Raw genomic sequence first — 70,618 nt, 5'->3', positions numbered from 1 at the left:
ACTCTGTATCTAACCCCGTGCTGTACCTGTCCTGGGAGTGTTTGATGGGGACAGTGCAGAGGGAGCTTTACTCTGTATCTAACCCCGTGCTGTACCTGTCCTGGGAGTGTTTGATGGGGACAGTGTAGAGGGAGCTTTACTCTGTATCTAACCCCGTGCTGTACCTGTCCTGGGAGTGTTTGATGGGGACAGTGTAGAGGAAGCTTTACTCTGTATCTAACCCCGTGCTGTACCTGTCCTGGGAGTGTTTGATGGGGACAGTGTAGAGGGAGCTTTACTCTGTATCTAACCCCGTGCTGTACCTGTCCAGGGAGTGTTTGATGGGGGACAGTGTAGAGGGAGCTTTACTCTGTATCTAACCCCGTGCTGTACCTGTCCTGGGAGTGTTTGATGGGGACAGTGTAGAGGGAGCTTTACTCTGTATATAACCCCGTGCTGTACCTGTCCTGGGAGTGTTTGATGGGGACAGTGTAGAGGGAGCTTTACTCTGTATCTAACCCCGTGCTGTACCTGTCCTGGGAGTGTTTGATGGGGACAGTGTAGAGGGAGCTTTACTCTGTATCTAACCCCGTGCTGTACCTGTCCTGGGAGTGTTTGATGGGGACAGTGTAGAGGGAGCTTTACTCTGTATCGAACCCCGTGCTGTACCTGTCCTGGGAGTGTTTGATGGGGACAGTGTAGAGGGAGCTTTACTCTGTATCTAACCCCGAGCTGTACCTGTCCTGGGAGTGTTTGATGGGGACAGTGTAGAGGGAGTTTTACTCTGTATCTAACCCCGTGCTGTACCTGTCCTGGGAGTGTTTGATGGGGGACAGTGTAGAGGGAGCTTTACTCTGTATCTAACCCCGTGCTGTACCTGTCCTGGGAGTGATTGATGGGGACAGTGTAGAGGGAGCTTTACTCTGTATCTAACCCCGTGCTGTACCTGTCCTGGGACTGTTTGATGGGGGACAGTGTAGAGGGAGCTTTACTCTGTATCTAACCTCGTGCTGTACCTGTCCTGGGAGTGTTTGATGGGGACAGTGTGGAGGGAGCTTTACTCTGTATCTAACCCCGTGCTGTACCTGTCCTGGGAGTGTTTGATGGGGACAGTGTAGAGGAAGCTTTACTCTGTATCTAACCCCGTGCTGTACCTGTCCTGGGAGTGTTTGATGGGGACAGTGTAGAGGGAGCTTTACTCTGTATCTAACCTCGTGCTGTACCTGTCCTGGGAGTGTTTGATGGGGACAGTGTAGAGGGAGCTTTACTCTGTATCTAACCCCGTGCTGTACCTGTCCTGGGAGTGTTTGATGGGGACAGTGTAGAGGAAGCTTTACTCTGTATCTAACCCCGTGCTGTACCTGTCCTGGGAGTGTTTGATGGGGGACAGTGTAGAGGGAGCTTTACTCTGTATCTAACCCCGTGCTGTACCTGTCCTGGGAGTGATTGATGGGGACAGTGTAGAGGGAGCTTTACTCTGTATCTAACCCCGTGCTGTACCTGTCCTGGGAGTGTTTGATGGGGGACAGTGTAGAGGGAGCTTTACTCTGTATCTAACCTCGTGCTGTACCTGTCCTGGGAGTGTTTGATGGGGACAGTGTAGAGGGAGCTTTACTCTGTATCTAACCCCGTGCTGTACCTGTCCTGGGAGTGTTTGATGGGGACAGTGTAGAGGAAGCTTTACTCTGTATCTAACCCCGTGCTGTACCTGTCCTGGGAGTGTTTGATGGGGACAGTGTAGAGGGAGCTTTACTCTGTATCTAACATCGTGCTGTACCTGTCCTGGGAGTCTTTGATGGGGACAGTGTAGAGGGAGCTTTACTCTGTATCTAACCCCGTGCTGTACCTGTCCTGGGAGTGTTTGATGGGGACAGTGTAGAGGGAGCTTTACTCTGTATCTAACCCCGTGCTGTACCTGTCCTGGGAGTGTTTGATGGGGACAGTGTAGAGGGAGCTTTACTCTGTATCTAACCCCGTGCTGTACCTGTCCTGGGAGTGTTTGATGGGGACAGTGTAGAGGAAGCTTTACTCTGTATCTAACCTCGTGCTGTACCTGTCCTGGGAGTGTTTGATGGGGGACAGTGTAGAGGGAGCTTTACTCTGTATCTAACCTCGTGCTGTACCTGTCCTGGGAGTGTTTGATGGGGACAGTGTAGAGGGAGCTTTACTCTGTATCTAACCCCGTGCTGTACCTGTCCTGGGAGTGTTTGATGGGGACAGTGTAGAGGATGCTTTACTCTGTATCTAACCTCGTGCTGTACCTGTCCTGGGAGTGTTTGATGGGGGACAGTGTAGAGGGAGCTTTACTCTGTATCTAACCCCGTGCTGTACCTGTCCGGGGAGTGTTTGATGGGGACAGTGTAGAGGGAGCTTTACTCTGTATCTAACCCCGTGCTGTACCTGTCCTGGGAGTGTTTGATGGGGACAGTGTAGAGGGAGCTTTACTCTGTATCTAACCCCGTGCTGTACCTGTCCTGGGAGTGTTTGATGGGGACAGCGTAGAGGGAGCTTTACTCTGTATCTGACCCCGTGCTGTACCTGTCCTGGGAGTGTTTGATGGGGGACAGTGTAGAGGGAGCTTTACTCTGTATCTAACCCCGTGCTGTACCTGTCCTGGGAGTGTTTGATGGGGGACAGTGTAGAGGGAGCTTTACTCTGTATCTAACCCTGTGCTGTACCTGTCCTGGGAGTGTTTGATGGGGGACAGTGTAGAGGGAGCTTTACTCTGTATCTAACCCCGTGCTGTACCTGTCCTGGGAGTGTTTGATGGGGGACAGTGTAGAGGGAGCTTTACTCTGTATCTAACCCCGTGCTGTACCTGTCCTGGGAGTGTTTGATGGGGGACAGTGTAGAGGGAGCTTTACTCTGTATCTAACCCCGTGCTGTACCTGTCCTGGGAGTGTTTGATGGGGACAGTGTAGAGGGAGCTTTACTCTGTATCTAACCTCGTGCTGTACCTGTCCTGGGAGTGTTTGATGGGGACAGCGTAGAGGGAGCTTTACTCTGTATCTGACCCCGTGCTGTACCTGTCCTGGGAGTGTTTGATGGGGGACAGTGTAGAGGGAGCTTTACTCTGTATCTAACCCTGTGCTGTACCTGTCCGGGGAGTGTTTGATGGGGACAGAGTAGAGGGAGCTTTACTCTGTATCTAACCCCGTGCTGTACCTGTCCTGGGAGTGTTTGATGGGGACAGTGTAGAGGGAGCTTTACTCTGTATCTAACCCCGTGCTGTACCTGTCCTGGGAGTGTTTGATGGGGACAGTGTAGAGGGAGCTTTACTCTGTATCTAACCCCGTGCTGTGCCTGTCCTGGGAGTGTTTGATGGGGACAGTGTAGAGGGAGCTTTACTTTGTATCTAACCCCGTGCTGTACCTGTCCTGGGAGTGTTTGATGGGGACAGTGTAGAGGGAGCTTTACTCTGTATCTAACCCCGTGCTGTACCTGTCCTGGGAGTGTTTGATGGGGACAGTGTAGAGGGAGCTTTACTCTGTATCTAACCCCGTGCTGTACCTGTCCTGGGAGTGTTTGATGGGGACAGTGTAGAGGGAGCTTTACTCTGTATCTAACCCCGTGCTGTACCTGTCCTGGGAGTGTTTGATGGGGACAGTGTAGAGGGAGCTTTACTCTGTATCTAACCCCGTGCTGTACCTGTGCTGGGAGTGTTTGATGGGGACAGTGTAGAGCGAGCTTTACTCTGTATCTAACCCCGTGCTGTACCTGTCCTGGGAGTGTTTGATGGGGACAATGTAGAGGGAGCTTTACTCTGTATCTAACCCCGTGCTGTACCTGTCCGGGGAGTGTTTGATGGGGACAGTGTAGAGGAAGCTTTACTCTGTATCTAACCCCGTGCTGTACCTGTCCTGGGAGTGTTTGATGGGGACAGTGTAGAGGAAGCTTTACTCTGTATCTAACCCCGTGCTGTACCTGTCCTGGGAGTGTTTGATGGGGACAGTGTAGAGGAAGCTTTACTCTGTATCTAACCCCGTGCTGTACCTGTCCTGGGAGTGTTTGATGGGGACAGTGTAGAGGAAGCTTTACTCTGTATCTAACCCCGTGCTGTACCTGTCCTGGGAGTGTTTGATGGGGACAGTGTAGAGGGAGCTTTACTCTGTATCTAACCCCGTGCTGTACCTGTCCTGGGAGTGTTTGATGGGGACAGTGTAGAGGGAGCTTTACTCTGTATCTAACCCCGTGCTGTACCTGTCCAGGGAGTGTTTGATGGGGGACAGTGTAGAGGGAGCTTTACTCTGTATCTAACCCCGTGCTGTACCTGTCCGGGGAGTGTTTGATGGGGACAGTGTAGAGGGAGCTTTACTCTGTATCTAACCCCGTGCTGTACCTGTCCTGGGAGTGTTTGATGGGGACAGTGCAGAGGGAGCTTTACTCTGTATCTAACCCCGTGCTGTACCTGTCCTGGGAGTGTTTGATGGGGACAGTGTAGAGGGAGCTTTACTCTGTATCTAACCCCGTGCTGTACCTGTCCTGGGAGTGTTTGATGGGGACAGTGTAGAGGAAGCTTTACTCTGTATCTAACCCCGTGCTGTACCTGTCCTGGGAGTGTTTGATGGGGACAGTGTAGAGGGAGCTTTACTCTGTATCTAACCCCGTGCTGTACCTGTCCAGGGAGTGTTTGATGGGGGACAGTGTAGAGGGAGCTTTACTCTGTATCTAACCCCGTGCTGTACCTGTCCTGGGAGTGTTTGATGGGGACAGTGTAGAGGGAGCTTTACTCTGTATATAACCCCGTGCTGTACCTGTCCTGGGAGTGTTTGATGGGGACAGTGTAGAGGGAGCTTTACTCTGTATCTAACCCCGTGCTGTACCTGTCCTGGGAGTGTTTGATGGGGACAGTGTAGAGGGAGCTTTACTCTGTATCTAACCCCGTGCTGTACCTGTCCTGGGAGTGTTTGATGGGGACAGTGTAGAGGGAGCTTTACTCTGTATCGAACCCCGTGCTGTACCTGTCCTGGGAGTGTTTGATGGGGACAGTGTAGAGGGAGCTTTACTCTGTATCTAACCCCGAGCTGTACCTGTCCTGGGAGTGTTTGATGGGGACAGTGTAGAGGGAGTTTTACTCTGTATCTAACCCCGTGCTGTACCTGTCCTGGGAGTGTTTGATGGGGGACAGTGTAGAGGGAGCTTTACTCTGTATCTAACCCCGTGCTGTACCTGTCCTGGGAGTGATTGATGGGGACAGTGTAGAGGGAGCTTTACTCTGTATCTAACCCCGTGCTGTACCTGTCCTGGGACTGTTTGATGGGGGACAGTGTAGAGGGAGCTTTACTCTGTATCTAACCTCGTGCTGTACCTGTCCTGGGAGTGTTTGATGGGGACAGTGTGGAGGGAGCTTTACTCTGTATCTAACCCCGTGCTGTACCTGTCCTGGGAGTGTTTGATGGGGACAGTGTAGAGGAAGCTTTACTCTGTATCTAACCCCGTGCTGTACCTGTCCTGGGAGTGTTTGATGGGGACAGTGTAGAGGGAGCTTTACTCTGTATCTAACCTCGTGCTGTACCTGTCCTGGGAGTGTTTGATGGGGACAGTGTAGAGGGAGCTTTACTCTGTATCTAACCCCGTGCTGTACCTGTCCTGGGAGTGTTTGATGGGGACAGTGTAGAGGAAGCTTTACTCTGTATCTAACCCCGTGCTGTACCTGTCCTGGGAGTGTTTGATGGGGGACAGTGTAGAGGGAGCTTTACTCTGTATCTAACCCCGTGCTGTACCTGTCCTGGGAGTGATTGATGGGGACAGTGTAGAGGGAGCTTTACTCTGTATCTAACCCCGTGCTGTACCTGTCCTGGGAGTGTTTGATGGGGGACAGTGTAGAGGGAGCTTTACTCTGTATCTAACCTCGTGCTGTACCTGTCCTGGGAGTGTTTGATGGGGACAGTGTAGAGGGAGCTTTACTCTGTATCTAACCCCGTGCTGTACCTGTCCTGGGAGTGTTTGATGGGGACAGTGTAGAGGAAGCTTTACTCTGTATCTAACCCCGTGCTGTACCTGTCCTGGGAGTGTTTGATGGGGACAGTGTAGAGGGAGCTTTACTCTGTATCTAACATCGTGCTGTACCTGTCCTGGGAGTCTTTGATGGGGACAGTGTAGAGGGAGCTTTACTCTGTATCTAACCCCGTGCTGTACCTGTCCTGGGAGTGTTTGATGGGGACAGTGTAGAGGGAGCTTTACTCTGTATCTAACCCCGTGCTGTACCTGTCCTGGGAGTGTTTGATGGGGACAGTGTAGAGGGAGCTTTACTCTGTATCTAACCCCGTGCTGTACCTGTCCTGGGAGTGTTTGATGGGGACAGTGTAGAGGAAGCTTTACTCTGTATCTAACCTCGTGCTGTACCTGTCCTGGGAGTGTTTGATGGGGGACAGTGTAGAGGGAGCTTTACTCTGTATCTAACCTCGTGCTGTACCTGTCCTGGGAGTGTTTGATGGGGACAGTGTAGAGGGAGCTTTACTCTGTATCTAACCCCGTGCTGTACCTGTCCTGGGAGTGTTTGATGGGGACAGTGTAGAGGATGCTTTACTCTGTATCTAACCTCGTGCTGTACCTGTCCTGGGAGTGTTTGATGGGGGACAGTGTAGAGGGAGCTTTACTCTGTATCTAACCCCGTGCTGTACCTGTCCGGGGAGTGTTTGATGGGGACAGTGTAGAGGGAGCTTTACTCTGTATCTAACCCCGTGCTGTACCTGTCCTGGGAGTGTTTGATGGGGACAGTGTAGAGGGAGCTTTACTCTGTATCTAACCCCGTGCTGTACCTGTCCTGGGAGTGTTTGATGGGGACAGCGTAGAGGGAGCTTTACTCTGTATCTGACCCCGTGCTGTACCTGTCCTGGGAGTGTTTGATGGGGGACAGCGTAGAGGGAGCTTTACTCTGTATCTAACCCCGTGCTGTACCTGTCCTGGGAGTGTTTGATGGGGGACAGTGTAGAGGGAGCTTTACTCTGTATCTAACCCTGTGCTGTACCTGTCCTGGGAGTGTTTGATGGGGGACAGTGTAGAGGGAGCTTTACTCTGTATCTAACCCCGTGCTGTACCTGTCCTGGGAGTGTTTGATGGGGGACAGTGTAGAGGGAGCTTTACTCTGTATCTAACCCCGTGCTGTACCTGTCCTGGGAGTGTTTGATGGGGGACAGTGTAGAGGGAGCTTTACTCTGTATCTAACCCCGTGCTGTACCTGTCCTGGGAGTGTTTGATGGGGACAGTGTAGAGGGAGCTTTACTCTGTATCTAACCTCGTGCTGTACCTGTCCTGGGAGTGTTTGATGGGGACAGCGTAGAGGGAGCTTTACTCTGTATCTGACCCCGTGCTGTACCTGTCCTGGGAGTGTTTGATGGGGGACAGTGTAGAGGGAGCTTTACTCTGTATCTAACCCTGTGCTGTACCTGTCCGGGGAGTGTTTGATGGGGACAGAGTAGAGGGAGCTTTACTCTGTATCTAACCCCGTGCTGTACCTGTCCTGGGAGTGTTTGATGGGGACAGTGTAGAGGGAGCTTTACTCTGTATCTAACCCCGTGCTGTACCTGTCCTGGGAGTGTTTGATGGGGACAGTGTAGAGGGAGCTTTACTCTGTATCTAACCCCGTGCTGTGCCTGTCCTGGGAGTGTTTGATGGGGACAGTGTAGAGGGAGCTTTACTTTGTATCTAACCCCGTGCTGTACCTGTCCTGGGAGTGTTTGATGGGGACAGTGTAGAGGGAGCTTTACTCTGTATCTAACCCCGTGCTGTACCTGTCCTGGGAGTGTTTGATGGGGACAGTGTAGAGGGAGCTTTACTCTGTATCTAACCCCGTGCTGTACCTGTCCTGGGAGTGTTTGATGGGGACAGTGTAGAGGGAGCTTTACTCTGTATCTAACCCCGTGCTGTACCTGTCCTGGGAGTGTTTGATGGGGACAGTGTAGAGGGAGCTTTACTCTGTATCTAACCCCGTGCTGTACCTGTGCTGGGAGTGTTTGATGGGGACAGTGTAGAGCGAGCTTTACTCTGTATCTAACCCCGTGCTGTACCTGTCCTGGGAGTGTTTGATGGGGACAGTGTAGAGGGAGCTTTACTCTGTATCGAACCCCGTGCTGTACCTGTCCTGGGAGTGTTTGATGGGGACAGTGTAGAGGGAGCTTTACTCTGTATCTAACCCCGAGCTGTACCTGTCCTGGGAGTGTTTGATGGGGACAGTGTAGAGGGAGTTTTACTCTGTATCTAACCCCGTGCTGTACCTGTCCTGGGAGTGTTTGATGGGGGACAGTGTAGAGGGAGCTTTACTCTGTATCTAACCCCGTGCTGTACCTGTCCTGGGAGTGATTGATGGGGACAGTGTAGAGGGAGCTTTACTCTGTATCTAACCCCGTGCTGTACCTGTCCTGGGACTGTTTGATGGGGGACAGTGTAGAGGGAGCTTTACTCTGTATCTAACCTCGTGCTGTACCTGTCCTGGGAGTGTTTGATGGGGACAGTGTGGAGGGAGCTTTACTCTGTATCTAACCCCGTGCTGTACCTGTCCTGGGAGTGTTTGATGGGGACAGTGTAGAGGAAGCTTTACTCTGTATCTAACCCCGTGCTGTACCTGTCCTGGGAGTGTTTGATGGGGACAGTGTAGAGGGAGCTTTACTCTGTATCTAACCTCGTGCTGTACCTGTCCTGGGAGTGTTTGATGGGGACAGTGTAGAGGGAGCTTTACTCTGTATCTAACCCCGTGCTGTACCTGTCCTGGGAGTGTTTGATGGGGACAGTGTAGAGGAAGCTTTACTCTGTATCTAACCCCGTGCTGTACCTGTCCTGGGAGTGTTTGATGGGGGACAGTGTAGAGGGAGCTTTACTCTGTATCTAACCCCGTGCTGTACCTGTCCTGGGAGTGATTGATGGGGACAGTGTAGAGGGAGCTTTACTCTGTATCTAACCCCGTGCTGTACCTGTCCTGGGAGTGTTTGATGGGGGACAGTGTAGAGGGAGCTTTACTCTGTATCTAACCTCGTGCTGTACCTGTCCTGGGAGTGTTTGATGGGGACAGTGTAGAGGGAGCTTTACTCTGTATCTAACCCCGTGCTGTACCTGTCCTGGGAGTGTTTGATGGGGACAGTGTAGAGGAAGCTTTACTCTGTATCTAACCCCGTGCTGTACCTGTCCTGGGAGTGTTTGATGGGGACAGTGTAGAGGGAGCTTTACTCTGTATCTAACATCGTGCTGTACCTGTCCTGGGAGTCTTTGATGGGGACAGTGTAGAGGGAGCTTTACTCTGTATCTAACCCCGTGCTGTACCTGTCCTGGGAGTGTTTGATGGGGACAGTGTAGAGGGAGCTTTACTCTGTATCTAACCCCGTGCTGTACCTGTCCTGGGAGTGTTTGATGGGGACAGTGTAGAGGGAGCTTTACTCTGTATCTAACCCCGTGCTGTACCTGTCCTGGGAGTGTTTGATGGGGACAGTGTAGAGGAAGCTTTACTCTGTATCTAACCTCGTGCTGTACCTGTCCTGGGAGTGTTTGATGGGGGACAGTGTAGAGGGAGCTTTACTCTGTATCTAACCTCGTGCTGTACCTGTCCTGGGAGTGTTTGATGGGGACAGTGTAGAGGGAGCTTTACTCTGTATCTAACCCCGTGCTGTACCTGTCCTGGGAGTGTTTGATGGGGACAGTGTAGAGGATGCTTTACTCTGTATCTAACCTCGTGCTGTACCTGTCCTGGGAGTGTTTGATGGGGGACAGTGTAGAGGGAGCTTTACTCTGTATCTAACCCCGTGCTGTACCTGTCCGGGGAGTGTTTGATGGGGACAGTGTAGAGGGAGCTTTACTCTGTATCTAACCCCGTGCTGTACCTGTCCTGGGAGTGTTTGATGGGGACAGTGTAGAGGGAGCTTTACTCTGTATCTAACCCCGTGCTGTACCTGTCCTGGGAGTGTTTGATGGGGACAGCGTAGAGGGAGCTTTACTCTGTATCTGACCCCGTGCTGTACCTGTCCTGGGAGTGTTTGATGGGGGACAGCGTAGAGGGAGCTTTACTCTGTATCTAACCCCGTGCTGTACCTGTCCTGGGAGTGTTTGATGGGGGACAGTGTAGAGGGAGCTTTACTCTGTATCTAACCCTGTGCTGTACCTGTCCTGGGAGTGTTTGATGGGGGACAGTGTAGAGGGAGCTTTACTCTGTATCTAACCCCGTGCTGTACCTGTCCTGGGAGTGTTTGATGGGGGACAGTGTAGAGGGAGCTTTACTCTGTATCTAACCCCGTGCTGTACCTGTCCTGGGAGTGTTTGATGGGGGACAGTGTAGAGGGAGCTTTACTCTGTATCTAACCCCGTGCTGTACCTGTCCTGGGAGTGTTTGATGGGGACAGTGTAGAGGGAGCTTTACTCTGTATCTAACCTCGTGCTGTACCTGTCCTGGGAGTGTTTGATGGGGACAGCGTAGAGGGAGCTTTACTCTGTATCTGACCCCGTGCTGTACCTGTCCTGGGAGTGTTTGATGGGGGACAGTGTAGAGGGAGCTTTACTCTGTATCTAACCCTGTGCTGTACCTGTCCGGGGAGTGTTTGATGGGGACAGAGTAGAGGGAGCTTTACTCTGTATCTAACCCCGTGCTGTACCTGTCCTGGGAGTGTTTGATGGGGACAGTGTAGAGGGAGCTTTACTCTGTATCTAACCCCGTGCTGTACCTGTCCTGGGAGTGTTTGATGGGGACAGTGTAGAGGGAGCTTTACTCTGTATCTAACCCCGTGCTGTGCCTGTCCTGGGAGTGTTTGATGGGGACAGTGTAGAGGGAGCTTTACTTTGTATCTAACCCCGTGCTGTACCTGTCCTGGGAGTGTTTGATGGGGACAGTGTAGAGGGAGCTTTACTCTGTATCTAACCCCGTGCTGTACCTGTCCTGGGAGTGTTTGATGGGGACAGTGTAGAGGGAGCTTTACTCTGTATCTAACCCCGTGCTGTACCTGTCCTGGGAGTGTTTGATGGGGACAGTGTAGAGGGAGCTTTACTCTGTATCTAACCCCGTGCTGTACCTGTCCTGGGAGTGTTTGATGGGGACAGTGTAGAGGGAGCTTTACTCTGTATCTAACCCCGTGCTGTACCTGTGCTGGGAGTGTTTGATGGGGACAGTGTAGAGCGAGCTTTACTCTGTATCTAACCCCGTGCTGTACCTGTCCTGGGAGTGTTTGATGGGGACAATGTAGAGGGAGCTTTACTCTGTATCTAACCCCGTGCTGTACCTGTCCGGGGAGTGTTTGATGGGGACAGTGTAGAGGAAGCTTTACTCTGTATCTAACCCCGTGCTGTACCTGTCCTGGGAGTGTTTGATGGGGACAGTGTAGAGGAAGCTTTACTCTGTATCTAACCCCGTGCTGTACCTGTCCTGGGAGTGTTTGATGGGGACAGTGTAGAGGAAGCTTTACTCTGTATCTAACCCCGTGCTGTACCTGTCCTGGGAGTGTTTGATGGGGACAGTGTAGAGGAAGCTTTACTCTGTATCTAACCCCGTGCTGTACCTGTCCTGGGAGTGTTTGATGGGGACAGTGTAGAGGGAGCTTTACTCTGTATCTAACCCCGTGCTGTGCCTGTCCTGGGAGTGTTTGATGGGGACAGTGTAGAGGGAGCTTTACTCTGTATCTAACCCCGTGCTGTACCTGTCCTGGGAGTGTTTGATGGGGACAGTGTAGAGGGAGCTTTACTCTGTATCTAACCCCGTGCTGTACCTGTCCTGGGAGTGTTTGATGGGGACAGTGTAGAGGGAGCTTTACTCTGTATCTAACCCCGTGCTGTACCTGTCCTGGGAGTGTTTGATGGGGACAGTGTAGAGGGAGCTTTACTCTGTATCTAACCCCGTGCTGTACCTGTCCTGGGAGTGTTTGATGGGGACAGTGTAGAGGGAGCTTTACTCTGTATCTAATCCCGTGCTGTACCTGTGCTGGGAGTGTTTGATGGGGACAGTGTCGAGGGAGCTTTACTCTGTATCTAACCCCGTGCTGTACCTGTCCTGGGAGTGTTTGATGGGGGACAGTGTAGAGGGAGCTTTACTCTGTATCTAACCCCGTGCTGTACCTGTCCTGGGAGTGTTTGATGGGGAAAGTGTGGAGAGAGCTTTACTTTGTATCTAACTCCGTGCTGTACCTGTCCTGGGACTGTTTGATGGGGACAGTGTAGAGGGAGCTTTACTCTGTATCTAACCCCGTGCTGTACCTGTCCTGGGAGTGTTTGATGGGGACAGTGTAGAGGGAGCTTTACTCTGTATCTAACCCCGTGCTGTACCTGTCCTGGGAGTGTTTGATGGGGACAGTGTAGAGGGAGCTTTACTCTGTATCTAACCCCGTGCTGTACCTGTCCTGGGAGTGTTTGATGGGGACAGTGTAGAGGGAGCTTTACTCTGTATCTTACCCCGTGCTGTACCTGTCCTGGGAGTGTTTGATGGGGGACAGTGTAGAGGGAGCTTTACTCTCTATCTAACCCCGTGATGTGCCTGTCCTCGGAGTGTTTGATGGGGGACAGTGTAGAGGGAGCTTTACTCTGTATCTAACCCCTTGCTGTACCTGTCCTGGGAGTGTTTGATGGGGACAGTGTAAAGGGAGCTTTTCTCTATCTAACCCCGTGCTGTACCTGTCCTGGGAGTGTTTGATGGGGACAGTGTAGAGGGAGCTTTACTCTGTATCTAACCCCGTGCTGTACCTGTCCTGGGAGTGTTTGATGGGGACAGTGTAGAGGGAGCTTTACTCTGTATCTCACCCCGTGCTGTTCCTGTCCTGGGAGTGTTTGATGGGGACAGTGTAGAGGGATCTTTACTCTGTATCTAACCCCGTGCTGTACCTGTCCTCGGAGTGTTTGATGGGGACAGTGTAGAGGGAGCTTTACTCTGTCCCTAGTACTCTCTATGCTCAGTGAAATGCTCTGTCTGAGATCTCAATATTCTCAGTCTGGTTAACACTGGACATTGGCATGTGTACTTACAGAATGAAACAGGAATGTTTAACTGAACGTTTTTCTGATCGGGGAAGCTTCGGTTGGCCATTGAAATAATTTCTTCTCCTTTCCAGGATCCAGTGAGGAGAAAGGGTGTTCTCCTCAAAGTGAATGAGCAGCTGAAATCGAAGGAAAATTGAGAGTGAATTGTCTTTGAGCCACTGCAGTGTAAGAGTGAGTTAGTGAGATGCCCAGAAGCTCTCCCTGACACTGACCAAAAGTCAGACTCAGGACTGGACAAATTTTCCAAAGTTGAAGCTGAACCCTTTGACCTGTCCTTTAGCCTGTGTCCTTTGACCTGTCCCCTTTGTCCTGTTCCTCCAAAACATTTGTTGTCCTCAAGCTGAGGAAGACTTTGTTCGTTCAATTGCGCTCCCAACAACAATCTTCACACCTTCAATCCAAGCACAGTTTATTTGATTGGTCAATAAGGAAGAGAAGCAATGCCCATCTTTTTGCCCCTCGATTGGTTGGAGAGAAGAGCATCGTCTGCTCTGTGGTTCCTGATGTTGCTGCTGTTTCCCATTTGCTCGGTTCGTAGCCTCCCCCCCGGTGAGGCTGAAGGGACCAGCTTCGGCCTGGGATCCTCGGAGTTCGGGCGAACCAACTGCAAGCCGATCCCCCACACCATGGCGCTGTGCCACGGGGTCGGGTACAGCGAAATGAGGCTTCCCAACCTCCTGGGACACGAGTCCATGAAGGAGGTCCTGCAGCAAGCTAGCTCCTGGGTTCCCCTGCTGAGCAAGCAATGTCACTCCGACACCAGGAAGTTCCTCTGCTCCCTCTTTGCTCCCGTCTGCCTCAGCGAATTGCAGGAGTTGGTCCAGCCTTGCCAGTCCCTGTGCCAGGCAGTCCGAGATAGCTGCACCCCTGTGATGTCTGCCTTTGGCTTCCCTTGGCCAGATATGTTGGATTGTAACCGATTCCCAGTAGAAAACGACCTCTGCATCCCGTCTGCCATCTCAGAGGAGGAGAGAGCCCGGCAGGAAGGTAAGTAACCCTTTGCTTGTTCATTGCTTCTGACAGAAGATCACTGACCTGCGACAGTAACTCTCTCTCTCTCTCTCTCTCTATGGATACTGCCTAACCTGAGTATTTCCAACTTTTGTATCTTCAAGAAGGTTAACAAGGGATCCTGGACTTTATAAATAGGGGCTGAGACTGAGAAAGTCACGGCAAACCCTCGTAAAACACTGTCCAGTCTCTGGCTGGAGAGTTGTGTCCACTTTCAGAGAGATGTGAAGGTTTCAGAGGGAGTGCACGGGAGATTTCCTTCAATCTCGCTGAAAAGAGAAACAGTTTGTCGAAGTTTTTCACCTGACATTCAACAGGACCACACAAGAATGCCAAATTTCAAACAATTGTAGCAATTTATACAACAGGGGAAAAATATACAAAAGTCTGAGGTCACGTACCAACCGACTCAAGAACAGCTTCTTCCCTGCTGCCGTCAGACTTTTGAATGGACCTACCTTGCATTAAGTTGATCTTTCTCTACACCCTAGCTATGACTGTAACACTACATTCTGCACTCTCTCCTTTCCTTCTCTATGAACGGTATGTTTTGTCTGTATAGCGCGCAAGAAACAATACTTTTCACTGTATGTTGATACATGTGACAGTAATAAATCAAATCAAATCAAAGGTGCAAACTGGTTAGCAAGTCAACTCTGGTTGCCTGATTGGAGATAGTAAAGCCGATTCCCAAGTTCCCGGGTAATTCAGAAAAGGCACAAGGTTTGAATATAATGCTTTAGTTTACAGAGAACGAGTCTCTGTGCATGAATGTGTGCCATTTCTAGCAAGTTAAATCAGCAATGTTTCAGCACGACTGATTATCTTAAATTGGTTGTTCGTGGAACGATTAGCACACTCGGGATTGTTCAACAAGTGCTGCCCAATCGTGGAATTACATCTAACAGCACACATTTTATTTTAGGTTTTGAAACTGCAGGCTGGCTGATAATATTCTGTACTCCGCATTTTATGGACAACGAAAGGGGCAATGCTGTTTGATTCGATTGGTCAAGATGAGAATGATATTCAAGGTGGAGGAGGTTGCAGGTTTGGGAGGAGATGCTGAAGAAGCTTTGGTAGCTGCATTGTTTAAAGTTTATTTTTTAGAGTCACACATCGGCTGACATTAACACTGCAATGAAGTTACTGTGAAAATCACCCTAGTCGCCACACTCCGGCACCTGTTTGGGTCAATGCACCCGAACCAGTACGTCTTTCAGTCTGTGGGAGGAAACCGGAGCACCCGGAGGAAACCCACGCAGACACGGGGAGAATGTGCAAACTCCGCACAGACAGTGACCCAAGCCGGGAATCGAACCCAGGTCCCTGGCGCTGTGAGGCAGCAGTGCTAATGTTGTGTTGTTGACTCTGAACTGTCCACTGAAGAGATCCAGTCAGGTCAAACCTGCTCTCAATAGCAGATAGATCGATCATATGATAGGAAGCACACCTGTTCACTCTAGGATGAAGAGTTCTCAGTTCCTGGACAAAGGGGCCATTCCCCTTGATGTGAGGGTGAGTGCAGCACTGACATTTCAATTGTATTTATCTGCCATGCGTTTATATTTCAGAGTCAACAGTCTGCCATGCCTGCACATCTGAGGGAGAGGCCAAGAGTAACATTCTCGAACATTTGTGCAAAAATGATTTTGGTAAGTTTCAGCGGAATGGCTGGGGCATTTTGCTCCCAGCGAGTGAGTGTGTGTTTGATGAGATTATTTTAAATTTCATTTAGATTGCATCGAGCACACAGTAAAACATCCAGCGATGCTTCATAGAAGTGTTATCGAATCCCTACAGTGCAGAAGGAGGCCATTCGGCCCATCGGGTCTGCACCAACAACAATTCGGCACAGACAAGAAGGGCCAAAAGGCCTGTTTCTGGGCTGTAATTTTCTATGGTTCTATGGTTCTAATCCCACCCAGGGCCCATTCCCGTAACCCCACATATTTACCCCGCTAATCCCACTAACCTATGCATCCCGGGACACTAAGGGGCAATTTAGCGTGGCCAATCAGCCTAACCCGCCCACCTTTGGACTGTGGAGGAAACCGGAACACCCGGAGGAAACCCATGCAGACACGGGGAGAATGTGCAGACTCTGCACAGACAGTGGCCCAAGCATAATTTGACACTGAGTCACATCAGGGATGTTAGGACAGGTGATCACAACCCTGATCAAAAAGGAGCTTTTACAAAGTGCCCTAAAGAAGGAGAGGGAGAGGTGGAGAGGTTTAGGCAGGAAATTCCACAGCTTAGAACCTCAGCCACTCAAGCATTCATGGAACAATTAAAATTAGGGATGCTCAAGAGGCCGGAATTGGAGCAGCGCAGTGATCTCAGAGGGTTGTGGGGCTGGAGGAAATGTCAGAGATTCGGAGGGGCAAGGACACAGCAGGATTCGAAAACAAGAATGAGAATTTTATTCTCAAGACCACAGGTGGGCAGAATGGCTGCCAGCGCGGACACTCTGAGAATGTCAGCTGCAGCTCAGCACGAGCTCTCTCCCATCGGAATCAGGACAGGGGATCAGGTCCCTATCCAGAAATTTGAGCCTGTAATTCAGGCTGATGCTCCCTCCTGAGGGAGTGCCGCACTGTCAGAGGGTCAGTACTGAGGGAGTGCTGCACTGTCAGAGGGTCAGTACTGAGGGAGTGCTGCACTGTCAGAGGGTCAGTACTGAGGGAGTGCTGCACTGTCAGAGGGTCAGTACTGAGGGAGTGCTGCACTGTCAGAGGGTCAGTACTGAGGGAGTGCTGCACTGTCAGAGGGTCAGTACTGAGGGAGTGCTGCACTGTCAGACGGTCAGTACTGAGGGAGTGCTGCACTGTCAGAGGGTCAGTACTGAGGGAGTGCTGCACTGTCAGAGGGTCAGTACTGAGGGAGTGCTGCACTGTCAGAGGGTCAGTACTGAGCGAGTGCTGCACTGTCAGAGGGTTAGAACATAGAACATAGAACATTACAGCGCAGTACAGGCCCTTCGGCCCTCGATGTTGCGCCGACCAGTGGAACCAATCTAAAGCCCCTTTAATCTACACTATTCCAATATCATCCATATGTTTATCCAATAACCATTTGAACGCTCTTAATGTTGACGAGTCCACTACTGCTGCAGGCAGGGCATTCCACGCCCTTACTACTCTCTGAGTAAAGAACCTACCTCTAACATCTGTCCTATATCTCTCACCCCTCAATTTAAAGCTATGTCCCCTCGTGCTAGCCATCACCATCCGAGGAAAAAGGCTCTCACTATCCACCCTATCTAATCCTCTGATCATCTTGTATGCCTCTATTAAGTCACCTCTTAACCTTCTTCTCTCTAACAAAAACAAGCTCAAGCCCCTCAGCCTTTCCTCATACGATTTTCCCCCCATACCAGGCAACATCCTGGTAAATCTCCTCTGCACCCTTTCCAACACTTCCACATCCTTCCTATAATACGGCGACCAGAACTGTACACAACACTCCAAATGCGGCCGCACCGGAGTTTTGTACAGTTGCAGCATGACCTCCTGGCTCCGAAACTCAATCCCTCTACCAATAAAAGCTAACACACCGTACGCCTTCTTAACAACCCTATCAACCTGGGTGCCAACTTTTAGGGATCTGTGCACATGGACACCCAGATCCCTCTGTTCATCCACACTACCAAGTATCTTACCATTAGCCCAGTACTCTGTATTCCTGTTACTCCTTCCAAAGTGAATCACCTCACACTTTTCCGCATTAAACTCCATTTGCCACCTCTCAGCCCAGCTCTGCAGCTTATCTATGTCCCTCTGTAACCTGCCACTTCCCTCCGCACTGTCTACAACTCCACCGACTTTAGTGTCATCCGCAAATTTACTAATCCATCCTTCCACACCTTCATCCAGGTCATTAATAAAAATGACAAACAGCAGTGGCCCCAAAACAGATCCTTGCGGTACACCACTAGCAACTGAACTCCAGGATGAATATTTCCCATCAACCACCACCCTCTGTTTTCTTACAGCTAGCCAATTCCTGATCCAAACCACTAAATCACCCTCAATCCCATGTGTCCGTATTTTCTGCAAAAGCTTACCATGGGGAACCTTATCAAATGCTTTGCGGAAATCCATACACACCACATCAACCGCTTTACCCTCATCCACCTCTTTGGTCACCTTCACAAAGAACTCAATAAGGTTTGTGAGGCACAACCTACCCTTCACAAAACCGTGCTGACTATCCCTAATCAAATTATTCCTTTCTAGGTGATTATAAATCCTATCTCTTATAATCCTTTCCAATACTTTGCCCACAACAGAAGTAAGGCTCACCGGTCCATAATTACTAGGGTTGTCCCTACTCCCCTTCTTGAACAAGGGGACAACATTTGCTATCCTCCAGTCTTCTGGCACAGTTCCTGTAGACAATGACGACTAAAGATCAAAGCCAAAGGCTCTGCAATCTCCTCCCTAGCCTCCCAGAGAATCCTAGGATAAATCCCATCCGGCCCAGGGGACTTACCTATTTTTACCCTTTCCAGAATTGCTAACACCTCCTCCTTATGAACATCAATCCCATCCAGTCCAACAGCCTGCATCTCAGTACTCCCCTCGACAACACTGTCCCTCTCCAGTGTGAATACCGACGAAAAATATTCATTTAGTGCCTCTCCTATCTCTTCAGACACCACGCACAACTTCCCACTACTGTCCTTGACTGGCCCTAATCTTACTCTCGTCATTCTTTTACTCCTGACATACCTATAGAGGGAGTGCTGCACTGTCAGAGGGTCAGTACTGGGGGGGTGCTGCACTGTCAGAGGGTCAGTACTGAGGGAGTGCAGCACTGTCAGAGGGTCAGTGCTGAGGGAGTGCCGCACTGTCAGAGGGTCAGTACTGAGGGAGTGCCGCACTGTCAGAGGGTCAGTACTGAGGGAGTGCCGCACTGTCAGAGGGTCAGTGCTGAGGGAGTGCCGCACTGTCAGAGGGTCAGTACTGAGGGAGTGCCGCACTGTCAGAGGGACAGTACTGAGGGAGTGCCGCACTGTCAGAGGGTCAGTACTGAGGGAGTGCCACACTGTTGTTGATGTCCCCTCACAGATGATATGTTAAACTGAGTTCCTGTCCGCCCCATTAATTGGACGTAAGTGAACCCGTGGTGATTATATTGAAGAGGGGCTGTTGTGTTCTCCTCTATGTTCTCAGCATTAATGAATCCTGATTTAAGGCATAATGTTCGGCCATTATTACAATGGGATCTTTCTATGTACAAATTGGTTGCCATTTTTTGTATATGACATTTTGAAAAATGCTTAATTGAGCATGAATGGCTTTGGAATCCCCTGAGATGATGAAAGATATTACAGAAACGGGACTCTCCTTTAATTTACTCTTCTCTCTCCTTTTTTTTCTCGGTGTCCCCTGGCTCATCACAGCACTGAAGATGAAAGTGAAAGACATTTCGTATCTGAATGGAGATGCCAAGATCATTCCGGAAGGCCGCAGCAGGGTTCTGTATGGGTTGGAGGGTTGGACTGTGAGTGGGGAGGTGAGGATGGAGCTGTGGCTGGCCGGAGGCTCCAACTGTACCTGCGATGCGCTGAGGGACCTGACTTCACCCTTTCTGGTGATAGGGAGGAAGCAGGATGAGGGGAGGCTGTTCGTCTCCAGTGTGAGGCACTGGCGAGGAGGCAAGAGGGACCTCCGGAGGATCACCAGAAGCTTCAAGAGAGCTCGCTGCCAAAAGCTGGCCAGATCCGGAGTTGGTCAATAATACACCCACCTCCCCATGCCTGCATGCTGACGTTTCTGCTGTGTTGACAACTACTTGGTGTGGAACATTCCATGTTCTCCTGTAAATCCCAATCCCTGCGACCCACAGATCAGGATATGTGAGCAATCTGATCCCTCTCCTGACGCTGCTCCACCAGAGGGATACCAACAGGAGCCGGTGTAGGCCATTCGGCCCCTCGAACCTGCTCTGCCATTTAATACAATCATGGCTGTTCTGATTGTAACCTCAAATCTGCATCCCACCTACCCCCCATAACCTTTCACCCCGCCTCGCTTACCAAGAATCTATCCATCTCTGCCTTAACAATATTCAAAGACTCTGCTTCTACTGCCCGTTCAGGAAGAGAGTTCCAGAGACTCACCACCCTCTGAGAACAAATTTCACCCCATCTCCATTTTAAATGGGTGACCCCTTATTTTTAAACAGTGACCCCGAGTTCTAGTTCCTCTCACGGGTCGAACTGTTACAGGTCTAACCTGTCCAACCTTTCCTCATAAAACAACCAGCCCATTCCAGGTATTAGTCTGTTAAACCTCCCCAATACTCCTCTAACGCAATTACATCTTCCATTACATAAGATGGTTAATACTGTACACAGTACTGTAGATGTGGTCTCACTATATCTAATATAACTGTATAACTGAAGCATATCCTTTCTACTTTGTTCATCAATTCCCCTTGCAATAAATAACATTCTATTCGCTTTCCTAATTACTTGCTGTAGCTGCATTGAAACCTTTTATGATTTGTGCACTGAGACACCCAGATCCCTCTGAATATCAGAGCTTTACAATCTTTCACCATTTGGATAATAAGTTTCTCTTACATTATTCCTGCCAAAATAGACAATTTCTCATTTTCCCACAAGAAACACCATTTCCAGATCTTTGCCCACTCAATAAACGTTTTATATCTTTTTGTAGCCTCCTTATGTCCTCTTCAAAACTTACCATCTTTGTGCCCTCACAATTGCTGTTATTTAAGTTTAAAAACAAAGTCTCGGACCCACTCCTCTCTCCCTCAAACTGAATGTAAAATTCAATCATATTATGGTTACTGCTACAGAGAGGTGCCTTCACGATGAGGTAATTAATTAATTCCATCTTGTGGCTCTATACCAAGTCTAGTATTGCCTGCTCTCTGGTTGGCTCCAGGGATCAATGGATATGGGGGTGAAGAGGGGGATCAGGATATTGAATTTGATGATCAGCCATTATCAAAATGAATGGTGGAGCAGGCTCGAAGGGCTGAATGGCCTACCTCTGTTTGTAGTTTCGATGACATACTGTTTCAAGAAACTACCCTGGAAACATTCAATGAACGCTTCATCTAGGATACCTTTCCCATCTGACTATTCCAGTCTGCATATAGATTTAAATCTCCTGTGATTATCACCGTGCCCTTCTGACAATCTCTAATGGTTTCTTCATTTCTTTCAGGAGGCTTAGACACAAGTTCTACAAGTGACTTTTGGCCTTTACCATATCAGATCTCCACCTATACCATTTCCACATTCTGCATTCCAAAACTTAGATCTATTGTGCTAATAGCTTAATTAACTAATACTGAAGTACTGAGGGAGTGCCGCACTGTCAGATGGTCAGTACAGAAGGAGTGCTGCACTGTCAGAGGGTCAGTACTGAGGGAGTGCTGCACTGTCAGAGGGTCGGAACTGAGGGAGCGCTGCACTGTCAGAGGGTCAGTGCTGAGGGAGTGCCGCACTGTCAGAAGGTCAGTACTGAGGGAGTGCCGCACTGTCAGAGGGTCAGTGCTGAGAGAGTGCTGCACTGTCAGAGGGTCAGCACTGAGGGAGTGCGGCACTGTGATAGGGTCAGTACAGAGGGAGTGCTGCACTGTCAGAGGATCAGTGCTGAGGGAGTGCTGCACTGTGATAGGGTCAGTACAGAGGGAGTGCTGCTCTGTCAGAGGGTCAGTACAAAGGGAGTGCTGCTCTGTCAGAGGATCAGTGCTGAGGGAGTGCTGCACTGTCAGAGGGTCAGTACAGAGGGAGTGCTGCTCTGTCAGAGGGTCAGTACTGCGGGAGTGCTGCACTGTGATAGGGTCAGTACAAAGGGAGTGCTGCTCTGTCAGAGGATCAGTGCTGAGGGAGTGCTGCACTGTCAGAGGGTCAGTACTGCGGGAGTGCTGCACTGTGATAGGGTCAGTACAAAGGGAGTGCTGCTCTGTCAGAGGGTCAGTGCTGAGGGAGTGCCGCACTGTCAGAGGGTCAGGGCTGAGGGAGTGCCGCAATGTCAGAAGGTCAGTACTGAGGGAGTGCCGCACTGTCAGAGGGTCAGTGCTGAGGGAGTGCCGCACTGTCAGAGGGTCAGCGCTGAGGGAATGCCGCACTGTCAGAGGGTCAGTACTGAGGGAGTGCTGCACTGTCAGAGGGTCAGTACTGAGGGAGTGCCGCACTGTCAGAGGGTCAGTACTGAGGGAGTGCCGCACTGTCAGAGGGTCAGTACTGAGGGAGTGCTGCACTGTCAGAGGGTCAGTACAGAGGGAGTGCTGCACTGTCAGAGGGTCAGTGCTGTGGGAATGCCGCACTGTCAGAGGGTCAGTACTGAGGGAGTGCCGCACTGTCAGAGGGTCAGGGCTGAGGGAGTGCCGCAATGTCAGAAGGTCAGTGCTGAGGGAGTGCTGCACTGTCAGAGGATCAGTGCTGAGGGAGTGCTGCACTGTGATAGGGTCAGTACAGAGGGAGTGCTGCTCTGTCAGAGGGTCAGTACTGCGGGAGTGCTGCACTGTGATAGGGTCAGTACAAAGGGAGTGCTGCTCTGTCAGAGGATCAGTGCTGAGGGAGTGCTGCACTGTAATAGGGTCAGTACTGAGGGAGTGCCGCACAGTCAGAGGGTCAGTACTGAGGGAGTGCTGCACTGTAATAGGGTCAGTACTGAGGGAGTGCTGCACTGTCAGAGGGTCAGTGCTGAGGGAGTGCCGCACTGTCAGAGGGTCAGTGCTGTGGGAGTGCCACACCGTCAGAGGGTCAGTACTGAGGGAGTGCCGCACTGTCAGAGGGTCAGTACTGAGGGAGTGCCGCACTGTCAGAGGGTCAGGGCTGAGGGAGTGCCGCAATGTCAGAAGGTCAGTGCTGAGGGAATGCCGCACTGTCAGAGGGTCAGTGCTGAGGGAGTGCCGCACTGTCAGAGGGTCAGTGCTGAGGGAGTGCCGCACTGTCAGAGGGTCGGTACTGAGGGAGTGCTGCACTGTCAGAGGGTCGGTACTGAGGGAGCGCTGCTGTGTTCGAGGGTCAGTACTGAGGGAGTGCCGCACTGTCAGAGGGTCAGTGCTGAGGGAGTGCCGCACTGTCAGAGGGTCAGTGCTGAGGGAGTGCCGCAATGTCAGAAGGTCAGTGCTGAGGGAATGCCGCACTGTCAGAGGGTCAGTGCTGAGGGAGTGCTGCACTGTCAGAGGGTCAGTACTGAGGGAGTGCTGCACTGTCAGAAGGTCAGTACCGTGGGAGTGCCGCACTGTCAGAGGGTCAGTGCTGTGGGAGTGCCGCACTGTCAGAGGGGCAGTGCTGAGGGAGTGCTGCACTGTCAGAGGGTCAGTCCTGTGGGAGTGCTGCACTGTCAGAGGGTCAGTCCTGAGGGAGTGCTGCACTGTCAGAGGGTCAGTCCTGAGGGAGTGCTGCACTGTCAGAGGGTCAGTCCTGAGGGAGTGCTGCACTGTCAGAGGGTCAGTACTGAGGGAGTGCTGCACTGTCAGAGGGTCAGTACTGAGGGAGTGCTGCACTGTCAGAGGGTCAGTACTGAGGGAGTGCCGCACTGTCAGAGGGTCAGTACTGAGGGTGTGCCGCACTGTCAGTGGGTCAGTGCTGAGGGAGTGCTGCACTGTCAGTGGGTCAGTACTGAGGGACTGCCGCACGGTCAGAGGGTCAGTGCTGAGGGAGTGCTGCACTGTCAGTGGGTCAGTACTGAGGGTGTGCCGCACTGTCAGTGGGTCAGTACTGAGGGAGTGCCGCACTGTCAGAGGGTCAGTACTGAGGGAGTGCCGCACTGTCAGTGGGTCAGTACTGAGGGTGTGCCGCACTGTCAGTGGGTCAGTGCTGAGGGAGTGCTGCACTGTCAGTGGGTCAGTACTGAGGGACTGCCGCACGGTCAGAGGGTCAGTGCTGAGTGAGTGCTGCACTGTCAGTGGGTCAGTACTGAGGGAGTGCTGCACTGTCAGAGGGTCAGTACTGAGGGAGTGCTGCACTGTCAGTGGGTCAGTACTGAGGGAGTGCCGCACTGTCAGAGGGTCAGTACTGAGGGAGTGCTGCACTGTCAGTGGGTCAGTACTGAGGGAGTGCCGCACTGTCAGAGGGTCAGTACTGAGGGAGTGCTGCACTGTCAGATGGTCAGTGCTGAGGGAGTGCCGCACTGTCAGAGGGTCAGTACTGAGGGAGTGCTGCACTGTCAGATGGTCAGTGCTGAGGGAGTGCCGCACTGTCAGATGGTCAGTGCTGAGGGAGTGCTGCAGTTCTGCACTGGAAATGTGAGACTGCACCTGGTGCTCATATCTCTAGACTCGGACTGGAACTCTCAGCTTTCTGTCTCGGATGCAGGTGTCATTTTCCATTGTGCCCTCATGGGAATTGGGAGGAATTCATTGCCAAGGATTCTGGGCCCGGGACTGCTAACCTCCATGTCTGCCGAGCTGGGATCAGAATTCCAGAATCTTCCAGGACAAATTGGAAAGTTGGAATAAAGCAGGGAGTTCCACAGTGTGACTGAAAGGGAAAATGTTGCAGAGTGACACTGGGACGGTGAGCTCTCGTCAATGTCTCCTGCAGATCTAGGCTCGGTCAGCACAAATCCAACCCAAGCCCCAGTGTCTGGGCATCAGTTTAACATTAATCACAACACATAATGCAGCAACATTTATTCAATATTGCAGGATTATGTTCCACACCAAGGGAGTTCCTGCTCTCTTACCATCACCTGTCAACTATTCTCATATATTTATCATTGCAGCGCTTTTTGTTTGACTTTTCAAACATTCTTTGTTGTTGTGCATTCTTACAACCTTCTCTCTCAGTGAACTTCGGTGCACATCCACCTCCCAGTCGATCAGCCGCTGTCTCAACCTGCAGCTAAAATAGGTGACTATCAGCTGGGTGATGAGTGTGGAGGTGATCCCAAGAAGCAGTGCCCACAGCCCCCACATTCTCACCAACTCCATTCACTCACACACACACATTAGCACCCAGAGACACAGCCACACGCTCATTCACATCGAGGCCCACAAGGGCAATAATTCACAGAGAAACTCACACTAACACAGGTTAACACACACTCACATACACATTAACACAGAGACACACACACACTACTGTGCACACTCACATATTAACTCAAAGGCACAAACATAGGTAGCCACTCACTCTCTCTCACACCCATACACTCACATACTCACTCTCATACACACACACTGTCACACACTCTGTCACACACTCACTCACATGCACTCACTTTCTCTCACCCACTCTCTCTCACACATACACACTCTCATTCTCACTCACACGCATACACTCACCCACTCTCTCACTCACACACACACACTCTCTCTCTCATTCATTCACTCTCACACACTCACTCTCACACTCAGAGGAGTTGGCTGGATCAGTTAAATCTCAGTTGAGATAGGGCAGTTTATTTTGGTTTCTCTGTACTGAGGGGGTGTTTCCTGTTGTTAACCCGAGATTCCAGTGGGGTAGTCGGGGTTCTCACCGGAAAAGCAGTGTATCTTTCGGGTGAAATAAACTGCAAGATTGGACAATGAAGGCCGCTCCATATTTACTGTATCATTTATCAGCAAATATTGTAACATTACCGATTAAATGATTACTTCATTCCAGGTAAAAATAAACTTTCTCAAATCTGAGTCTATGCTGCAAGTTGTTTGCTACAGTCAAGAAAACACAGATTAAATAAACATCATGAATCTTACAGTGCAGGGTGAGGCTATTCAGTCCCTCGAGTCTGTGCTAGCTCAGAAAATACCATTCAAATTGTCCCACTCCCTCTTGCTTTCCCCACAGCCCTGCCATTTCATATCGAAAGATCCAATTCTCTTTCGAGAATTATGACTGAGTCTGCTGCCAATACCAGAGCAGAAACACTGTGTGAGATAAACTCTCTTTATCTCCCATTCTGGTTCTGTTTAGCATGTCCTGTGCGCCACGGTTTAAGTGAAAAACACAGATACACACTCTCCAGTTGGCTTGGCTCAGTAACCCGCAACCAACTCAGACATTGCAGGGTCAACAGCCTCAAAAGAAGTGTCTTCAACTTGCCCCGGGTAGTTCGTTCAACAAAACCATTTAAACAGGCAACTGGTGTGTGTTTCTGTTGTGTTTTCAATGGTTCTAACAAGGCCCTGGGGGGGAGGAACTGGGTTTCAGCCCTGAGTCAGCGACTGGAGTTGTTAAATTTAATCCGGTTAAGATTGATCCTGTAGCTAATTATTGTTGAACATTTTGTTCCCCCGAGCAGCCTCGACAGCTTAATTACACTTTTATTAAATAACCACCAGAACCTCAAGGATTTTAGTCTCTTGTTTTAATTTGTTCGAAATACTTTGGAGAAACTTCAGTTCCCAATTTAGATAATTCACCAACGTAAGCAAAGTTTTCCAATCCCAGATGGCACAGTGTGTACATTCGCCTCTGAGACACACACACATAAACTGTGTCAGCTTCTCATTCTGCTCTGTGTTGGCCTGGACGGGCACAGTGGTAATGTTCCTGGAACAGTAATCCAGAGGTCTGGACTCCTGCTCCAGACACACAGGTGTGAATCCCACTGCGCCATCCCAACCGGTGGAATTTAACTTCATAAATCCAAGGAGCCAGTCTCAGATCGGAGAGGTTGGGACTGTTTTCCTTGGAGAAGAAAAGGCTGAGAGGGAGGTTTGATAGAGGTGTTCAAAATCATGTGGGGTCTGGACAGAGTCGGTTGGGAGAAACTGTTCCCACTCGTGAGAGTCATTGGCAAAAGTAGCAAAAGCAATTTGAAGAAAAGCTTTTTTCACGCAGCGAGTGGTTGGGGTCTGGAATACACTCCCTGAGAGACAGGCTCAGTCAAGGCTTTCAAAAGGGAATTTATCTGAAAAGGAGGAATGTTCAGGGTTACGGCATGGTGGCACAGTGGTTAGCACTGCTGCCTCACAGCGCCAGGGACCTGGGTTCGATTCCAGCCTCAGGTCACTGTCTGTGTGGAATTTGCACGTTACCCCCGTGTCTGCGTGGGTTTCCTCCGGGTGCTCCGGTTTCCTCCCACAGTCTAAAGATGAGCGGGTTAGGTGGATTGGCCATGCTAAATTGCCCCTTAGTGTCAGGGGGACTAGAAGGGTAAATATGTGGGGTTCTGGCGTTGGGACCTGGGTGGGATTGTTGTCGGTGCAGGCTTGATGGGCCGAATGGCCTCCGTGCCTCCTTCTGCACTGTAGATTCTATGACTTTATGAGAAGGTGAGAAATGGCACAAAGTGAATTGCTCACTCAGAGCTGGTGTGGGGAGGGCAAGGATCGGGTGGGATGCTGCAGTGTGAGTGATCACGGGTCAGTTCAATAGGTACCCAGGTCTGTCTGAAATAAAAACAGAACATTCCTGTCTAATATTTCCTGGGTAACTCTACAGGTAAGCGAGTTGGGACCTCCAAAATCATGGGCTCTAATTCAGAGTTGGAGACCTTTTGGAGGGAGGAGGGGGGCAGAAAATTCACATGAGGGTCCTTGCAATGGGACCTCTGAGGGGTCCTCCAGCACAACGTCTAGGGTCCACCCAGTCTCTGAGGATCTGGAGATTGAAAGATCTGGGCCAATGAGTTTGCAGAGAGTTAGAGACAGGTGAAGTGAGTGGCCAACAAGGTGTCGCATGGAATGTAATGTAGGCAAATGTGAGGGTATTCACTTTGATTGTTAGAATAGAAAAGCAGAACATAAGCCTGAAACACGTAAGTGCAAATGTTCAGAGAGACTTGGTGTACTCATACAAGGAACACAGCAAGTCAGCATGCAGGGACAGTCAGCGGTTAGGAAGACAAATAGCAAGTCGGCAAAGCGATTAGAGTCCAGTTTTACCTTTAACCAAATTGTTCCAGTGCATCCACCCTGTAATGGAAATTTGCCCAGGTATGTCCTGTACACAAACAACGGGACAAATATAACCAATTCCCACCTTATTGGTTTACTCTCAATGTCAGCAAAATGTTGGAAGGGATCTTCAAGCAGCATTTACTCAACGACCGATGCTTGGTTTGGCTTCTTCCAGGGCCAAGTAGCTCATTGACCTGACCTGCTCCTGACCTCATTACTTAGTCAAAACAAGGACAAAAGAGCTATGTTCCAGAGGTGAGAGTGATTGCCCTTGACATTGAGACAGCATTGGACCGAGTGTGGCATCGCGGAGCCCTAGCAAAACTGGAGTCAATGGAAATCAAGGGGAAAACCCTCCGCTGGTTGGAGTCATACCTGGCACAAAGGAGGTTGTGATTATTGGAGGTGAATAATCTCAGTCCCAGGACATCACGGCAGGAGTTCCTCAGGGTAGCATCCGAAGCCAGAAGGTCAGAAGTGGGAATATTCGCATCGAATTGCATGATGTTCAGTTCCATTCAAAACTCCTCGTGTTAAAGCAGCGCATGCCCATATGCAGCAAGACCTAGACAACATTCAGGCTTAGGCAGCGAATAGCATTCAGGCCACACGTGCAATCCCCCCTTGACATTCAATGGCATTACCATCGCTGAATCCCCCACGATCAACATCCTGGGGGGTTACCATTGACCAGAAACTGAACTGGACCCAGCCATATAAATACTGTGGCTGCCAGAGCAGGGCAGGGGCTGGGAATTCCACAGCAAGCAACCCACCTCCTGACTCCAAAGCCTGTCAACCATCTACAAGGCACAAGTCAGGAATGAAATGGAACACTGGATGACTGTGCCTCTGACAACACTCAATAAGCTCAGCCCCATCCAGGACAAAACAGCAATTTCACCCCATCCACCAGCTTAATCATCCACTCCCTCCACCACTGATGCAGTGGGAATATTTACGCTAAGATGCACTGTAGCAACTCATCCAAGCTCTTTCAACAGCATCTTCCAAACCTGGGACCCTTGCCATTGAGGATAAGGCAGCAGAATCATGGGAGCACCATAGGAACAGGAGGAGGCCATTCAGCGCCTCGAGCCTGTTCCACCATTCAATTAAATCATAGCTGATCTGCATTTCAACTCCACTTATCCACCCTGGTTCTGAAACCCCGAATACCTTTCTCCAACAAAAAACTAGCAATCTAAGTCTTGAAGTTTTTGGTTCTATGGACAGGAGCAGCGGATACCTGGGAACACCACTCCCTGCAAGTTCCCCTCCAAGTCACTCACCATCCTTTGGGCGGCACGGTAGCACCGTGGTTAGCACTGCTGCTTCACAGCTCCAGGGACCTGGGTTCGATTCCGGCTTGGATCACTGTCTGTGTGGAGTTTGCACATTCTCCTCGTGTCTGCGTGGGTTTCCTCCGGGTGCTCCGGTTTCCTCCCACAGTCCAAAGATGTGCGGGTTAGGTTGATTGGCCAGGTTAAAAATTGTCCTTTAGAGTCCTGAGGTGCATAGATTAGAGGGATTAGTGGGTAAATATGTGGGGGTGGGGCCTGGGTGGGATTGTGGTCGGTGCAGACACGATAGGCCGAATGGCCTCCTTCTGCACCGTAGGGTTTCTATGATTTCTATTTCTATATCACCATTCCTTCACTGTCGCTGGGTCAAATTCCTGGAACTCATCTCCTAACAGCACTATGGGTGTACCTACACCACAAGAACTGCAGCGGTTCAAGAAGGCAGCTCACCACCACCTTCTCCAGGGCAATTAGTGTCGGGTGATAAATGCTGGTCCAGCCATCGAACCCTACCTCCCATGGACAAATGAAAAGAAATATACTGATGCCAGCTTGGGATGGAGATGGGCCAGGATTCAGAAGCGGAAATGTGTGGGTTTACATATAAGGAAAGGAGTGAAAGGGCGGATCACTTTTCTATTGAGCAAAGAAGAGAGAAGGGTGACCTAATGGAGCTCTTTAAAATTGTGATATGTTTTGAACAGAGTGGATACAGAGAGAATGTTTCCTCTTGTGAGGAAGAGCATAACAAGAGGACCTCGATATGAGATAGTGACCCAGGAATCCACTTGGGAATTCAGAAGAAGCATCTTTACCCAAAGAGTGGGGTCAATGTGGAACTCACCAGCACAGGAAGTGGCTGAAGGGACGAGAAGAGATGCATTTAAGAGGAAGCTAGACAAGCTTATGATGGAGAAAGGAACAGAGGGTTACAATGAGGGATTTAGATGGGAAAAGAGTGGAGCAAAAACACATAGCATGGAATAGTTGGGCCGAGTGGCCTGTTTCTGCACCATACATCCTGTAATCATTTGGTAATTTTCTGGAGGATTTCTGTCAACCATGACCCAGTGGATAGCACTGACACCTCTCAGTCAGAATCTTGTTGATTCAACATCCACACAAGAGGCTTAGGCTTAATCCAGCCCAACACCAGTGGCAGGGCTGAGGAGGTGCTGCACTGTCAGAGCTGCTGTCTTTTAGATAAGACACCAAGGCTCGGTTAACTTCTTGAAGTATAGTCATTGTTGCAATGTAGAAAACATGGCAGTCAATTTACACACAGCAAGATCCCGCAGACAGCGACGTGAAAATACAAACATATGAAATAGGAGGAGGTGGAGACCATTTGGCCCATCGAGCCTGCTCTCCCATTCACTGTGGCTGATCTGATTGTGTTTGAAGTTCCACATTCACTGGATAATTGTTTATTGGCTATAGTCAGGACACGGAACTTGATTTGATTTATTATTGTCACATGTATTAATATACAGTGAAAAGTATTGTTTCTTGCGCGCTATACAAAACATACCGTTCATAGGGACGGAAAGGAGAGAGTGCAGAATGCAGTGTTACAGTCATAGCTAGGGTTAGAGAAAGATCAACTTAGCGCTAGGTCGATCCACTCAAAAGTCAGACAGCAGCAGGGAAGAAGCTGTTCTTGAGTCGGTTGGTTTGTGACCTCAGACTTTTGTATCTTTTTCCTGACGGAAGAAGGAGGAAGAGAGAATGTCCGGGGTGCGTGGGGGTCCTTAATTATGCTGGCTGCTTTGCCGAGGCAGCGGGAAGTGTAGACAGAGTCAATGGATGGGAGGCTGGTTTGAGTGATGGATTGGGCTACATTCACGACACTTTGTAGCTCCTTGCGGTCTTGGGCAGAGCAGGAGCCCATACCAAGCTGTGATACAACCAGAAAGAATGCTTTCTATGGAGCATCTGTAAACGTTGGTGAGAGTCGTAGCTCACTCCCTGCTTCCCTACTCTTGTTCAAAATAATGGGATCTTTCACAAGGGCAGATATCTGAAAAATGGCACCTCAGAGTGCAGCACTCCCTCAGTACTGCCTCCTGGTGGCCTCCCCAAGTGGATCTGCTAATTAACATCTCCTGTGTTAATAAGGGTTTTACCCCGTAGCGTCACTTTGACTGGTGACTGTCCCATGTAGGAAAAGCAGAAAGCACGGAAAGAGAGAGAGAGAGTGAGAAAGACACAAAGAACGACAGAAATAGGTAAGAAAGAATGAAAGAGAGAAAAGGACAAGGAGGCTAAGACTCGATGGGCTGAAGGGGCCCTTTCTGTACTATGTGACTCCATGACAAAGTGAGGTGAGAAACAAGAAGAGAGGGGGATAGAGCAAGAGAGAGCTGGAACTGGAGAGCTGAGAATAAAAAGGGAGGGAGGGAAAGTTAGAGAGTGAGTAAGAGAGATTGAGACAGAGATAGAGAGAGAGAGATGGAGAGAGTAATATACAGAAAGTGAGAGACACAGAGATAGAATGAGAGAGAAACAGAGCGTGATATAGAGGGAGAGGGGTTGTAGAAGTTTCAGGCAATGAAAAGATGAATTTTAATTTGGACAATTAGCTGCCATTAAGACAGGATGAGCACCATTACATTTTAATCAGGCTGATTGTCTTGGACCAAGGGCTCGATCTGATTGGAGGCTGGCTGCATCTGAGAAACTGGAAACCCCGGCATCTGGCTGGCAAAACCTGATCCCACAGCACTTCCAGAACCTTCTCAGAGGCCCTGGAGACTGATCAATAATAGAGGAGAACCCAGCCGGATCTAGGCGCCAGTGCACAAACTTCCACATCGCTTGGAGAGACCGCATCAGCTGCGGGAGGCAGGGTTCCAGTCTGTTACAGAGGTAGGAATGGAAGGAAATATGTGCATTTCTATAGCACTTTTCACAGTCTCACACGGTCAACAGACCATCGTGCAGTGAGTGAAGTCTTTTTGAAATGCAGTCACTGTTGTAATATTGGAAACGTGACAAACAATTTGCGCACAGCAAGATCCCACAAACAGCATGTTTGTTTTGTGATGTTAGTTGAGGGATTGCTCTGGGTTCAGCTCCAGTGAGAACTACACAGCTTTTCATTCAGTCATTCTCGAGGATCTTTCACATCCAGCCCACATGTCTTAGTTGAACGACTCATCCAAAATCCCGCATCTCCAACAGCGCGGCGCTCCCTCAGTACTGACCCTCTGACAGTGCGGCACTCCCTCAGTACTGACCCTCTGACAGTGCGGCACTCCCTCAGTACTGATCCTCTGACAGTGCAGCACTCCCTCAGTACTGACCCACTGACAGTGCGGCACTCCCTCAGTACTGACCCTCTGACAGTGCCGCACTCCCTCAGTACTGACCCACTGACAGCGCGGCGCTCCCTCAGTACTGACCCTCTGACAGTGCCGCACTCCCTCAGTACTGACCCTCTGACAGTGCCGCACTCCCTCAGTACTGACCCACTGACAGTGCGGCACTCCCTCAGTACTGACCCTCTGACAGTGCCGCACTCCCTCAGTACTGACCCACTGACAGCGCGGCGCTCCCTCAGTACTGACCCTCTGACAGTGCCGCACTCCCTCAGTACTGACCCTCTGACAGTGCCGCACTCCCTCAGTACTGACCCACTGACAGTGCGGCACTCCCTCAGTACTGACCCTCTGACAGTGCCGCACTCCCTCAGTACTGACCCACTGACAGTGCGGCACTCCCTCAGTACTGACCCACTGACAGCGCGGCGCTCCCTCAGTACTGACCCTCTGACAGTGCGGCGCTCCCTCAGCACTGACCCTCTGACAGTGCGGCACTCCCTCAGTACTGACCCTCTGACAGTGCGGCGCTCCCTCAGTACTGACCCTCTGACAGTGCGGCGCTCCCTCAGTACTGACCCTCTGACAGTGCGGCACTCCCTCAGTACTGACCCTCTGACAGTGCGGCACTCTCTCAGTACTGACCCTCTGACAGTGCGGCACTCCCTCAGTACTGACCCTCTGACAGTGTGGCACTCCCTCAGTACTGACCCTCTGACAGTGCGGCACTCCCTCAGTACTGACCCTCTGACAGTGCAGCACTCCATCAGTTCTGACCCTCTGACATTGCGGCACTCCCTCAGTACTGACCCTCTGACAGTGCGGCACTCCCTCAGGACTGACCCTCTGACAGTGCAGCACTCCCTCAATACTGACCCTCTGACAGTGCGGCACTCCCTCAATACTGACCCTCTGACAGTGCAGCACTCCCTCAATACTGACCCTCTGACAGTGCGGCACTCCCTCAGTATTGACTCTCTGACAGTGCGGCACTCCCTCAGCATTGACCCTCTGACACTGCAGCACTCCCACAGCACTGGCCCTCTGACAGTGCGGCGCTCTGTCAATACTGACCCTCTGACAGTGCAGCACTCCCTCAGTACTGACCCTCTGACAATGCAGCACTCCCTCAGTACTGACCCTGTGACAGTGCGGCAGTCCCTCAGTACTGACCCTCTGACAGTGCGGCACTCCCTCAGTACTGACCCTCTGACAGTGCGGCACTCCCTCAGCACTGACCCTCTGACAGTGCGGCACTCCCTCAGCACTGACCCTCTGACAGTGCGGCAGTCCCTCAGTACTGACCCTCTGACAGTGCGGCACTCCCTCAGTACTGACCCTCTGACACTGCGGCATTCCCTCAGTACTGACCCTCTGACAGTGCGGCACTCCCTCAGTACTGACCCTCTGACAGTGCGGCATTCCCTCAGTACTGACCCTCTGACAGTGCAGCACTCCCTCAGTACTGACCCTATGACAGTGCGGCAGTCCCTCAGTACTGACCCTCTGACAGTGCGGCACTCCCTCAGCACTGACCCTCTGACAGTGCAGCAGTCCCTCAGTGCTACATTGCAGGTGTTGGCCTGGATTATGCTTAAGTCTCTGGAATAGGATTTGAATCCATGAGCATTTGTCAAGAAAGCTCTGAACTGAACACAGTAAGTGGTGTTGATAGTTTGAGCAAGGAGCCCCTGGTTACACAAGGACACAGCGACTGGGTGAGAAACACAGAGATTGCAGCTGACGTCTGGTCAGGTACAAAAAATAACATTGAATAGCTGCCAGCTCACAGAACAGATAAAACTGGTGTTTAACAGCAGAGTTTGAGCTGGACCAGAATGGGAGTGATGAATGTAGAGGAACAGGAAGGTTAACGCTGGATCTTGACCCAGCGCGACTGGGCACTGTGATGATGCTGCATTGAACTCCAGAATCAGCCACAGGTCAGTGACAAAAGGATGAGAGTTTCCGGAGTTTGCGTCTTGTTCTTTAATGCACAAATTCTCCACTATTAACTTTGCTCCCTCTTTGACACTTCTCCCCAGATGGTCTCACCTGCCATTGCTCTGGCTTTCATCCCCTTCCTGATGACCCTCATCATCCGTTACCGCTACTACTTCCTGCTGTTCTGGCGGGCGGTGATTCTCCGGAAGATTCAGGACTACCTGACTGGCTTGTCCAGGGAGGAGAGGGCCTTCCAGTACGTGATGACGCATGGCATTCCTGGAGATCCCGAGAACATCCTCAGCACCTTCGACACATGGTGCAACCACTCAGAATATCTGAGCAATGTTGGCCCAGAGAAAGGTAACTGGAAATGGGGGAGATTGGGTGGCACACTCCCCCAGCTGTGCTCACAGTTCTCCACAGGGACAGGATCACGCTAGAATTAACAGGATGGACAGAATAGTTTCCTCCTGAGTTCTATATTTATGTAAGTCCAGGAGAAAGCCATTCAGTTGATTTAACTTTATTTATTATTGTCATATGTATTAGCATAGAGTGAAAAGTATTGTTTCATGCACGCTATACAGACAAAGCATACCGTTCATAGAGAGGGAAAGGAGAGAGTGCAGAATGTAGTGTTACAGTCATCGCTAGGGTGTAGAGAAAGATCAACTTAATGTGAGATAGGTCCATTCAAAAGTCTGACAGCAGCAGGGAAGAAGTTGTTCTTGAGTCGGTTGGAACGTGACCTCAGACTTTTGTATCTTTTTCCCGATGGAAGAAGGTGGAAGAGAGAATGTTCGGGCTGCGTGGGGTCCTTGATTATGCTGGCTGCTTTGCCGAGGCAGCTGGAAGTGTAGACAGAGTCAATGGATGGGAGGCTGGTTTGAGGATTGGGCTACATTCATGACCTTTTGTAGTTTCCTGCAGTCTTGGTCAGTTTTTCAAATGCGTTCTGATATTCCCTTCGCTCATTACTGATCTCCTGTCTCGACTTCATCAATTGTCTTTCAGAAACAACAGTTTATTTTTTTAATGAGTCGGACCACAGGATATTCCAAAACATTTCATGGCCGGTGGAGTATTATTTGAAGTGCAGTCGCTGTTATAATGCAGGAAATGCTACAATCCACTTGGGTACAGCAAGATCCCATAACAGCAGTCATTATTTTCTTTTCTTCTCCCACAAATCGCAGGCAAGATCCTGGAGAGACTTATCTACGAGAATGTTCCCCTGACGGTGCTGGAGCTGGGGACTTACTGCGGTTACTCAGCACTCCGTATAGCCAGGAGCCTGTCCCCCAACGCCAGACTCTACACCGTGGAGATGGACGAGGGGAATGCAGCGGTGGCTGAGAAGATAATCCGCTTGGCGGGGTTTGACGAGGACACGGTGAGTCTCACAGATAAATCACCACCAAGCCCAGGGGCAGAGGGGAGGAGAGAGGGAGGGGAGAGAGAGATGGAGGGGAAGAGAGGGAGGGAAAGGAGGGGGAGAGGGGGAGGGGTAGAGAGAGAGGGGGAGAGAGGAGAGGAGAGGGGAGAGAGAGAGGGGAGAAGAGCGAGAGAGGAGAGGGGAGAGAGAGAGAGGGGAGAGAGGGGGGAGAAGAGAGGGGAGAGAGAGAGAGGGGAGAAGAGAGAGGAGAGAAGAGAGAGTGGGGAGAAGAGAGAAGAGATAGAGGGAGAGTGAGGGAGAGAGAGGGGGAGAGAGAGAGAGAGGAGAGAGAGGTGAGAGAGAGGGGAGAGAGAGGTGAGAGAGAGGGGAGAGAGAGAGAGGGGAGAGAGAGAGAGAGAGGCAGAGAGAGGGAAAGAGAGGCAGAGAGAGGGAAAGAGAGGGAAAGAGGGGGAGAAGGGAGAAAGGGGAGAGAGGAGAGGGGAGAGGGGAGAGAGAGAGGGAGAGGGGAGAGAGAGAGGGAGGGGGAGAGAGAGAGGGAGGGGGAGAGAGAGAGAGAGGGAGAGAGAGAGGGAGGGGGAGAGAGAGGGAGGGGGAGAGAGAGAGAGGGAGGGGGAGAGAGAGAGGGAGGGGGAGAGAGAGAGAGGGAGGGGGAGAGAGAGAGGGAGGGGGAGAGAGAGAGAGAGAGGGAGAGAGAGAGGGAGGGGGAGAGAGAGAGGGAGGGGGAAAGAGAGAGGGAGGGGGAGAGAGAGAGGGAGGGGGAGAGAGAAAGTGAAACAATTCACCCAGTCAAAGATTCGATTTCTCTCCTATTTCTTTTCACCGATTACATTTCCTCATCTCTGCTCCTGTTTGATGCACTGCTCAAACCCTCATCTTCATCCCCTGCTCCTTCAGGTACCATGTGCAAGTATGTGACAAGCACGGCGTCCATTGGATTGATCCATGATTACATTAAAGTCCTGCAGTGGTTTGCCATTGCCTTTTGTCTGACCAGGAAACTCTCCTCCCGCCTGCCATCAGGTGTATTGGAATGATTCACAGGCTGAGAGTTCATCTGTTTGGTCATGTTATGGACACACCTTCCATGACCGACCATCAAGTCCTGGACTGGGACTTTAACCTGGAGTTTCTGGCCGAGAGATTCCACTGTGCCACAAGACCTTCCTCATCACCTTTAGACTTGACCATAACAACACTGTCCTGACCAGTTTCCCACATTCTAACCTTCAGAAGCATGTGGTCACTCAAACCTCAGATGCCTGTGTCCTAACTCACTCCGAATCCCATCCATTAATTTCCCCTGTGCTCACTGACCAACATTTCGCAAATAAAAATTTAATCAGGCAGGGTCAGCATGGTTTTCTTAAAGAGAAATTGTGTTTGATAAATTTGTTGAGGTAATTTGAGGATGTAATAAGCAGGGAGGGTAAAGGGGGACTGGTAGATGTTGGATTTCCACACATCTATAAGGTGCCACATAAAATATTCCTTTTCATGGTGTTGGCAGTGATATATTAGCTTGGATCGAAGATTGGCAAGCTAACAGGAAGCAGAAAGTCAGGTTAAATAGATAGTTTTCAGGTTGGCAAGCTGTAACTAGTGGAGTGCTGCAGAGATCCGTGCTGTGGCCTCAACTCTCTCCAATCGATATTAATGACTTGGTCGGAAGAACCAAATATATTGTTGCCAGATTTGGTGATGATAGACAGAAAAGCAAACTGTAAGGAGGATACAAAGGGTCTGCAAAGGGAAATTGATGAGTAAAGTAAATGGGGGAAAATGACAGAGTATAATGTGGGAAAATGTGTGATTGTCCATTTTGACACGAAGAATAGAAAAACAGAAGATGATTTAAATATAGAGAGACTGCAGAATGCTGAGATACAGAGGGATCTGGGTATCCTTGTACACGAATCACAAAAGGTCAGTATGCAGGTACAGCAAGTGATTAGGAATTCAAATGGAATGTTGAACTTAATTGTCAAGTGGATGAAGTATAAAAGCAAGGAATTCTTGCTCCTACTGTACAGAACATCAGTGTGACCACATCGACTGTACTTTGTACAGCTTTGAACAAAGAACAAAGAAAATTACAGCACAGGAACAGGCCCCTCGGCCCTCCAAGCCTGCACCGACCATGCTGCCCGACTGAACTAAAACCCCCCTACGCTTCCGGGGACCATATCCCTCTATTCCCATCTCATTCATGTACTTGTCAAGACGCACCTTAAAAGTCACTACCGTATCCGCTTCCACTACCTCCCCCAGCAACGAGTTCCAGGCACCCACCACTCTCTGTGTAAAAAATCTGCCTTGTACATCTCCTTTAAACCTTGCCCCTCGCACCTTAAACCTATGCCCCCTAGTAATTGATTCTTCTACCCTGGGAAAAAGCTTCTGACTATCCACTTTGTCCATGTCTCTCATAATCTTGTAGACTTCTATCAGGTCTCCCCTCAACCTCCGTCACTCCAGTGAGAACAAACCAAGTTTCTCCAACCTCTCCTTATAGCTAATGCCCTCCATACCAGGCAACATCCTGGTAAATCTTTTCTGGACCCTCTCCAAAGCCTCCACATCCTTCTGGTAGTGTGGCGACCAGAATTGAACACTATATTCCAAGTGCGGCCTAACTAAGGTTCTATAAAGCGGCAACATGACTTGCCAATTTTTAAACTCAATACCCCGGCCGATGAAGGCAAGCATGCCGGATGCCTTCTTGACTACCTTCTCCACCTGCATTGCCACTTTCAGTGACCTGTGTACCTGTACACCCAGATCCCTTTGCCTATCAATACTCCTAAGGGTTCTGCCATTTACTGTATATTTCCTATTTGTATTAGACCTTCCAAAATCTATTACCTCACATTTGTCCGGATTAAACTCCATCTGCCATCTCTCCGCCCAAGTCTCCAACTGATCTATATCCTGCTGTATCCTCTCTTGGTCCTCACCGCTACCCACAAATCCACCAACCTTTGTGTGGTGCACAAACTTACTAATCAATCCAGTTACATTTTCCTCCAGATCATTTATATATATTACAAACAGCAAAGGCCCCAGCACTGATCCCTGAGGAACACCACTTGTCACAGCTCTCCATTCAGAAATGCACCCTTCCACTGCTACCCTCTGTCTTCTTTGACCGACCCAGTTTTGTATCCACCTCGCCAGCTCACCTCTGATCCCATGCGATTTCACCTTCTGCACCCGTCTGCCATGAGGGACCTTGTCAAAGGCCTTACTGAAGTCCATGTAGACAACATCCACTGCCCTACCCTCATCAATCATCTTCGTCACTTCCTCAAAAAAATCGATCAAGTTCGTGAGACACGACCTCCCCTTCACAAAACCATGTTGCCTCTCACTAATACGTCCATTTATTTCCAAGTCTCCTGATTCAAGGAGAGACATACTTGCATTGGACACAGTTCAGAGAAGGTTCACCAGGCTGATTCCTGGGGTGAAGGGGGTTGTCTTATGAGGAAAGGTTGGGCCCAGACTCATTGGAGTTTAGAAGAATGAGAGGGGATCTTATTGAAACATAAGATTCTGAGGGGGCTTCACAGGGTGGATGCTGAGAGGATGTTTCCCCCTCGTGGGGGAATCTAGGACTAGGGGGCACAGTTTAAAGAGAAGGGGTCTCCCATTTAAGATGGAGATGGGGAGGAATTTCTTCTCTCAGAGGGAGGTTAGTGTTTGGAATTCTCTCCCTCAGAGAGAGCAGTGGGGGCTGCGGCTCACTGAATATATTCAAGGCCGAGTTAGACAGCATTTGGGTCAACAAAGGAGTGAAAGGTTAAGTGGAGTAGACTGGAAAGTGGAGTTAAGGCCACAAACAGGTCAAATCAGGCTAAATGGGACAAATGGCCGACTGCCACTCCTATTTCTTGTGATCTTAAAATCTTGTGCTGTACCTGTCCTGGGAGTGTTTGATGGGGACAGTGTGGAGGGAGCTTTACTCTGTATCTAACCCCGTGCTGTACCTGTCCTGGGAGTGTTTGATGGGGGACAGTGTAGAGGGAGCTTTACTCTGTATCTAACCCCGTGCTGTACCTGTCCTGGGAGTGTTTGATGGGGACAGTGTAGAGGGAGCTTTACTCTGTATCTAACCCCGTGCTGTACCTGTCCTGGGAGTGTTTGATGGGGACAGTGTAGAGGGAGCTTTACTCTGTATCTAACCCCGTGCTGTACCTGTCCTGGGAGTGTTTGATGGGGACAGTGTAGAGGGTGCTTTACTCTGTATCTAACCCCGTGCTGTACCTGTCCGGGGAGTGTTTGAGGGGGGACAGTGTAGAGGGAGCTTTACTCTATATCTCACTCCGTGCTGTACCTGTCCTGGGAGTGTTTGATGGGGACAGTGTAGAGGAAGCTTTACTCTGTATCTAACCCCGTGCTGTACCTGTCCTGGGAGTGTTTGATGGGGACAGTGTAGAGGAAGCTTTACTCTGTATCTAACCCCATGTTGTACCTGTCCTGGGAGTGTTTGAAGGGGACAGTGTAGAGGAAGCTTTACTCTGTATCTAACCCCATGCTGTACCTGTCCTGGGAGTGTTTGAAGGGGACACTGTCGAGGGAAATTGTGAAGGTCACACAACTTAACAAGTTGGACAGTATTCCATTTCTGAAACCTTCACTTGAGCACAGAATCGCACTCTCAGCTGCAATGACGAATTTTCTTTGACACAAAGTGAATGGAATTTTCTTTGGAACAGGTGGAACAAATCATTAGTCCTTCTGATGAGGTGATCCCTCAGCTCAGAGAGAAGTTTGACGTGGACAAGTTAGACTTTGTTTTCATGAACCATTGGAAGCGCTGTTATCTGCGAGACCTGCAGCTCCTGGAAGACTCCAATCTGCTGCAAGAGGGAAGCATCATTGTGGCAGACAGTGTGATCTTCACTGGCGCTCCCCACTTCATGCAATATGCCAAGGGCTGTGGGAAATACACCTGGAAAATTCACCGCACCCACCTGGAGTACTTCCGACACATCAGGGACGGAATGGCTGAGCTGACCTACATTGGGCTCAAGTAAAGGACACTCGACCCAAACCGTCAGCCAATTCTTTATTCTTTCACGGGACGTGGGTGTCGCTGGGTCAGTATTTGTTGCCCATCCCTAATTGCCCCTTGAACTGAGTTTCTCGCTCGGCCATTTCAGAGGGTCACTTAAGAGTCAACCCCATTGCTGTGGCTCTGGAGCCACATGTAGGCCAGACCGGGTAAGGACGGCAGATTTCCTTCCTTAAGGGACATTAGTGAACGAAATATGGATTGCTATGGTAATCAATTAAATCACCAGTACTGAGACTAGCTTTATTTCCCAGATTAATTAATTGAATTTAAATTCTGCCGTGGTGGGATTTGAACCTGCGCCCCCAGAACATTAGCCTGGACCTTTGGATCGCGAGTCCAGTGACATCACCACTATGTCACCTTGTCCCCTCCACTGAAAGCAGCCCTCATGTTCTGGAAAAGTGGGAAAGGTGTTAAAATCAATTGAAATGTCTCACCTTCTCCCCATATCCCTCGATTCTCCCTTTTCCCCATTCCTCAATCTGCTCCTTTTCCCTCTATTCCTCAATCCCACCTTCACCCCATAACCCACCCATATCTTGGAATTCCTTCTCTCAGTGTAGAGACATGTCTCACTGCCCTTGACACAGTTTACATTCTCTGTTTCAATCTCTTGGATATATCACCTCACGACTTGATTCTCTTCGAGTGAGAGAATGAGGAACAACAATAACTTCCATTTAAATAGCACCGGTAACAGAGTCGGCAATCTTCAAACACTGGGGACCATAGAATCCCTACAGTGCAGAAGGAGGCCATTTGGCCAATCGAGCCTGCACCGACTACAATCCCACCCAGGCCCCATCCCCGTAACACCACTCATTTACCCTGCTAATCCCCCTGACACTAAAGGGCAATTTAGCACAGCCAATCAACCTAACCCACACATTTTTGGAATGTGGGAGGAAACTGGAGCACCTGGAGGAAACCCACGCAGACACGGGGAGAACGTGCAGACTCTGCAGTTATCCAAGGCTGGAATTGAACCTGGGTCCCTGGCGCTGTGAGGCAGCAGTGCTAACCACAGCGCCACCGTGCCCTGTGTCACTGTTATCAAAACAGAAAGTGCTGATTTTCCAATTTTAAATTATTCTGCCATTCACTCCCTCAGGACCAATGCCTTGTTTCTTTACAACACCAGGTTAAAGTCCAACAGGTTTATTTGGTAACACAAACCACTAGCTTTCAGAGTGCTGCTCCTTCATCAGATGAGTGGGATTTCAGATCACAAACAGGGCATATAAAGACACAAACTCAATTTACAAAATAATGATTGGAATGCGAGTCTTTACAGGTAATCAAGTCTTAAAGATACAGACAATGTGAGTGGAGAGAGGGTTAAGCACAGGTTAAAGAGATGTGTATTGTCTCCAGCCAGGACAGTTAGTGGGATTTTGCAAGCCCAGGCAAATCGTGGGGGTTACAGATAGTGTGACATGAACACAAGATCCCGGTTGAGGCCGTCCCCATGTATGCGGAACTTGGCTATCAGTTTCTGCTCAGCGATTCTGCGTTGTCGTGTGTCGTGAAGGCCACCTTGGAGAACACTTACCCGAAGATCAGAGGCTGAATGCCCGTGACCGCTGAAGTGTTCCCCAACAGGAAGAGAACACTCTTGCCTGATGATTGTCGAGCGGTGTTCATTCATCCGTTGTTGTAGCGTCTGCATGGTCTCCCCAATGTACCATGCCTCGGGACATCCTTTCCTAGAGAGTATCAGGTAGACAACGTTGGCCGAGCTGCAAGTGTATGTACCGTGGACCTGGTGGATGGTGTTCTGACGTGAGATGATGGCATCCGTGTCGATGATCTGGCATGTCTTGCAGAGGTTGCTGTGGCAGGGTTGTGTGGTGTCGTGGTCACTGTTCTCCTGAAGGCTCGGTAGTTTGCTGGGGACAATGGTCTGTTTGAGGTTGTGCGGTTGTTTGAAGATTGCCTTCATAAGTCTGTATATGTGTCTTTTATTTGTGTCTTTTCTGCCCTGTTTGTGATCTGAAATCCCACTTACCTGACGAAGGGGCAGCGCTCCGAAAGCTAGTGGCGTTTGCTACCAAATAAACCTGTTGGGCTTTAACCTGGTGTTGTGAGACTTCTTACTGTGTTTACCTCAGCCCAACGCCAGCATCTCCACATCATTGTTTCTTTACTACAGCCACTCCCACTCCCTTTGCCTTTTGTTCCATGATGCCTTTGCCATTTAATCTCTCCCACTCTCTACCCTATCCCAGACCTTCCCTTTTGTTCTCCTCCTCTCCCTGCTCTCAATAACATAAAACCCTTCACATTTCCACCTCCTTTGGAAGAAGACTCATGGAACATTAACTCTGTTTCTCTCTCCACAGATGCTGCCAGACCTGCTGAGTATTTTCAGTATTTTCTACTTTCATTTCAGATTTCCAGCACCCGCAGTATTTTGCTTTTATTTTTGCACTGTTATGATGTTACTGGATGAATAATTCAGGCAGTGAGTTCAAATCCCACCAGGGCCGGCAGAGAATCCAGGTTCAATTTTTAAAAAATGGTGCATTTGAGGATTCAGGGTAGACCATTTAGGACGGAGATGAGGAGCCATTTCTTCACCCAGTGAGTGGTGAGTCTGTGGAATTCATTACCACAGGAAGTAGTTGATGCCAAAACATTGAATGTATTCAAGAGGCGGCTGGATATAGCACTTGGGGCGAATGGGATCAAAGATTATGGGGAGAAAGCAGGATGAGGCTATTGAGTTGGACGATCAGCCATGATCGTGATGAATAACGGAGCAGGATCGAAGGGCCGAATGGCCTCCTCCTGCTCCTATCTTCTGTGTTTCTATGTATTTCATTGGAACTGGTAAAACTGGCAACACTTAAAAGAGTGACCAGGGATCTGTAAAAGCTCAAATAAAAACAGGAAATGCAGGATAAACCCAGCAGCATCTGTGGAGAGAAACAGAGTTAACATTTTGGATCTAATTGGCCCTTCTACTGAACTCAAAAATTCAACTGGTTCAGTTGTCCTTTAGGGAAGGCATTCCTTTGTCCTTTTTGAAGGACACGAGGGATGTGGGGATAGTGTGGGAAAGTTAAATTGAATGAGGATATCAGTCATGGGATTGTATGAAATGGTGCAGCAGGCTCGAGGGGCTGACTGGCCTTGTTTCTTGTGTTATTTTCCTCCACCCTTACCCGGTCAGGCCTATAGGTGACTCCAGTCCCACATTCACGTCGTTGATTCTCTGAAGTGGGTCAGGAAGCCTCTCGATTGTATCACTGGTTTGTGGAGCGAGCTCAGTGCCACTTTCTCAGGACAGCTCATAGAACCGTAGAATCCCACAGTGCAGAAAGAGGCCATCCGGCCCATCGAGTCTGTTCTGGCTCTCCAAAAGAGAATCCCATCTAGGCCTTCCCCTCTACCCTGTTCTCATAACCCCGCGCATTTCCCATAACCCACACATCTTTGGATACTAAGGGGCAATTTAAACATGGCCAATCCCCCCTAACCTGCACATCTTTGGAGTGTGGGAGGGAACAGGAGGAAACCCCCGCAGACACGGGGAGAACGTGCAGACTCCGCACAGACAGTGACCCGTGGCTGGAATTGAACCTGGGTCCCTGGCTCTGTGAGGCAGCAGTGCTAGCCACTGTGCCACTGTGCCACCCACAACTCGACACAGTAAATCGGGGCCTTGCCAGCAATGCCAGTTATCCTGGACCTCCCGTCGGTCGGTCGGTCAGTTTAAATGACCAGCTTGACCATGTGAACGTATTAACATATTAAACAAATATCTGTCTCAATGAGAACCCTGTCCTGAGGTGTGAAAATCTGTGAGGTGGAAGGTGAACCACCCTCAACACCACTTCCCCCCTCCCCCACACCCCCACCCCACCCACTCCCCACCACCCACCCATCAGTTTGTGGAGACGGCTTGCAATAATTGACCGATAACCTGGTGTGAGGGTGTTGACGCCCAGAATGACAAACCTACCCCAATATAATGCTTCATTTTTGTCATTTGACCTTCACTCCAAGCAGGGCTGAGACTTCCCAGCATTGTTTCGGGAGTTTGCTAATGGCAAAAGAAATGAGATTGTTTCAGTCTCCCCATTTCCAAATGACACAAACCTAATTTATTAACATCTTTGAACAAACTCAGTCCCTGATGTTTGGAATGAGCCTTATTCCAGCTCAGCCCACACACAACACCCACAGTAAGACACTGGCATTTCTCCAGCACCATTCACCACCTCAGTACGTCACTAAGCCCATTACAGCCAATGAAGTGCTTTTTGAAGTGTAATTATTGTTGTTATGTCGGAAATGTCACAGCCAATTTGCAGCAAGATCTCACAACCAATAAAGCGATGATGATAATATAGTCTGAACTGGACCACCCATATAAATAAATACTGTGGCTACCACAGCAGGTCAGAGGCTGGGAATCCAGCAGTGAGTGACTCACCTCCTGACCCCCCCACCCCGCAAAAAGCCTGTCCACCATCTACAAGGTACAAGCCAGGAATGTAATGGAATGCACTCCATTTGCCTGGGTGAGTGCGGCTCCAACAACACTCAAGAAGCTCGACACCATCCAGGACAAAGCAGCCCCGCTTGATCCAAACATTCAATCCCTTTACCACTGATGCACAGTAGCAGCCGTGTGTACCATCTACAAGATGCACTGCAGGAACTCACCAAGGTTCCTTAGACAGCACCTTCCAAACCCATGACCACTTCCATCCGGAAGGACAAGGGCAGCAGATGCCTGGGAGCACCACCACCTGCCAGCTCCCCTCCAAGCCACTCATCATCCTGACTTGGAAATAAATCACCATTCCTTCACTGTCGCTGGGTCAAAATCCTGGAACTCCTTCCCTAACAGCACTGTGGGTGTCCCTACACCACAGGGACTGCAGCGGTTCAAGAAGGCAGCTCACCACCACCTTCTCCAGGGCAAATAGGGATGGGCAATAAATACGGGCCTCGCCGGTGTCACCCATACCCCATGAATAAATAAAATCTGTCTGTAATGACGTTGGCTAAATGTTGTCCAGGACACGAGGAGAGGTCTACTGTCCTTCTTTGTGGGCATGGGAACAAGTCCATCTCTCTCAGAACCATATCAGGACCTTCCATCATTTAATGTCTCCTTGGAAAGATGGCAGCTCCAACAGTGCAGCACTCCCTCAGTACTGACCCTCTGACAGTGCGGCACTCCCTCAGTACTGACCCTCTGACAGTGCGGCACTCCCTCAGTACTGACCCTCTGGCAGTGCGGCGCTCCCTCAGTACTGACCCTCTGACAGTGTGGCACTCCCTCAGTACTGACCCTCCGACAGTGCGGCACTCCCTCAGTACTGACCCTCTGACAGTGCGGCACTCCCTTAGTACTGACCCTCTGACAGTGCGGCACTCCCTCAGTACTGACCCTCTGACAGTGCGGCACTCCCTCAGTACTGACCCTCTGACAGTGCGGCACTCCCTCAGCACTGACCCTCTGACAGTGCGGCACTCCCTCAGTACTGACCCTCCGACAGTGCGGCACTCCCTCAGTACTGACCCTCTGACAGTGTGGCACTCCCTCAGTACTGACCCTCCGACAGTGCGGCACTCCCTCAGTACTGACCCTCTGACAGTGCGACACTCCCTTAGTACTGACCCTCTGACAGTGCGGCACTCCCTCAGTACTGACCCTCTGACAGTGTGGCACTCCCTCAGCACTGACCCTCTGACAGTGCGGCACTCCCTCGGCACTGACCCTCCGACAGTGCGGCGCTCCCTCAGTACTGCAGTGGGAGCGCCAGCCTGGATTTTGTGCTCTGGATTGGTCAGACCCAATATCTGACCCTGAGAGTGTTACCCACCGAGCCACAGTTGACAGCAGTAAGACAGGAAACTGCTCACTATGGCTCCCGGCCTCACGTAATTCTCGTTGATCATCTGGAGTGATTGAGAACCACAGGACAGAGATTGGACGGCAAATGAATGACCCACTGGTGGTTTCTCCGCTGTTTTTGGTTGTAATTTGTGTTTTTTATCTATATATGTGTGTGTGTTTGTTTGTTTGTGTTCTAAACACTGATGTGAATAAAGGATTTGTTTTAGACTGAACAGGAACATTCTTGAAATAAAGGAGAAGTACCGTCGTTTGAAATTCTGAGAGTTTTTTTTACAGGTTCATCACCCTGGTTTTCATGTGTGGAGCAAGCGAGTGGGTCAGTGCAGAAAGGATGGGGAAGAAGGGGAAAGGAGAGAGGTTGGGGGAAAGGGGTGTGGGAGGGAGGTGGAGAGGGGATGAAATATCCAAAAATATCCCCATCCTCAATGATGGAGGAGCCCAGCACCTCAAAGCAAAAGATAAGTCCAAAGATGTGTAGGTTAGGTGGACTGGCCATGCCAAATGTGTGGGTTGCAGGGAGAAGGTGGGGAGAGGGCCTGGGTCAGATGCTCTGTCAGAAAGTCGTGCAGACTCGATGGACCGAATGGCTTTTTCTGTCGTGTAGGGATTCTATGAAAAGGCTGAAGCATTTGCAACAATCCTGACATCAAGGCAGCATTCGACCGAGTGTGGCAGTAAGGAGCCCGAGCAAAAGTGGAGTCACTGGGAATCAGTGGGAAAACTCTCGGCTGGGTGGAGTCCTACCCTGGCACAAGGGAAGTTGGTTTTGGTGGTTGGAGGTCAATCATCTCCGCCCCAGGACATCTCTGCAGGAGTCCCTCAGGATAGTGTCCAAGACCCAACCATCTTCAGCTGCTTCATCAATGACCTTCCTTCCATCATAAGGTCAGAAGTGGGGATGTTCGCCGATGATTGCACAATGTTCAGCACCATTCGCCACTCCTCAGATACTGAAGCAGTCCATGTCCAAATACAGCTAGAATTGGAGAACACCCAGGCTTGGCTGACAAATGGCAAGTTAAAAGCCCGCCACACAAGTGCCAGGGAATGACCATCTCCAACAAGAGAGCATCTGACTCTCGCTTTTGACATTCAATGGCATTACCATCACTGAATCCCCCTTTTTAACATCCTGTGGGCTTACTATTGACCAGAAACTGAACTGAACTCGCCATATTAATACTGTGGTCAACAAAACAGATCAAAGACTCGGAATCCTGCGGCGAGTAACTCACCTCCTGACTCCCCAAAGCCTGTCCACCATCTACAAGGCACAAGTCAGGAATGTAATGGAATACTCTCCACTTGCCTGGATGGGTGCAGCTCCAACAACACCCAAGAAGCTTGACACCAGGACAAAGCAGCCCCGCTTGACTGTTATCCCATCCACAAACATTCAATCCCTCCACTACTTACGCACAGTGGTCGCCGTGTGCGCCATCTACAGGATGCACTGCAGCAACTCACCAAGTTATCTTAGGCAGCATCTTCGAAACCCACGACCAACCAGAAAGACAAGAACAGCAGACACATGGGACCGCCACCACCTGGAGGTACCCCTCCAAGCCACTCACCATCCTGACTTGGAAATATATCACTGTTTCTTCATTATTGCTGGGTCAAAATCCTGTAACTCCTTCCTTAACAGCACTGTGCTGTACCTACACCACAGGGACTGCAGCAGTTCGAGAAGGCGGCTCACCTTCTCAAGGGCAATTAGGGATGGGCAATACATGCTGACCTAGTCAGTGATGCCCATGTCCCACAAAATGAGTTCAAAGAAAGGGTAGGGGCCGGACTTTTGGGGAAGGTTTGGAGAGAAAGAGATGTTTGGGTCAAGGGGATTTTGGAGGGGGCAGAGATGGGAGAGGCAGGTGGAAAAAGGGTGAGGAAGGGCAGTGAGGATGCAGTGGAAGGGAAACTGGGTCGGGAGAGTGAGTGTAAGGAATAGGTTAGGCGAACCTTGGGTGGAGTGGAATAGGGTTGCCAACTCTGGTTGGATTCTACCTTGCCTGGTCAGACAGCTAGTCTTTAAAAATTTGTCTCCATTACTTTAAATATTTATTATAGAACACTAATATATTATTTAGCAACTGGGGTTACAAATTGAAGCAGGAGTAGACCATTCGGCCCTTCAAGCCTGCTCTGCCATACATTTTGATCATGGCTGATCATCAAATTCAATATCCTGATAGAACCATAGGAAATTACAGCTCAGAAACAGGCCTTTTGGCCCTTCTTGTCTGTGCCGAACCATTTCTTGCCCAATCCCACTGACCTGCACTTGGACCATATCCCTCCACACCCCTCTCATCCATGAACCCGTCCAAGTTTTTCTTAAATGTTAAAAGCGACCCCGCATTTACCACTTTATCTGGCAGCTCATTCCTCACTCCCACCACTCTCTGCGTGAAGAAGCCCCCCCTAATATTCCCTTTAAACTTTTCTCCTTTCACCCTTAACCCATGCCCTCTGGTTTTTTTTCTCCCCTAGCCTCAGCGGAAAAAGCCTGCTTGCATTCACTCTATCTATACCCATCAAAATCTTATACACCTCTATCAAATCTCCCCTCAATCTTCTACGCTCCAGGGAATAAAGTCCCAACCTATTCAATCTCTCTCTGTAACTCAGCTTCTCAAGTCCCGGCAACATCCTTGTGAACCTTCTCTGCACTCTTTCAACCTTATTTACATCCTTCCTGTAACTAGGTGACCAAAACTGTACACAATACTCCAAATTCGGCCTCACCAATGCCTTATATAACCTTGATGTGGAGATGCCGGCGTTGGACTGGGGTAAGCACAGTAAGAAGTCTCACAACACCAGGTTAAAGTCCAACAGGTTTATTTGGTAGCAAATACCATGTATTAAGCTTATGGTATTTGCTACCAAATAAACCTGTTGGACTTTAACCTGGTGTTGTGAGACTTCTTACTGTGCTTATATAACCTTACCATAACACTCCAACTTTTACTCGATACTCCGATTTATAAAGGCTAATGTACCAAAGGCACTCTTTACAACCCTATCCACCTGTGACGTCACTTTTAGGGAATTCTGTACCTGTATTCCCAGATCCCTCTGTTCAACTGCACTCTTCAGAGTCCTACCATTTACCCTGTACGTTCTACTTTGGTTTGTCCTTCCAATGTGCAATATCTCACACTTGTCTGCGTTAAATTCCATTTGCCATTTTTCAGCCCATTTTTCTAGTTGGTCCAAATCCCTCTGCAAGCTTTGAAAACCTTCCTCACTATCCACTACACCTCCAATCTTTGTATCATCAGCAAACTTGCTGATCCAATTTACCACATTATCATCCAGATCATTGATATAGATAACAAACAACAATGGACCCAACACCGATCCCTGTGGCACACCACTAGTCACAGGCCTCCACTCAGAGAAGCAATCCTCCACAACCACTCTCTGGCTTCTTCCATTGAGCCAGTGTCTAATCCAATTTACTACCTCCCCATGTATACCCAGCGACTGAATCTTCCTAACTAACCTCCCATGAGGGACCTTGTCAAAGGCCTTGCTGAAATCCAGGTAGACAACATCCACCGCCTTCCCTTCATCCACTTTCCTGGTAACCTCCTCGAAAAACTCTAATAGATTGGTCAAACATGACCTACCACGCACAAAGCCATGTTGACTCTCCCTAATAAGTCCCTGTCTATCCAAATATTTGTAGATCCTATCCCTTATCACACCTTCCAATAACTTGCCCACCACCGACGTCAAACTTACTGGCCTATAATTTCCCGGATTTCTTTTGGAACCTTTTTTAAACAACGGAACAACATGAGCCACCCTCCAATCATCCGGCATCTCCCCCGTGAAGACTGACATTTTAAATATGTCTGCCAGGGCCCCTGCAAGTTCAACACTAGCTTCCCTCAAGGTCCGTGGGAATACCCTGTCCGGTCCTGGGGATTTATCCACTCTGATTTGCCTCAAGACAGCGAGCACCTCCTCCCCTTTAATCTGCAACGGTTCCATGACCTCCCTATCAGTTTGCCCTATTTCCGTAGACTCCATGCCCGTTTCCTCAGTAAATACGGATGCAAAAAAACCATTTAGTATCTCCCCATCTCTTTTGGTTCCATACACAGTCTACCACTCTGGTCTTCAAGAGGACCAATTTTATCCCTCACTATCCTTTTGCTCCTAACATACCTATAGAAGCTCTTTGGATTTTCCTTCACTCTGTCTGCCAAAGCAACCTCATGTCTTCTTTTAGCCCTCCTGATTTCCCTCTTAAGTAGCTTCTTGCACTTTTTATACTCCTCGAGCATCTGATCTGTTTCTTGCTGCCTGTACATTTCATACAACTCTCTCTTCCTCTTAATCAGTGTTACAATCTCCCTCGAAAACCAAGGTTCCTTATGCCTATTTACTTTGCCTTTAATCCTGACAGGAACATACAAACTCTGCACTCTCAAAATTTCTCCTTTGAAGGCCTCCCACTTTCCATTTACATCCTTACCAGAGAACAGCCTGTGCCAATCCACACTCGCCAGATCCCTTCTCATTTCATCAAATTTGGCCTTTTTCCAGTTCAGAACTTCAATCCGAGGACCAGATCTATCTTTATCCATGATCAGGTTGAAACTAATGGCATTATGATCACTGGATCCAAAGTGTTCCCTCACACTCACATCCATCACCTGCCCTAACTCATTTCCCAATAGGAGATCCAATATCGCATCCTCTCTAGTTGGCACCTCTATATACTGATGTAGAAAATTCTCCTGAACACATTTTACAAACTCTACTCCATCTAAACGTTTAACAGTATACGAGTCCCAATCTATATGTGGAAAATTAAAATCCCCCACTATCACAACTTTGTGTTTCTTGCAGTTGTCTGCTATCTCTCCGCTGATTTGCTCCTCCAATTCTCGCTGACTATTGGGTGGTCTGTAATACAACCCCATTAATGTGGTCATACCTTTCCTGTTTCTCAGCTCCACCCATAGGGCCTCTGTAGACAAGCTCCCTAATCTATCCTGCCTGAGTACCGCTGTAACATTTTCCCTGACATTTTCCTGAACATTTTCCCTGATCTCCTTTCCCCCCATATCCCTTGATCCCTTTAACCCCAAGAGGTATATCTAATTTCTTCTTGAAATCAGATAACATTTTTCCATTATTTTTTGAAGGAAAGTGTTGAGAGAAAATGAAGTGTGTGTACAATTATTGATGTTGTAGCCTGTTTGGTATTTCTTGCTCCCTGGGGTGGCACAGTGGTTGGCACTGCTGCCTCACAGTGCCAGGGACGCAGGTTCAATTCCCGGCTTGGGTCACTGTCTGTGTGGAGTTTGCACGTTCTCCCCGTGTCTGCGTGGGTTTCCTCCGGGTGCTCCGGTTTCCTCCCACAGTCCGAAAGACGTGCTGGTTACGTGCATTGGCCACGCTAAATTCTCCCTCAGTGTACCCGAACAGGCACCGGAGTGTGGCGACTGGGGGGTTTTCTCAGTCACTCCATTGCAGTGTTAATGTCCGCCTACTTGTGACACTAATAAACTTTTGGATGTTGTTCTGGCTGAACCCAGGGTAATGCTGGAGAGTTGGAACCCAAGTGGAGGAGGAGGAAGGGAATGGAGGAGAATGAGGGGTTTGGAGGAGGGATGGGAGAGAGGGAGTTGGAGGAGGGTAAGGTGATGTTGCGGATGGGGAGGGAGTTGGAGATGGGGGAGGGAGTTGTAGGAGGGTCAGGTTGTGTTGGACTGAAGCGCGGGGGGAAGGGGGGTTTGACAGCGTTCCCAGTTTTGGGGCCTCCAGTTTTTGGCTCTGGGTCCAACTCCACCCGGACACTCAGAAACGCCGCTCGCGGATACCGGAAGCGGAACCTTCCTGTCGCTCCGCTGGCGGCAGGGGGAGGGCTTCCGGCGGCGGACCGACTTCCGGCAGCCGCGCAGGTGGGCGGGAAAGCAGCGCGTAGTAATAATGCGGGGAGGGTAGAGTCCTGCCAACGTCCCACCCCACCCTCTCTCCCCCGCCCCCCGCACACACTCCCCCACCCTCTTCCTCCGCACACACTCCCCTCTCCCCCGGACATCTCCCTCACTCAATCCACCCCGTCATAACCGATCCCCCTCTTTTCCCGCCCCCCCTGTGTGTTTTGGCTCCCCCTGGTGGCTGCAGCCACAGCAAACCACGTGATGCAGCCTCCGCCTTGTTGGCCCAGACTCAGGATGTGGAGATGCCGGCGTTGGACTGGGGTAAACACAGTAACAGGTCTCACAACAACAGGTTAAAGCCCAACAGGTTTATTTGGTAGCAAAAGCCACAAGCTTTCAGACTGCTGCTCCTTCGTCAGGTGAGTGGGAGTTCTGTTCACAAACAGGGCATATAAAGACACAAACTCAATTTACAAAATAATGGTTGGAATGCGAGTCTTTACAGCTAATCAAGTCTTAAAGGTACAGACAATGTGAGTGGAGAAAGGGTTAAGCACAGGTTAAAGAGATGTGTATTGTCTCCAGACAGGACAGTTAGTGAGATTTTGCAAGCCCAGGCAAGTCGTGGGGGTTACAGATAGTGTGACATGAACCCAAGATCCCGGTTTAGGCCGTCCTCATGTGTGCGGAACCTGGCTATCAGTTTCTGCTCTGCGTTGTCGTGTGTCGTGAAGGCCGCCTTGGAGAACGCTTACCTGAAGATCAGAGGCCGAATGCAGGTGACTGCTGAAGTGTTCCCCAACAGGAAGAGAACACTCTTGCCTGTGATTGTCGAGCGGTCTTCACGACACATGACAATGTAGAATCGCTGAGCAGAAACTGATAGCCAAGTTCCACACACATGAGGACGGCCTAAACCGGGATCTTGGGTTCATGTCACACTATCTGTAACCCCCACGACTTGCCTGGGCTTGCAAAATCTCACTAACTGTCCCGGCTGGAGACAATACACATCTCTTTAACCTGTGCTTAACGCTCTCTCCACTCACATTGTCTGTACCTTTAAGACTTGATTACCTGTAAAGACTTGCATTCCAACCATTATTTTGTAAATTGAGTTTGTGTCTTTATATGCCCTGTTTGTGGACAGAACTCCCACTTACCTGATGAAGGAGCAGCGCTCCGAAAGCTAGTGGTTTGTGCTACCAAATGACGATTGGCTGTCAGACAGAAGGCAGAGAGTTGGGATAAAAGGTTCTTTCTCAGAATGGCAACCGGTGACGAGTGGTGTCCCGCAGGGTTCAGTGTTGGGGCCACAGCTGTTCTCTTTATATATTAACGATCTAGATGACGGGACTGGGGGCATTCTGGCCAAGTTTGCCGATGATACAAAGATAGGTGGAGGGGCAGGTAGTATTGAGGAGGTGGGGAGGCTGCAGAAAGATTTAGACAGTTTAGGAGAGTGGTCCAAGAAGTGGCTGATGAAATTCAACGTGGGCAAGTGCGAGGTCGTGCACTTTGGAAAAAAGAATAGAGGCATGGACTATTTTCTAAACGGTGACAAAATTCATAATGCTAAAGTGCAAAGGGACTTGGGAGTCCTAGTCCAGGATTCTCTAAAGGTAAACTTGCAGGTTGAGTCCGTAATTAAGAAAGCAAATGTAATGTTGTCATTTATCTCAAGAGGCTTGGAATACAAAAGCAGGGATGTACTTCTGAGGCTTTATAAAGCACTGGTTAGGCCCCATTTGGAGTACTGTGAGCAATTTTGGGCCCCACACCTCAGGAAGGACATACTGGCACTGGAGCGGGTCCAGCGGAGATTCACATGGATGATCCCAGGAATGGTAGGCCTGACATACGATGAACGTCTGAGGATCGTGGGATTATATTCATTGGAGTTTAGGAGGTTGAGGGGAGATCTGATAGAGACTTACAAGATAATGAACGGCTTAGATAGGATGGACGTAGGGAAGTTGTTTCCATTAGCAGGGGAGACTAGGACACGGGGGCACAGCCTTAGAATAAAAGGGAGTCACTTTAGAACAGAGATGAGGAGAAATTTCTTCAGCCAGAGAGTGGTGGGTCTGTGGAATTCATTGCCACAGAGGGCTGTGGAGGCCGAGACGTTGAGCGTCTTCAAGACAGAAATTGATAAATTCTTGATTTCTCGAGGAATTAAGGGCTATGGGGAGAGAGCGGGTAAATGGAGTTGAAATCAACCATGATTGAATGGTGGAGTGGACTCGATGGGCCGAATGGCCTTACTTCCGCTCCTATGTCTTATGGTCTTAAACCTGTTGGACTTTAACCTGGTGTTGTGAGACTTCTTACCAGACTTGAGGGGCAGAATGGCCTCCTGTGTTACATGAAGAGCCCGGGTAGCCATGCTGATCACAGTGTCAGGGAGTCAGGCTCAATTGCTGGCTTGGGGTGACAGAAGTTTGCACGTTCTCCCCGTGTCTGCGTGGGTTACCTACGAGTGTTCCGGTTTCCTCCCACAGTCCAAAGATGTGCAGATTAGGTGGATTGGCCATGCTAAATTGGCCCTTAGTGAAAGGGGGATTAGCAAGGTAAATACGTGGGGTTATCGGGATAGGGCCTGGGTGATATTGTTGGAGCATGGTTGATGGGCCAAATGGCCTCCTGCACTGTAGGGATTTTATGATTTATGATTATTTCTGCTGCAAAACCCGTGGGAAGGAACGCAGGAACTGGAGGAGGCCATTTAGCCTGTTCCCCCAGACTGTGTTCCCATATCCCTGAAAATCATTGGTTCATAAAAATCTATCGCTCGTGCTCGGATAGCTGATGTTCTGACATGACTGCATTAAGACTGGTTATTGGAATGAGCAAATTGAGTCCATGATGATGCAGAGCCCTTGAGGGAGCAACATAAAAATGTGCAAAGCTCACACATCTGCAGTGCTGGTCACTGTCCAAACAGAGAGAAGTCCAGAAAAGGCTCACTTTTCTCAGTTCCTAACTGAAATTTATTTTCTGTCTTTTGAGGATGTCAACACTTTTTCCCTCACTCTTTCCCCGAGTGACAGAGTCGCTGTGGTTTAACCTGGATCGACCATGTGTGGATGAAAATGAACTTCAACAACAAGAGAACCAGCATCAGGCTTGGGTCAGTGTCAGTATGGTTTTTTTTATAATTCGTTCATGGGATGTGGGAGTCGCTGGTTAGGCCAGTACCTATTGTCCATCCGAAATGAGCAGGCAGTGGTGGTGAGTCACTTTCTTGAACAGTCCGTGTGGTGTAGGTACACCCACAGTGCTGTTAGGGAAGGAGTTCTAGGATTTTGACCCAGTGAGTGAAGGAACGGCGATATATTTCCAAGTCAGGATGGTGAGTGGCTTGGAGAGGAACCTCCAGGTGGTGGTTTTCCCAGGTATCTTCTGCTCGTGATAAAAACAAATTACTGCGGATGCTGGAATCTGAAACCAAAAGAGAATACGCTGGAAAATCTCAGCAGGTCTGGCAGCATCTGTAAGGAGAGAAAAGAGCTGATGTTTTGAGTCCAGACGACCCTTTGTCAAAGCTAAAAAGCACAGAAAGTGGGAGATATTTATACTGCAGGATGAGGGAATGAAAGATGAGTCATAGCCACAGAAACCAGGGGAGAAGACTGCGAATAGCTGTCCACAGAGAGAATAAGGGTGTGAATGGCCAAATGGCAGAGAAGGTTCTCTGCCGTTTGGCCATTCTCACTTGTCCATCTCGATGGAAGTGGTCATGGGCTTGGAAGGTCCTGTCGAAGGAGCCTTGGTGCGTTGCTGCAGTGCATCTGGTCGATGATACACATGGCTGCCACTATGTTTTGGTGGTGGAAGGAGTGAATGTTGGTGGATGGGATGCCAATCAAACAGGCTGATTGTCCTGGATAGTGTGAAACTGATTGAGCATTGTTTTAGCTGCACTCATCCAGGTGAGTGGAGAGTATTTTGTCACAATTATTATGGCACTGAAGAAGGCCATAATTCTTTGAGAACATTACATGTGCAGTGGACAAAGGGGAACCTGTGGATGTGGTGGATCTGGATGTCCAGAAGGCATTTGACAAGGTGCCGCACCAAAGAATGCTACATAAGATAAAGTGCACAGTGTAAGGGGATTGGTTAACTAACAGAATTAGCATGGATAGAGGATTGGTTAACTAACAGAAAGCAAAGAGTGGGGGTAAATGGGTGTTTTTCTGGTTGGCGATCAGTGACTAAGGGTGTGCCTCAGGGATAGAAACATAGAAAACTACAGCACAAAACAGGCCCTTCGGCCCCACAAGTTGTGCCGAACATATCCCTACCTTTTAGGTCTATCTATAACTCTCCATCCTATTAAGTCCCATGTACTCATCCAGGAGTCTCTTAAAAGACCCTATTGAGTTTGCCTCCACCACCACTGACAGCAGCCGCTTCCACTCACCCACCACCCTCTGTGTGAAAAACTTCTCCCTAACATTTCCCCCGTACCTACACCCCAGCACCTTAAACCTGTGTCCTCTTGTAGCAGCCATTTCCACCCTGGGAAAAAGCCTCTGAGAGTCCACCCGATCTATGCCTCTCAACATCTTATACACCTCTATTAGGTCTCCTCTCATCCTGCGTCTCTCCAAGGAGAAAAGACCGAGCTCCCACAGCCTATCCTCATAAGGCATGCCACAATCCAGGATCAGTGTTGGGACTGCAATTGTTTACGATTTACATAGATGATTTGGAGTTGGGGACCAAGTGTAGTGTGTCAAAATTCGCAGATGACACTAAGATGGGTGGAAGAGCAAAGTGTGCAGAGGATGCTGAAAGTCTGAAAAGGGATATAGATAATCTGAGTGGGCGAGGGTCTGGCAGATGGAGTACAATGTTGGTAAATGTGAGGTTATCCATTTTGTAGGAATAACAGCAAAATGGACTTTTATTTAAGTGGTAAAAAATTGCAGCATGTTGCTGTGCAGAGGGACCTGGGTGTCCTTGTGCAGGAATCTCAAGGAGTTGGTTTGCAGGTGCAGCAGGTAATTAAGAAGGCAAATGGAAATTTGTCCTTCATTGCTAGAGGGATGGAGTTTAAAAACAGCGAGATTATGTTGCAGCTGTATAAGGTGCTGGTGAGGCCACACCTGGAGTACTGTGTACAGTTTTGGTCTCCTTACTTGAGAAAGGATATACTGGCATTGGAGGGGGTACAGAGGAGATTCACTAGGTTGATTCCGGAGTTGAGAGGGTTGGCTTATGAGGAGAGACTGAATAGACTGGGGCTATACTCATTGGAATTCAGAAGAATGAGGGGAGATGTTATAGAAATAGATAAGATAGAAGCAGGGAAGTTGTTTCCACTGGCAGGTGAAACTCGAACGGGGGGGGCATAGCCTTAAAATAAGGGGGGGCAGATTTAGGACTGAGTTGAGGAGGAACTCCTTCACACAAAGGGTTGTGAATCTGTGGAATTCCCTGCCCAGTGAAGCAGTTGAGGCTACCTCGTTGAATGTTTTTTAGGGAAGGATAGAACAAAGAACAATACAGCACAGGAACAGGCCCTTTGGCCCTCCAAGCCCGCGCCGCTCCCCGGTCCAGGATTGAATCCTGAATCCAGGATCCCCGCCCAATTTTCCAGCCTATCTACATACCAATATCCTATCCACCGAGCTGTCCCTCACAGCTACGATGCTTTGTTCATCACAACCTATTAACTCACCCCCACCCCCCATTCCAGACCATGTGATCTCCAGGGAGAGGCGAAAACCCAGAGTGAAAACCCCAGGGCCAATATGGGGGAAAAAAAATCTGGGAAATTCCTCTCCGACCCCCTGAGGCGATCGAAACGAGTCCAGGAGATCACACTGGCCCTGATCGGAAAATGCTTCCCAACCCTAGTCATTTCCACTTCCACGAACACCATATGAATTCCCTGCCCCCGAGACAGGTTCCCAACTATCCGCAGTCTCGCTCTGTACTGGCACCAGCAAGATGATCATAGAATGAAGCCTTGAAACGAGAAACAAGGAACAATTAGCCCGCGCCGCTCCCTGGTCCAAACTAGACCACTCTTTTGTATCCCTCCATTCCCACTCCGTTCATATAGCTGTCTAGATAAGTCTTAAACGTTCCCAGTGTGTCCGCCTCCACCACCTTGCCTGGCAACACATTCCAGGCCCCCACGACCCTCTGTGTAAAATATGTCCTTCTGATATCTGTGTTAAACCTCCCCCCCTTCACCTTGAACCTATGACCCCTCGTGAACGTCACCACCGACCCGGGGAAAAGCTTCCCACCGTTCACCCTATCTATGCCTTTCATAATTTTATACACCTCTATTAAGTCTCCCCTCATCCTCCGTCTTTCCAAGGAGAACAACCCCAGTTTCCCCAATCTCTCCTCATAACCAAGCCCCTCCATACCAGGCAACATCCTGGTAAACCTCCTCTGTACTCTCTCCAAAGCCTCCACGTCCTTCTGGTAGTGTGGCGACCAGAACTGGACGCAGTATTCCAAATGCGGCCGAACCAATGTTCTATACATCTGCAACATCAGACCCCAACTCTTATACTCTATGCCCCGTCCTATAAAGGCAAGCATGCCATATGCCTTCTTCACCACCTTCTCCACCTGTGACGTCACCTTCAAAGATCTGTGGACTTGCACACCCAGGTCCCTCTGCGTCTCTACACCCTTTATGGTTCTTCCATTTATCGTGTAGCTCCTCCCTACATTATTCCCACCAAAATGCATCACTTCGCATTTATCAGGATTGAACTCCATCTGCCATTTCCTTGCCCAAATTTCCAGCCTATCTATATCCTTCTGTAGCCTCTGACAATGTTCCTCACTATCTGCAAGTCCTGCCAGTTTTGTGTCGTCTGCAAACTTACTGATCACCCCAGTTACTCCTTTTTCCAGATCATTTATATAAATCACAAACAGCAGAGGTCCCAATACAGAGCCCTGCGGTACACCACTAGTCACAGGCCTCCAGCCGGAAAAAGACCCTTCCACTACCACCCTCTGCCTTCTATGACCAAGCCAGTTCTCCACCCATCTAGCCACCTCCCCCTTTATCCCATGGGTTCCAACCTTTTTCACTAGCCTACCATGAGGGACTTTGTCAAACGCTTTACTAAAGTCCATATAGACAACATCCACGGCCCTTCCTTCGTCAACCATTTTGGTCACTTGTTCAAAAAACACCACCAGGTTAGTGAGGCATGACCTCCCTCTCACAAAACCATGCTGACTATCGTTAATGAGTTTATTCCTTTCTAAATGCGCATACATCCTATCTCTAAGAATCTTCTCCAACAACTTCCCCACCACGGACGTCAAGCTCACCGGCCTATAATTACCCGGGTTATCCTTCCTACCCTTCTTAAATAACGGGACCACATTGGCTATCCTCCAATCCTCTGGGACCTCACCTGCGTCCAGTGACGAGACAAAGATTTGCGTCAGAGGCCCAACAATTACACCTCTCGTCTCCCTGAGCAGCCTTGGATAGATTCCATCAGGCCCTGGGGATTTGTCAGTCTTTATATTCTCTAACAAACCTAACACTTCCTCCTTTGTAATGGAGATTTTCTCCAACGGTTCAACACTCCCCTCCGAGACACTCCCAGTCAACACATCCCTCTCCTTTGTGAATACCGACGCAAAGTATTCATTTAGGATCTCCCCTACTTCTTTGGGCTCCAAGCATAAGTCCCCACTTTTGTCCCTGAGAGGTCCGATTTTTTCCCTAACAACCCTTTTGTTCCTAACGTATGAATAAAATGCCTTGGGATTCTCCTTAATCCTGTCTGCCAAGAACATTTCGTGACCCCTTTTTGCTCTTCTAATTCCCCATTTGAGTACTTTCCTACTTTCATTGTACTCCTCCAGAGCTCCCTCTGTTTTTAGCTGCTTGGACCTAACATACGCCTCTCTTTTCTTTTTGACCAGTCCCTCAATTTCCCTGGTTATCCACGGTTCTCTAATCCTACCCTTGCTATCCTTCTTTTTTACAGGCACATGCTTGTCCTGTAGCCCTAACAACCGTTCCTTAAAAGACTGCCACATACCAGATGTGGATTTACCCTCAAACAGCCTCTCCCAATCAAGAGCTGCCAATTTCTGCCTGATCCCAATAAAGTTAGCCTTCCCCCAATCCAACACCTTACCCTTGGGACACCACTCATCCTTTTCCATCACTATCCTAAAGCTAACAGAATTGTGGTCACTATTTGCCACATGTTCCCCAACCAAAACTTTGAAGACCTGACCGGGCTCATTCCCCAGTACCAGGTCCAGTATAGCCCCCTCTCTAGTCGGGCTGTCCACATATTGTTCCAACGAACCCTCCTGTACACATTTTACAAATTCCTCCCCATCCAGAGTCCCTGCCCTCAGCGATTTCCAGTCTATACCAGGGAAATTGAAGTCTCCCACTACAACAACCCTATATTTCCTGCACCTATCCAGTATCTCCTGACATATCCATTCTTCCACTTCCCTTGGGCTGTTGGGGGGCCTGTAGTACACCCCCAACATAGATAAATTTTTGAACAGTAAAGGAATTAAGGGTTATGGTGAGTGGGTGGGTAAGTGGAGCCGAGTCCACAAAAAGATCAGCCATGATCTTAATGAATGGCGGAGCAGGCTCGAGGGGCCAGATGGCCTACTCCTGCTCCTAGTTCTTATTTGGCCCATCGAATCTATCCAATCAGTCCCATTCCCGCACGTTATCCCTGTGGCTCTGCAAGTTTATTTCCCTCAACTGTGCATCCAATTTCCATTTAAGATCATGCATCATCTCCGCTTCCACCCCCCTTGTGGGCAGGTGTGAAGTTTGAAAACGCAGTTTTATGCAAAAAACATAGAAATTTGGAACTCCAGCAAATGACAGTTGATGCTTTATTAATTCTTCATCCTAAATCTGACAGTTTTTAAAAATTAACAGGTATTAAGGGATAATGGGACAAACAGGACAAAAGTGGGGATATGAAGCTGTTTTGTTAATCAGCCATGATCTCCACTGAACAGTAGAGACCTCCTCCCTCTCCCACGTTCTTATGTCTTTTGCATCCCCGATTTTCATTGTTCCACTATTGACAGCTGCACCTTCAGTTTCCTGAGCCCCAAAGATCTGGAATTCCTTCCCTCAACCTCTCTACCGCTCCTCCTTTAAGAAACTCCTTTGAATTTTACCTCCTGATTTGTGCTTTGTGGATGGTGGACAGGCTTTGGGGAGTCGGGAGGTGAATTACTAACTGCTGAAGTTCTAGCCTCTGACTCGCTCTGGCAGTCACGGTATTTATCTGGCTGATCCAGTTCAGTTTCTGGTCAATGGTAAGCCCCAGAATGTTGATAATGGGGGATTCAGCGATAAACGTCACGAGGAGATGGTTAGATTTTCTTTTGTTGGAGAGGGTCATTGCCAGCTACTAGTTGTTGTCCATGTTGTGTATCTACATGTGCATGTCGGTGTGGGGCGGAGGTGAACAGAGCAGGAAAGACCCACGTGTGAAAAGACCGACTTCTGGCACGAGGGGTGAAAGTTAAAGAGAGAATTCCCTTAATTATCTAAAATATGAAATGACAGACAGTTAATTCAAACATCACGATATATAAGTGAGGTATTGAAGCAGACAAGGAAAACACAAATTTGTGACAAGTAAATTTAAGGTTTTCGGAGAAATTATGTTACTTGGATTATTTGTATTAATGACAAACTTTGGTGCACAGGGTACAATTTTAAAGTTAGGAAATGATATGTAACTTGGAACGAGAGTGAACCGTGGGATGGATAGTGTCGAAGTTCAAAAAGACATGGACAAATTGGTGGGATGGGCTGTGAGGTGGTTCAGAGAAATGTGAAATGATTCATTTTGGTGGGAGGAGCACAGAGAGACAGCATCAAATAAAGAGTACAATTCTTAAGGGGACAGGAGCCTAGGCATATATGTGCATGAGTCATTGAAAGTGGTAGGACCAGATGAGAGAGCAGTTAATAAAACATCCCTGGGCTTTATTACTTATTAATAGAAGCACAGTGTATGTGTACAAGGAGTTTATGCCGAACTTTGGCCTCAGTCGGAGTATTGTGTTCAGTTCTGGGCCATGCTTTCGGAAGGGTGCGAAGGCATGAGAGTGCCAACAAGATTCACAAGAATAGTTCCAGGGATGAGGAACTTCAGTTGTGAAGTTAGATTGGAGAAGTTTGGGACTGTTTTTCTTGGAGAAGAGAAGTTTGAGAGGAGATTTGATAGTCAAAGTCAAGAGGGTCGGAGCAGAGCAGCTGGGGAGAAATGGCTCCCACTTGTGAAAGGATCAGGAATGAGATGGCCCAGATTTAGAGTAATTCACAAAAGAAGCAAAAGCGACATGAGTAAAAGTTTCCTCACACAACGAATAGTTAGGGTTTGGAATGCACTGCCTGAGTGTGGTGGAGGCAGGTTCAGTTGAGGCTTTCAAAAGGTATTAAACTGTGATCTGAAAAGGAAGAATGTGGAGGGTTACCCGGAGAAGAAGGGAGAATGGCACTGGGTGAAATGCTCATGCCAAGCTGGTCTTGACACGATGGGCCAAATGGCCTCCCACACTGTCACCTTTCCTGGATTCTAACAGTCGGAGAGATTGAGGTCAGATGTTTGGGGAGCTCAGGATGTGTTGTTAATGGGGCTGGGTGAGCTCCATTTATGGAATGTATGTTTTCTGGGCTGTGAGATTATGATTTTATTTCTTTCTCTCTCCCTCCCTGCTGTTCTGTGTGCAGCTGCAGAGTATTGCTGAGAAGAACAATACTTTAGTCCCGATTGGAAAGCCAGCCTCGGAGGTGAGTGTCTGACTGGACCCTGGATCTCTGTAACACGCACTGCTGTTAGAGTCAGTGAGATCTTTTTGTGTAACGAGTTTGGGGAGGTACTGGTTACAAAGGGAGCAGAGACCCAGGGGAAAGGAGTTGGTCATTTCGGAATGATTCGAGGAATTTCTTTCCTGCTAAATGTTGTGAATTTTGGAATTCTGTATCCCAGAGGATTGTGGATGTTGAATATATCCAACACTGAGCAAATACAGCAATCGATAGATTTTGGACTTCATAGAATCATAGAAATCCTACAGTGCAGAAAGAGGCCATTTGGCCCATCGAGTCTGCACCGACCACAATCCCACCCAGGCCCTACCCCCATATCTACCCACTAATCCCTCTAACCTACGCATCTCAGGACACTAAGGGCAATTTTTTTACCACGGCCAATCAACCTAACCGGCACATCTTTGGACTGTGGGAGGAAACCGGAGCACCCGGAGGAAACCCACGCAGACACGAGGAGAATGTGCAAACTCCACGCAGACAGTGACCCAAGTTGGGAATCGGACCCAGGTCCCTGGAGCTGTGAAGCAGCAGTGCTAACCACTGGGCTACCGGGCCGCCCACTTGAGGGAATTAAGCAACATGGGAAGCGGGCCGAAAGTGGAGTTGAGGTCAGCCGTGATCTTAGCGAATAGTGAATTTGGCGGCACAGTGGTTAGCACTGCTGCTTCGTAGCTCCAGGGACCGGGTTCGATTCCCGGCTTGGGTCACTGTCTGTGTGGAGTCTGCACGTTCTCCCCGTGTCTGCGTGGGTTTCCTCCGGGTGCTCCGGTTTCCTCCCACACTCCACAAGACATATAGGTTAGGTGCATTGACCATGCTAAATTCTCTCTCGGTGTTACCCGAACAGGCACCGGAGTGTGGTGACTTGGGGATTTTCACAGTAATTTCATTGCAGTGTTAATGTAAGCCTACTTGTGACACTAATAAATAAACTTTAAACAAATCCAAGGAGTTTAGTGACCACCTCCTGCTGTATATTATAAATGGGTTGTGTTACTTGTGGGAGGGAGTTTTTTTAACTTTCACATGCTGTGGGTGTCATTGGAAAGGCCTAACATTTGTTGCCTATCTCTAATTGCCCTGGAACTGAGTAGCTCGCTCAGCCATTTCAGAGAGCAGTGGGTCTGGAGTCACATGTAGGCCAGACCAGGTAAGGATGGCAGATTTCCTTCCCGAAAAGCCATTAGTGAACCAGATGGGTTTTTACAATGTTTTCAGCATTATTGAGAGTACTTTTTCAATTCCAGATTTATTAATTGAATTTAAGAACAAAAACAAAGAACAACACAGCACAGGAACAGGCCCTTCGGCCCTCCAAGCCCGCGCCGCTCCCCGGTCCAGGATTGAATCCTGAATCCAGGATCCCCGCCCAATTTTCCAGCCTATCTACATCCTAATATCCTATCCACCGAGCTGTCCCTCACAGCTACGATGCTTTGTTCATCACAACCTATTAACTCACCCCCACCCCCCCCATTCCAGACCATGTGATCTCCAGGGAGAGGCGAAAACCCAGAGTGAAAACCCCAGGGCCAATATGGGGAAAAAAAAATCTGGGAAATTCCTCTCCGACCCCCTGTGGCGATCGAAACGAGTCCAGGAGATCACACTGGCCCTGATCAGAAAATGCTTCCCAACCCTATTCATTTCCACTTTAAGTTCCACAAACTGCTGTGGTGGGATTTGAACACATGTCCCCAGAGCATTAACCTGAGCCGCTGGATGGCTAGTCCAGTGACATGACCACTGCACCACCATCTCCAATGTTATTGGTCCCAGTTGGGCCTCCCCTGTTTGGTGCTGGTGTTCAAGCAGGGAACCAAAGTTGCTGTGGCAACACACACATTGTAGTCTGGAGCTCTGGATGGTGATGGTAGAGGCTCCAACATTCATCCCATCACACGGCTGAGGAGGAATCTCTCCCACTCTTACCACCCGCCATTGCTGCATTTTGGAAGGACGTACAGGCTGAAAATCAACCTGTTTGGTCACATTATGAACACCCCTTCCTTGGCCATTAAGTCCTGGACTGGGACTTGAACTTTTGGGACTGAACTTTTGGATCAGAGGCAGGGACACTACCCACTGATCAACAAGACCTGCCACAGAGTTCCACTGAGTTCCAGCAATGCCTTTAATCAGAGGAGAATCTTAGAGAAACAATTCTCTGTCTGTGAAGTTTCAGTGGTAATTGAATCAAACTTATTCAAGGAGCGTACTGATTTTCTTGAACATTGCTGGCTAGGTCAGCATTTATTTCCCGTCCGTACCGGCAGGATGTTGAGGCATTGGAAAGGGTGCAGAAGAGATTTACCAGGATGTTGCCTGGTTTGGAGGATATGGACAATGAAGAAAGGTTGAACAAACTTGGATTGTTTTCATTGGCGCGTCAGAGGATGGGGGGGGGGGAACCTGATAGAGGTTTACAAGATTATGACAAGCTTGGGTAGAGTGGATAGTCAGAGTCTTTTTCCGCAGGGTTGAATGGTTAATTACTCGGGGGCATAGGTTGAGAATGAGAGGGGAAAAGTTTAAAAGAGATGTAAGGGGCACGTTTTTCACACACACGGGATGGTGACTGCCTGGAACACACTGCCGGAGGAGGGGGAGGAAGCAGATTCTGTAACAACGTTCAAGAGGCATCTGGATAGATCCATGAATAGGCAGGGAATAGAGGGATCTGGACAATGTAGAGGCAAGGAAATATTAGATTAGAGAGGCATCTGTGTTGGCACAGGTTTAGTGGACCGAAGGGCCTGTTCCTGTGCTGTACTGTTCTTTGTTCTAATTACCCTGAAGAAGGTGGTGGTGAGCCGCCTTCTTGAGCTGCCGTCCCTGAGCTGTAGGTAAACCCACAGTGCTGATACGGAGAGAGTTCCAGGATTTTAACCTAGCGACAGTGAAGGAACGGCGATATATCTGCAAGTCAGGATGGTGAGTGACTCGGTGGGGAACCTCCAGGTGGTGGTGTTCCCATGTGTCTGCTGTCCTTGTCCCTCTGGGTGACAAAACTGAAAATTTCAAGTCTGAGATTGCTCGATTTTTATAAGAGAAGGAAATTAAGAGCGAAGGTGGATAAATGCAGCAGTTAAAATGTAGATCAGCTGTGATTTAATTGAACGTTGGAACAGGCTTGAGGGCTCAAATGGCCTCCTTGTGTTCATATCTGAAGCGTTTTTGGGTATTTACAGGGTTATGTATAAATCTTGAATGTGTCGAGTGAAATGATGCGATGTAATCAGGTCTCTTTTGTTTAATGGTGTGTTGGGGTTGCTCACAGCAGAACTATGATGATGAGGAAGAGGAGGATGATGAAGATGATGAGGACAGCGAAGAAGACTCTGAGGAAGATGAGGACATGCAGGACATGGACGAGATGAATGATTACAATGAGTCACCCGATGATGGGGAGATAAATGAGGTGAGTGCAATAACGGCTGGGGATAACTGGAGCACAATGGGGTGGGATTGCCATCTTCTCCTTTTAGAGTCGCTCGTACCCTGCTGGAGAAATTATCTATCGACAAGGCTGCAGCATTAAGTTTGTCACCAGTGAGTCAACTGATAAATTGGGTAGGCAATGAGGTTGGCAGAGAGGCAGAAAGAGGTTTGGCAAGTGAGAGGTTTGGAGAGATCTGGGGGAGAGTATTTTGTTTTTAAATCACTAAATTTTATTCAGGTTTTATTTAAGTCAACAATTAATGGTATTTAGCGTTTTCCACCCACAAGTGGAGCCTGAGAATTCATTAACTTAGCAAACTGCTGTTTGGCTGCTGCCTTCTGAGCAGCCTTAGCTGTGGCTGCACTGACTTTCATTGTGGCAGCTTTAGCCTTCTTGGCAACCCTGAGTGCTTATTCACATTGAGGTTTCTGATTCCTCTTCGCCGTAACCTCAGCAAGAGAGGCACCGGTAATAGCCCATTGGAACTTCACTGATCAAGGAGAGCGCTGTTCGTGAGCCTCTTCAGATTGCCCTTTTTAGTGCTTGACCCTGTACAAGACAGCCCAGTCGATCGAGCAAGGGTCTCTCTTGGAGAGGAAGGCTGACTCACATTTTGAGTTCAGAAACTGGAAAACCTTTCCATAAATTCTGGCATAGTGCTTCCCGTGAGCTGGATATATGTTATACCCAGGGAAGCTGCACGGTCTAACTTTCATTCCAAAAGCAAAGATTGGGTAGGGAGGGGAGAGATTTAGAAAGGGAATTCCAGAGTTTGGTGCTCAGGCAGTTAAAGGCTTGGCCACGAATGGTGGAGTGAAATAAAACGGGCCATTAACCACCTGAACATTTTGTTCTCGTGTGGATCAAAATGTGGAAAAGGATGGATGGATGATCAAGCCCATTGTTGAGAAGTAGATGGATAGAGATAAGATCCAGATCAGCTGTGATCTGATTGAAAGAAAGAAGGAACAGGAGACTGAATGATCTTCTCCTGTTCCCACGTAGAAGTGCTTTCAGAGTCAGTGTAAATGGGGTGGCATGGTGGCACAATGGTTAGCACTGCTGCCTCGCGGTGCCAGGGACCCAGGTTCGATTTCTGACTTGGGTTTGCACGTTCTCCCTGTGTCTGCGCGCGTGTTTCTGCCAGGTGCTTCAGTTTGCTCCCGCAGTCCAAAGATGTGCAGGTCAGGTGCATTGGCCATGCCAAATTCTCCCTCGGTGTACCTGAACAGATGCCGGAGTGTGGCGACTGGGGGAATCTTCACAGTAACTTCATTGCAGTGTTAACGTAAGCCTACTTGTGACACTCATAAATAAAATGAATGAGAGAGTTTCTCTGTTAAACCTGCAATTGTCTGAGTGGAATTGAAACTACCATTTCAAAATAAGATTTGCAGTACAGTCAAGCTTTTTATTATTCGTTGGTGGGATGTGGGCATTGCTGACAAGGCCAGCATTTGTTGCCCGTCCCTAATTGCCCTTGAGAAGGTGGTGGTGAGCTATGTTCTTGATCCGCTGCAGTCCATAGGGTGTAGGCACACCCACAGCACTGTGAGGGAGGAAGTTCCAGGATTTTGACCCAGTGACAGTGAAGGAACAGTGATAAATTTCCAAGTCAGGATGATGAGTGACTTGAAGGGGAACCTCCAGGTGGTGGTGTTCCCAGGTGCCCTTGTCCTTCACCATGCTGCACAGTGGTTAGCACTGCTGCCTCACAGCGCCAGGGACCTGGGTTTGATTCCGGCCTTGGGTCACTGTCTGTGTGGAGTTTGCACATTCTCCCCGTGTCTGTGTGTGTTTCCTCCCATACTCCAAAGATGTGCGAGTTAGGTGCATTGGCTATGCTAGATTAACCCTGGTATCAGGGGGACTAGCTAGGGTAAAGAGATGGGGTTGAGGGGTGTGGGGTTGTGTTTGGTGCAGACTTGATGGGCCAAATGGCCTCTTTCTGCGCTGTAGGGATTCTGTGATTCGAGATGAGAGAGGTCCCGGTTTGGAAGATGCTGTTGAAGGAGACTTGGAGAGTTGCTGAAGTGCAGAGTCTTTATAAATTCTTATCTTAGGATATGACAGTAAATCTTTGAACCTCTTGTTCCCTGTAGATCGACATGGAGGGTGCAGAGCAGGATCAAGACCAGTGGATGATCTAACGGGCCCAAGAATCTGTCCGTCTTCAGATCCAGGGATGGTGTGGAATTTTACTCTGCATCATTGAATTTGGGATCGAGACACACCTGTGGCAAGCGATGGGTCTGACTCGGAAGCCCCCACCCCCTGCCCTGCCCCAACCCCACACACCAGCTTCCTTTGTGTGCACAGTGAGTGAGATCCGAACTCAGAATGGGTGACAAACTGTCTTTCACACTGGAATAAGAAGAGGCGATTCAGCCCCTCGAGACTGTGACACCATTCAATTAGGTCATGGCTGATTTGCATGATTTTGAGATTTTCGATTTAGCCACTCCCTCCACAACCTCAGCAACCTTTTCTGGGACAGAAAGTTCCAGATTTCTACAGCAGTGTTGGCGAAGCAGCATTGTGTTGTCACGTCACTGTGTGGTGGAATGTCCTGTCTTATAGTTTATAGATTTGAGGACTATTTTGAGCCTGCAGAGTACGGCGGTGAGTTTCCGACCTTGGCTTTGCAGATAGGTGGAAGGCCAAGCGTACATTTTGTAGGAGATAGAATGGATGGGCCATTCGGCCCAACTGGACCATGCTGGTGTTTATCTCCACAAGAGCCTCCTCCCACCCCCTTTTCATGTCACCCGATCAGCATGTCCTTCTAGTCCTTGCTCTCTGCTGAGTCAATCTAGCTCCCCCTCAATGCATCTCTGTCCTTCACCTCAACCATGCCCTGTCTTAGCGAGTATCACATTCTGAACTGCGAATAGATCCTCCTCTTCGTCAAACGAGAGTCCTGAACCGAGCTTCACGCTCCAAGCTACAGTGTTGTATTTTCTACCTCTCCTGTACTATTGGCTGGGAAGATTTCTGGTGAACTGTAAATAAAATGTTTTCATTTAAGGTCCAGTCCAATGTTGTCCTGTTGTGTATATTTTATATTTATCCATATAAATTATTGGTATCAATCACTCCCAGGGCACAAATGGCACACGTTAGCAACAGAGTAAAGCTCCCTCTACACTGTCCCCATCAAACACTCCCAGGACAGCTACAGCACGGGGTTAGATACAGAGTAAAGCTCCCTCGACACTGTCCCCATCAAACACTGTAAGAAGTCTCACAACACCAGGTTAAAGTCCAACAGGTTTATTTGGTAGCAAAAGACACTAGCTTTCGGAGTGCTGCTCCTTCATCAGGTGAGTGGGAGTTCTGTTCACAAACAGGGCATATAAAGACAAACTCAATTTACAAAATAATGGTTGGAATGCAAGTCTTTACAGGTAATCAAGTCTTATAGGTACAGACAATGTGAGTGGAGAAGGATTAAGCACAGGTTAAAGAGGTGTGTATTGTCTCGCCGGGACAGTTAGTCAGATTTTTCAAGCCCAGGCAAGTCATGGGGGCTACAGATAGTGTGACATGAACCCAAGATCCCGGTTGAGGCCGTCCTCATATGTGCGGAACATGGCTATCAGTTTCTGCTCAGCGATTCTGCGTTGTCGTGTGTCGTGAAGGCCACCCTGGACATCTCGCCAAGGCCATCCCCACACCCCCATTTCTTGCCTTCAAACAACCGCACAACCTCAAACAGACCATTG

General features: G+C 49.2%; 3 protein-coding genes and 1 pseudogene across 16 annotated transcripts in view; 3 read left to right on the top strand and 1 right to left on the bottom strand.

Annotated features, from left to right (window-relative positions):
* The window catches only part of sfrp2l (secreted frizzled-related protein 2 like), a 27,933-nt gene extending 6,678 nt beyond the window's left edge, over positions 1 to 21,255 (top strand). Inside the window, exons 3-5 of the mRNA XM_078222664.1 lie at positions 13,001 to 13,905; positions 15,504 to 15,584; positions 19,340 to 21,255. Coding sequence (XP_078078790.1) covers positions 13,359 to 13,905; positions 15,504 to 15,584; positions 19,340 to 19,677 — 966 coding nt within the window. The 5' untranslated portion in view covers positions 13,001 to 13,358 and the 3' untranslated portion in view covers positions 19,678 to 21,255. The remainder of the gene's footprint in view (positions 1 to 13,000; positions 13,906 to 15,503; positions 15,585 to 19,339) is intronic.
* A 13,191-nt stretch (positions 21,256 to 34,446) lies between these two features.
* tomt (transmembrane O-methyltransferase) lies at positions 34,447 to 40,780 on the top strand. Its single transcript, XM_078222887.1, has 3 exons — positions 34,447 to 34,708; positions 35,545 to 35,741; positions 40,460 to 40,780. The coding sequence occupies exons 1-3, from the start codon at positions 34,447 to 34,449 to the stop codon at positions 40,778 to 40,780; spliced, it is 780 nt and encodes a 259-aa protein (XP_078079013.1).
* An 11,800-nt stretch (positions 40,781 to 52,580) lies between these two features.
* Positions 52,581 to 69,926, top strand: anapc15 (anaphase promoting complex subunit 15). Of its 14 annotated transcripts, none has more exons than XM_078222602.1 (5): positions 52,581 to 52,626; positions 55,621 to 55,741; positions 63,350 to 63,409; positions 66,732 to 66,872; positions 68,996 to 69,926. In XM_078222602.1, exons 2-5 carry the CDS (start codon positions 55,622 to 55,624, stop codon positions 69,041 to 69,043), a joined length of 369 nt encoding a protein of 122 aa, XP_078078728.1. In that variant the 5' UTR covers positions 52,581 to 52,626; position 55,621; the 3' UTR covers positions 69,044 to 69,926. The 14 variants fall into 14 exon arrangements, with proteins under 14 accessions (XP_078078728.1, XP_078078730.1, XP_078078727.1 ...); XM_078222604.1 differs by having other exon boundaries at positions 52,614 to 52,648; XM_078222601.1 differs by having other exon boundaries at positions 52,614 to 52,929.
* LOC144500111 (large ribosomal subunit protein eL24 pseudogene) lies at positions 67,160 to 67,609 on the bottom strand (annotated as a pseudogene).
* Positions 69,927 to 70,618: the final 692 nt, after the last annotated feature.

The sequence above is a fragment of the Mustelus asterias genome, chromosome 10 (genome assembly GCF_964213995.1).
Source record: "Mustelus asterias chromosome 10, sMusAst1.hap1.1, whole genome shotgun sequence".
In the NCBI taxonomy this organism is placed as follows: domain Eukaryota; kingdom Metazoa; phylum Chordata; class Chondrichthyes; order Carcharhiniformes; family Triakidae; genus Mustelus; species Mustelus asterias.
Note: the sequence above shows the minus strand (reverse complement) of the source record. Positions and strands in the feature narration are given on the sequence as shown.

Excerpts from the sequence above, each read along its gene's own strand:
- tomt (XM_078222887.1), top strand. The coding sequence starts at position 34,447 with ATGGTCTCACCTGCCATTGCTCTGGCTTTCATCCCCTTCCTGATGACC. Across the intron at positions 34,709-35,544 it reads CAATGTTGGCCCAGAGAAAG|GCAAGATCCTGGAGAGACTT; the intron begins GTAACTGGAAAT and ends CACAAATCGCAG. Across the intron at positions 35,742-40,459 it reads CGGGGTTTGACGAGGACACG|GTGGAACAAATCATTAGTCC; the intron begins GTGAGTCTCACA and ends TCTTTGGAACAG.
- anapc15 (XM_078222597.1), top strand. The coding sequence starts at position 55,120 with ATGTGCAGATTAGGTGGATTGGCCATGCTAAATTGGCCCTTAGTGAAA. Across the intron at positions 55,742-63,349 it reads AGAACCAGCATCAGGCTTGG|CTGCAGAGTATTGCTGAGAA; the intron begins GTCAGTGTCAGT and ends TTCTGTGTGCAG. Across the intron at positions 63,410-66,731 it reads TTGGAAAGCCAGCCTCGGAG|CAGAACTATGATGATGAGGA; the intron begins GTGAGTGTCTGA and ends GGTTGCTCACAG.